Raw genomic sequence first — 72,089 nt, 5'->3', positions numbered from 1 at the left:
ATTAATATCAACTTCTGCAGCATAAAAGATTATTATCTTACCATTAGGTGATATTGAGAATAAGTAAACAAGCTTTCTTTTTCCCTTTTGGTGAATGTATATGTATTATTTCGTTCTCATATTACTATACAGAAATACTCAAGACTGGGTAGTTTATAAAGGAAAGAGGTTAAATTGACTCACAATTCTCCATGGCAGGGGAGGCCTCAGGAAACTTACAATCATGGCAGAAAGTGAAGGGAAAACAAGAGCCTTCTTCACATGATGGCAGGAGTGAGAACAGCAAGCAAGAACAGGGAAAGCTGCCTTATGAGACCATCAGATCTCAGGAGAACTCACTCACTATCACGAGAACAGCATGGGGGAACCCCCTTTCCCATGATCCAATCACCTCCTCCCTTGACATGTGGGGATTACAATTGGAGATGAGATTTGGGTAGGGACACAGAGAAAAACCATTTCAGAATATACGGAAGCAGGAGAGGGAAACACTTAAGTCCCTAGTACCAGTGATAAGCTGCTTAGACCAATTCATATAGAAAATTTTGTATTCACTTTCAATAACTAAATGACATAGACCTTGGGAATAAAAGAGAAGCTTGAGAAAGAAAGAGTCTAGATGTAGATTAATAAGGAAGGTGTCAAAAAATTATAACAGATTTCATCTAGAGGTGAGTTTTTACCTTACGTTTTTAGAGCCAATTACATAATGACTAGCTAGAAACATAAGGAGATGTTATTTACAGTGAATTTACATCCTATCTCTTAATCAAGGAAATTTAAGCAAAGCAATTAGATAAAATAGGTCGACATTTTCTGCTAAATTGCAGATAGAGATATGAATGAAAGGAAAAGAAACAGGTAAAACAACAAGCAACAGAAATAAATCCAGTGTCATATCTAATTAGTGCAAGCAACTAATTGAAAATTGAACCAGTATTATAATAAATTAAATTCACAACCCTTATTTGTACATCAGCAAAACCATACAATGAAAACAGCATTTGAGAAGATTCACAATTAGAACATTTAATGATACATAATATCTAAAATATCTGCAGTTTAAAAAAATACTTCATAATAATCAGCAAGAATTGAAAACTGTTTATTTCTAATTATTAAAACTCTCTCAGTTGAGATGATTATGGAAATAAAGTTAATTCACATGTTAACAGAAATGACTTCTCTAGACAAGAATTTGGATTGACACCAAAACTTAAAAGCTGCATTATAATATTCCATTTCAGGGAATAAATAGAACCATCATTAAATTCTTTCAACAATTTTGTTACTGCTTATAATAGTATTTAAGGTAAAGCCACATTATTATTCCTATTTTGTTAGAAATCATGGTGTTTGAAACTTTAAAAAATTATAATTGTCTGTGAACTGCAAATACTGGAATGAGTTCAAAATCACTTAAACTGAAAAACACCCAGAAGAACTGTCACAGTGCAGTCTGTAAGGAGTGTGTTCTCTTTCTTTTATCCATTTGAAATAGAAATTGTAAACTACTAATTTTGAAATAGAAATTGTAGAAACACACACACATAGAAATTACGTGTTTATATAAATGATTATTTAATTCAGGGTCTTTTGAGCAGTCACACGAGTGGCTTCTTTTGCAATACATTTTTATTGTTGTTTATTTTATGTATTGTTTTTAGAGATAGGGTCTCACTGTCTTGCCCAGACTGGAGTGCAGTGGTTTGATCATTGTTGATTATTCATAGTACAATACAGAGTTTCATGTGCTAAATATTATTCCAATTTAGCCTTTAGAAACACTAGGCATATATTCAATATAATCAGTCTTTCATATCTATGGATTCAGCATGTGTGGATTCAACCAACTGTGAATTGAAAATTTTGAGACAAAAAGTATGATTGTTTCTGTACTGAACATATACAGACTCTTTTTACTTGTTATTATTTCCTAAAAATATATAACAGCTATTTACATATCATTTACATTGCATTAGGTATTATAAGTAATCTAGAGACAATATAAAGTATAGTGGAGGATGTGCATAGGTTATATGTACATAGATTAGTTTATATAAGGGACTTGAATATTAGTGGATTTTGGTACCTGTAGAGAATTTTGGCACTCTCATGTATATCGAGAGACTACTGTAATTCATATTTAAAAGCCATGTATGACTACTGTATGTTATTATAGCAAATATTTCTTCAGAAATAAGCTGTAAACAGATATTTGCTCTTCCTTGTTGTAGTTATGTTGGAGGACACTTTTGTAATGTGGCATTTGCAACACACATGGTCATGAAAATGTTTGTTGTGTCTTCCAGTCTGTTCTCAAAGGCAATAAGAAGACCTTTTCTCTTGTACCGACAGCCAAAGACAAACAAACAAAAAAAATAAAATAGAGAGGCTGAATCAACAGAAAAAACAAATACAACAAGAAAACAGCAAAATTTTTCAAATTGGGGGTAATTCACAGAAATACAATAAAAGTTTCAAAGATAAATTTTTGTTTAGTGAAACTTTTATAGAATTTTTAGGATGAATGGGATGTATTTGAAAAGACAAGTCTAACTCAATCCATTTATTTTTCAGAAATATGAGTCCAAATTTTAATAACTTTCTTAATTTTAAGATCTTTTTAATAACAGTTTGATTTTGTATTGTGAAATAGGATACTTGAAATATATGATTGTTTCTTGTCCTTGTCCTTAAGAACTACCAAAATTGTTACCTTGGCTAACATATTGAGCCCAAGTTGACAAAACTTTCCGATTTTTCAAAATAGATACTGTTATTTATTTCATAGGGCCATGATTAAAATTTAATGGTAGCATGTAGGAAGCTCCAAACAGCTATTCCTCTCACTGAAGCATTGAAAAACAAATAGTAACTGTCAGAACCAACTTTGTCAGTACTCTGGAAAACAGTCAAATGTATACAACAAATAGGCAAATACGGAACAAAGAAAGAGGTCATATAAAAATAGTAGGAAAGCTTTGTGGCATTTTTACTTACCTTAACGCCACTACTCTGAAGCTTGATGATGATTTGGAAGACTGAAGGCAGAATTCTCAATGTGGACCCCTAGTTTCTGCTTCCAGAGGGAGCAGAACATACCTTATTGAACAATGAGAACACATAGACACAGGAAGGGGAACATCACACAGCAGGGCCTGTCAGGAGTGGGGGATGGGAGGAGGGATAGCATTAGGAGAAATACCTAATGTAGATGGCAGATTGATGGGTGCAGCAAACCACTAAGGCACATATGTACCTATGTAACAAATCTGTATGTTCTGAACCTGTACCCCAGAACTTAAAGGTATAATAACAAATAAATAAATAAACAAATAAATAAATAAATAAATAAATAAATAAATAAATACTGTGTTTTGGCCAGGTGCAGTGGCTCACGCCCATAATCCTAGCACTTTGCAAGGTCGAGGCAGGTGAATTTCCTGAGCAGAGGAGCCCCAGACCAGCCTGGCCAACATGGCAAAATCCCAACTCTACTAAAAATGCAAAAAAATTAGCAAGGCATGGTGTCAGCTGCCTGTAGTACCAGTTACTTGGGAGGCTAAGGCACAAGAATTGCTTGAATCTGGGAGGCAGATGTTGCAGTGAGCCAAGATCACACCACTGCACTCCATCCAGCCTGGGAAATGGAGTGAGATTTTATTCAAAATAAATAAATAAATAAATAAATAAATAAATAAATAAAATAAAACCCCAAAACACTACTGTGTCTATTTGTTCTAACATGTCCAGAGGCAGAGACACTGATGATGGAAAGGTGCTCATCTCTGTTTTCCCCAACTTGACACTAACTGCCTGCAGAAAAGTAAGTGGTGGGCATCGCTCACACAAGTAAGTTGACTGAAAACCCTGTAGCTCTCAGAGGCAAAAGATTACAGTTAAAGTATAAAATTACCTACCTGGGGAGAGAATTTTCCTTATGAAATTAAAGCACCCAAAAGTGCCCACATAATACTGGACAATTTAGAAAACTACATGCATGCTTACGGGCAAGAGACACATTCTGAAAAGGACTAAGAACATTTCTGCCTGATCTCTAGACTCAGTGCTAGCAGGAAGTGAACAGTCACTGAATGAAATATAAAATAATTACAGGGGTTTCACAGCAGATCTGAGCAGGCAGAGCAGAGAATTAGTAAACTCAAAGGCAGCACAACAGCAATTAACTAGCCTGAGAAACAAGAAAAGAAATGAAGAAAAATGAACAGATGCTAAGGAAAAACGACATTCTCGCATATACAGAAGAGAAGTTTGTTACCAACAGACCTAAGAAATGCTAAAGGAATCCCTTACACTTGAAATAAAAGGACATTAGGTAGAAGTGAAAATCATACAAAGGAAAAAGAAAAGGTGAAGGTAACTACGCTGGTAAATATACAAGCCACTATTATTGTGATTTTAATTTGTAACTCTACTTTTTATTTACTACATGATTTAAAAAGCAAATGAACAAAAATAGTTATATATCTATCCTGTCAAATAATGTATACAGAAGTAATTTGTGACATAAGAAAGATAAATGGGAGAAGCAATTCTACAGGAATAGAAATTTGTATATCATTGAAGGTAAGTTGGCTTTAACGAAAACTAGATTGTTATACATTCAGTATGTTAATTATAATTCCTGTTAGCCACTAAGAAAATATCTATCTATTTATTATCTATCTAGTTGTCTATCTAGCCATAGATACTTACATACACTTCTACAAATGTGTACATATATATTATCTTCTCATTGCCTTTTTTGTGTATTTACTATACACATAACTGTATATAACATATTTTTATCTTTTGTGTTTATATAAGTACCTGTATAATAAAGAATAAATAAACATTATATGTATATAATATGTATGGACAATTATATACACACAAAATGAAAGATGAAGGGACTCGAAAACAGTATACTACAAAAACAACAATATCAACTAAACATGAAAGAAAGCTGTAGTGGAAGCACTGAGAAATGAAAAGGCAGAAGGCATTGAAAATAAATAATAAAATGAACTCCTTCCTTATAAGTTATTACTTTAAGTGTAAATAGCTCAAACTCTCTAATAAAATTGCTGAGATTATCAAAATGTATTGGGCGCAGTGGCTCACACCTGTAATCCCAGCACTTTGGGAGGCCCAGATAGGTGGATCATGAGGTCAGAAGTTCAAGACCAGCTTGGCCAAGTTGGTGAAACCCCATCTGTATTAAAAACTACAAAAATTAGCTGAGCGTGGTGGCAAGTACCTGTAATCCCAGCTACTTGGGAGGCTGAGGCAGGAGAATCACTTGAATCTGGGCAACAGAAGTTGCAGTGAGCCTAGATCATGTCACTGCACTCCAGCCTAGGTGACAGAATGAGACTCCATCTCAAAAAACAAACAAACAAAAAAAGTGATCCAATTTGTATATTCTTTACTTAGATCTAGAGATTTACTTAGATCTAGTGACACAAATAGGCTAAAAGTGAACGAATGGAAAAATATGTTTCATAATCAAGAAGAGCTGGGGTGGCAAAAATAATAATGTACAATAAAGAATTTAAGCCCAAATCCTTTGCAAGAAACAAAGTAAATTAAAGGGCCAACTAATTAAAACAAACATTTTTCATATATACACCAATTAACAGAGCCCCAAAATATGTAAAGCAAACACAATAACAGTTGGAGACTTCAATAACCCACTTTCAATAGAGATTACAACATTTAGACAGAAGGTCAATAAGAAAATAAAGAACTTGAGTGACAATACAAACTACCTAGATGTAACAGATATAAAGAGAATACTCTACCCAACCATAGCAGAAAACACATTCTTCCCAACTGTTCATGGAACATTATCTAAGACAGACTATATGTTAGTCCACAAAACAAGACTTATTAAATTTAAAAATATTGAAATTATACAAAGTATCTTCTCCAAGCACAATTGACTAAAGCTAGAAATTAATATTTGAAAACAGCAAAACTCACAAATGGGAGTAAATTAAACACAGCACTAAAACAGTGGGTTAAGGAAAAAATGTCAAAGGGATTTAGAAAGCACTTCAAGCAAAATAGAAAGAAACCAACAAACAGAAAACACACCAAAACTTATTGATAGCAACAGGAGACAGACAAATTCCTAGGCAGACAGGGACAGATCCCCAGTGAAACCCGACCTTAAAGCCAAAGACAGCTTGAAGCCTGAAAACGGATCTGCCAGTTCCCGGTAGAGTCCAAGACCAGAGTGAGAACTTCCTCCATGCCATTTAGCCAATTGAATGGTGCTTTTTTTTCAGGCCCGCCCCTGGACCTTTCAGCAAGCACTTCCCCATTCTGGACCTTAAAAACCCCAAACTCAGCCTCACAGACGGCTACTTGCTTTTGGGCCCCCTCTCACACAGAGGACCACCCACTCTCAGGTCCTCTGTTGGCTGAAAGCTTTCCTTCTGTTACTCAAAAAAATTCTTCTCCTTCCTAGTTACTCTCCACTGTACAACTACCTTATTCCTCTTGGTGGAGAAACAAGAACCCAGAATCTACCAAATGGCAAGTGCCAAAAGAGCTGTAACACACCCCAGTTCACTGAGCTGTGGGCAGCGAGAATGAGGGAGAGCTGCAACATTTCTTGGGGACTCAGACCACAGAACTTCCCAGGAGGGAGCTGTATACCCCTTCGGGGCTCCGCAGTTGCTGGCATCTCCGAGTTTTCTGATGCCACCACATTCCCCTCGCCCAGATGCCAGCGTCCAAGCTGGTCACAGCATGCCTGGTCCAGCCGCAGGCTAAGCGTGGGTCCTGCTGCAGGCGTGGGAGCCAGGCCAGGGCACAAACTGAGTGCAGCCTACTGGACCAAGCAGTGGAGTGAGCCCAGCAGTCCCGAGTGAGGCACAGACAGAGGTCACGGTGGCCGCAGAGATTTCCAGCTGGCGAAGCAGCACCGAAGAAATCCTGTAACACTGTAACCCTCCCTCCTACTCACTGAACAAAGCGGGAGAAAAAAACATGCTTGGGAAAAGAAGATCCCTCCTGCACACCAAACTACAAAAGCTACAAAATTACGAGATACTTTGAAAGAGGTGTTAGGAAGTAATCGTAAATGCCTGCATTAAAAATGAAGAAAGATCTCAAATGAATAACCTAACTCTACAATTTAAGGAACTAGTGGGGGAAAAGGAACAGACTAAACCTAAAGGTAGCAGAAGGTAATAAAGTTTAGAGAAAGCTGACAAAATAGGGAACAGAAAAAAAAAAATAGAATCAAGAAAAACAAAAGTTGTTTCCTTGAAAACGTCAACAAAATGTATAAGCCTTTAGCTAAACTGACAAAGAAAATAAAGAAAAATAATTAAAATCTGAAATAAAGGTGGATATATTACTACTGACCTTACAGCAATAAAAAATACTATAAAGGAACACCATGAAAAAAATGTATACCATAAAATAGATATCCTAGATGAAATTAACAATTTTCTAGGAACACACAAACTATCAAAAGTGACTCAAGAAGAAATACAATATCTGAACAAATCTATAACATGTAAATAGATTAAATAAATTAAAAAATAGAAAGGAAAGTCCAGGATGGACCAGCAGGCTTAACTGGTGATTTCTAACAAATATCTAAAGAAAAATTAACCAAAATTTTAAAATAATTTCCAAAAAGAGGAGGGAACATTTTCTAAGTAATTCTTTGAGGCTAGATATCTAAGCTAACAATAGCAAAAGAAAATAAAATTACAGATCCATATCTCTTATAAACATAATTCAAATGTCCTCAACAAAATACTAACAAATAAAATCAAACAACATATTTAAAATATTATACAATATAACCAAGCAGGTAGTATGAGGAATGCAAGGGTGTTTCAACCTAAGAGAATCAAGCTGTGTAATATAGTGCACTAAGAGGACATAAGGGGAAAATCACGTGATCATATCAATTGAAGTGAAAAATTATTTGGCAGAACTTAACATCTTATCATGTAAAAAAGGCTCAGACAACAAAGAATAGAAGGAGGCTTTCTAAATATGAAGTGCTTTCATTAAAAATTCCAGCTAACATCTTGCTCACTAGTGAATACTGAAAGCTTTCTTTTTAAGATCAGAAAAAGGACAAGGATGCCTACTAGTCAACATTTTACTGGAAGTTCTATCCAGACAAATTAGACAATAAAAAGAAATTTAAAAACATCCAAATTGGATAAGATGCTATAAAACTATCTCTCTTTGCAGGCGATATGATGCTGTTTGGGATGGTTAGTTTTACTCTGTACCAACTTGACTAGCCAATAGTACCCAATTATGTAATCAAACACTAGGTTTTGCTGTAAAGGTCTATTTTTTAATAATGGTGTACAATTTTTATTGCATTTTAATGATCCTCCAAAAGGTAATATAAACAAAGTATATGCAATCAAATGTGGTTAATATCTATAACCATTTGATTTAGAGCCTGTGCACCCATATAGTCCGAATAATGAGGATTTAGATGACATCCATGGAAACTTGAAAAGGTTTTGAGAATTTTGTACCAGCAGAATCACTACCAACTTGGGCTGACAGGAACTGAAATGGGACAAAATGAAGTTATAATGACTCTGAGGCTAGAGACATGGATGCAAAGGCCAGAGGGCAAAGCAAGGGTTCCAGAAGTCAGGGCTGAAGAATTCTGTGAGAGGCAAGGGCTGAGAAAGGCTATGTGTGCAAGATACCAAGGCTGTCATCCAGGAGAACCAAAACAGCAGTGCCACCACCCTGGAAGACTGAGAGAGGCCACTATCCTGGGAGGATAAGAGGGCAGAACACTGAGCCACAGGGCATTCCCCTCAAATTTTAGAGGCTAATAGATGTGGCCCTGTTGGGTTGTAAACTTGCTTTAGACCAGTAACACCTTTATTCCTTCCACTTTCCCCCCTTCAGAATGGAAATGTCTGTCCTGTGCCTGCCCCACTGTTGTACTTTAGAAGCGTATAACCTGTTTTCTAGCATCACAAGTCTGTCAGTAGAGAGGAATTTTGTCCCAGGATGTACCATATTCAGAGTCTCAGCCACACTTGACGTAGATGATTAAAATGATGAAATATGGGGTTTTTTTCTGACTTGATATTTAGATATTTGAGATTTAGAGTTGACCCTGGAGTTGTTTATACATTTTTGTCATGTTGGGATGGAGTGAATGCATTTTGTATATGGGCTGTATGTGAATTTGGGGGGTCCAAAGGACAGACTCTACTAAACTGAATAGTGTCTTCCCCCAAGTTTGTGTTTACTCAGAACTTTAAAGTGTGATCTTATTTGGAAATATAATCTTTGAAGATGTAATCTGTTAATATAAGGTCATCCTGAATCAGCATGGCTTTAATCCAATGGCCATTATCCTTATAAGAATAAATGAATACAGAAGGGAATACAGGTATTCAAAGTTGGAAGCAGGGATTGGAATTATGCTGCCAAAAACCAAGACATACCAATAATTTCTAGCAACTACCAGAGGCTAGCAAGAGACATGGGGAGATCCTTTCCAATACCTTGAGAAGACATGGCCTTGTGGAGACTGGTTTTAGGCTTCTAGTCTCAAGAACTCTGATACAATAATTTTGTTGCTTAAAGCCATTCAGTTTGTGGTGCTTTGTTATGACAGCCTTAGGAAAATAATATGTTACATATAGAAAATCCTAAACAATTCACAAAACTACTAGATTTAGTAAATCAATTCAGCAAAGTTACTGAGTATGTGATCAAGAACCAAAAATCAGTTGTGTTTGTATCATCATCATCAATGAACTATGCGAAAAGGAAAATAAGAAAACAATATCATTGACAATAATCAAAAGAATTTTTATTCAAAAAAATGAAATAACTAGGAATAAATATAACCAAAATGGTGAAAGGCTTGTACAATGTAAATTACAAAATATTGCTGAAAGAAATAAATAGAAATATATTCTGTTTATGAAATAGAAGATGTAATATTTTTAGGATAGCAATAGTATCCAAAATGATTTACAAATTCCATGCAATTTCTATAAAAACTGCTATGACTTTTTTGTAGAAACTGACATGTTAATCTTCAAAATCTTATGGAATTGCAAGGAGCTTTGAATAGCCAAAACAATCTTGGAAAAAAGAACGAAGTTAGAGTACTCCCACTTTTCAATTTCCAAACTTACTACAAAGTTCAGTGATTAAAACAATACGGTAATGGAATGAGGATAGGCATACAGACCAATGGAATAGAACCGAGGGTCCTGAAACAAACATGTATGTATATATGGCCGTTTGATTTTCAAATACAGTGCCAAACTAGTCAATGGGAAATAGTAGTCTTTTCAACAAACGATGCTGGGACAAATGCATATCACATACAAAAGAATGAAGTTGACTCCTGCCTTAGAGCACATGCAAAAATTTACTCAAAATAGTTTTGTGACCTAAATATGAAGTTTAAATCATACAACTCTTAGAAGTCAGCATATGGGTAAATCTTCATGATCTTAGATTAAGTACTAGGGCCTTAAGTATAATATCAAAAGAAAAAGCAACAACAACATAACTACATAAATTGGACTTCATCAAAATTAAAACGTTGGCATATCAAAGGATATTGTCATGAAAATAAGAAGGAAATCCTTAGAATGGGAGAAGATGTTTGCAAATTATTTATCTGGTAAATATTTATTATCTAGAATATAAGGAATTTTTATGCATCAGTAACAAAAAGACTGATGACCCAGTTAAAATATTGCCAAAGGACTGATTAGACATTTCTCCAAAGAAGACAGACAAGTGACCAAGAAGCACATGAAAAGACACTGGATATCATTAGTCATTAGGAAAACACAATTCAAAACCACAATAAGGTGCCACATCATATCAACTAGGATGGCTGTAACAAAAACATATATCATTGGAGGGAATGAAAAATGGTATAGTCACAGCCATTGGGAAAAACAATTTGGTGGCTCTTCAAAAAGATAAAGAAAGAATTACTATGTGACTCCACAATTCTCCCAACTCCACATAGCTCACAAAATTTGAAAAAAGATACTCAAGTACATGTGCATAGCCGCACTAGTCACAACAGCCAAAAGATGAAACAGACCAAATATCTACCAGTAGATGAATAAACAAAGGTGAATATTCTTGCAATGAATTATTCAACTACAAAAATGACTAAGATATTTATACATGCTACAATGTGAATGAATACCCAAAACATTGTGTTAAGAGGAAAAAAACAGACACAAAGGGCTACATATTATATAATTTTACCTATATAAAATATCCAAAATATAAATGCATAGCCACAAAACACAGATTGGAAGTTGCTATAAACTCAGGGAAGTAGGAAGTGAGAAGTGGGTGAAATTGCTTAATGGTTAAGGGACTTTACTTTGGAGTGATGTGTGTGCTTTGAAACAAGACAGGTGCAGTCATCTAAATGTCACTCAATTGTTCCATTTACAATTGTTATATTATATAATGAATTTTACTTTAACTTTATTAAATAATATTTCCTGTAAATCTTTCAGCATACTATCATCAAAAGAATATACTAACCTGATAATATAGTTTGCTCTATCTAGCTTCATCCTCTTTGTTTTAGTTTCACTCATTTATTTCATTAATTATAATCAACACAATTTCTAAGTATTGAGTTTACTTGCCTTGTCTCATGAAAGTAATAATTGATGTGAAAGACTCCAGCACCAGGAAGGTTGAGCTAATACCATATTGCCCAAGTCATATGCTTGTTCAACCAATCTTATTTTGTTGTTGCTGTTATTTTTGTTCTGCTTTGTTTTATTTTAGGCTTTTAGCAGACTGAAGCCATGGTTTTTAGTTTCTGTCTCTAGTGATAAACAGAAAGGGACTTTACCTGAAACAAAAACTGAGAAACTTTTCTCTCACTTGGACACTCCTCTGGCTTGGCCCAAAGCCCCGAGTAAACAAGCTCTTACCCTGAAGGATGCTCCAAAGACTTACAGGTCAACTCCCAGGAGTTGAAAGCAAAGCTCAAATATATTTTGGGCAAGTTAATATTTTTAGTAACTTTTCCTACACAGCCTTAGTGTCTTATGCAGAAGAAACATTCGGTAATGCCATTCATTGCTCAACTCTTTTCTAGTATGTGATTGTTTAGAAAAGTATTGCAAGCTCGGTGCAGCAGCTCTCAACTGTAATCCCAGCATTGTTGGAGGCTGAAGCAAGAGGACTGTGTAAGCCCAGAAATTTGAGGTTGCAATGAGCTATGACCCTGCCACCACATTCCAACCTGAGTGACAGAGAGAGACCCTGTCTCCAAAAAAGAAAAGAAAAAGAAAAACTTTGTAAATTAAGGTATAGAATACTTCATGCAATTTATAAAAAGATTAACATTTAAGACATTTATTATAACACAAATTATTTTTATATAAATGTACATAATTCAAATTATATATAAAGCAAATTAAAAGTTTTATATAATATATATAATATAAACTTTTTATATAATATATATATATAATATAAACTTTTAATTATCAACCTGGAACATAATCTAAATTGTTGAGAGCTAGGTAGAAATTTGAATATCATGGGAAAGTTTTTTATCTCTCTAGACATTTTTCTTACTAATAAATGAGAGCTGGAAAAAATCTAGTTTCATGCTTGTCTGCTTTCCACAGTGCAGTGCTCCTTATAACAGTAGCATTTTGTAGACAGTGGTTCAGCTTAGATTTCACTGGAGAAGGAATGTTAAGGACCTTGTCTAACTTGTGTATATTGGTGTATTGGAAAATGAAGAAATGTAGTTCCAACTTCACAGTACATTGCTCAATTGTTCAAGGACTGTGGAATTGGAAAAACAAAATTGACTTCCAGAAAATTTTACAAAAATAAGGATGATTAAAAGCAAACTTGGATATCTCTTTTCAAAATTCAAAAACTGTGTTATTCGTTACAGATTTCAGGTGTCATGCCTGCTATTGCTCTTTTAATGTAGGTAAAATAGTGTTGCCTTTCAGTCTTGTGGAAAAAATGTATTTTAAAAAAAAGTAATGGGAACTATCCTCATGCAAACAAAGTTCTGGTCTTTACATTTTCTTTCCAAATAGAAAAAATATTAAAATATGTTTTACTTGTTAAAATCTCTTATAATAAAATATAAATAGCCTTGTAACTCTGCTAGTTTTCATTTATATAAGTCAACTCACAGGTGAGTATACCAGAATGTCTTTATTTCTCCAGAATGGTGATGCTGTTGGTATTGATGTAACCTATTTGATGTGTCATAGAGGAGGGAAAAAAAAAAAAAAAAAACAACTTTCCATGACTGTTCTGTATCAGCAGTTAAGAGAGAAGTCATTTCCTCTAAGGACAATTTTTGTCCTTAAATAAGCAAAAGCATCACATTTTTAAAAATCCATACTGCAGAAAAACAAAATATTAAGCACTTAACAAATAGTGTTACTATTTGTCTTAATAATTTAATAATTATTAAATAAATAAATAAGTGCAATTTGTTTCCTTTTGAGCTACAGAAATTTCATCAAATGGCTACAAAGGCTAATTTAAACAGAGGTTTTATTTTTTTTTCTTCTAAATAGTATCTGTTTTACATATAAAATTTTACTTTTATTTATTCATTTAAGGGAAATGGGTAAATTTAGCCACTACTTACCAATGAGTTAAATTTACTTAAAAACATTTAAAAAGTAATTCTCAATTTTTAAATTTCCTTTATTTATTTTTACTTTTTGTATGTAGAAAAGCAATTTATTCCATTTTGAGCACTTACACAGTTAATCATGGAGAGTAACAGGCTTGCTGGTGAAACAGGTCACGCCCAAAATGGAGATGGCATCGAACTAGTAGCCAAGGACTAGCTCCTAACAAAAAGCAATTTTTATCAAGGATTAATTTAAAAACAAATACCAGTTATTTATTTACTCTTCTCAACCTGACAGCCTACCTGTGGTATAACTGTCAGGTAAAATCATACATCCCTACAAGTTCTTGTTCCTAAGTTGTTTTTAAAATAAACAAACAAACAAACATCATTTCATAGAAAGGAAAAAAAATATATAAAAACAGCTCAAGACATACACTAACAAGCAAAAATGTATAGGGGAAGAGAAATGTGTAGTTTTGAATTAACTGAAGAAAATAAGAGGAAACTGGTCTGCATACGAAAACGTACATCCTGGAAAGTCAGGTGTGAAGATTTCAGAGCAGGAATCTATTTGACTTGAATCTCCCCTATTTCCTTAATAGAAATGATAAATTGCAGTATTTATATTTCATGGCTCAGAGACCTATCTCCTTTGTCTCTATTCCTTACTCACTTGAGCCTTTACTAAAATCATTCTGAAAAACTTGAGGACAGTGCATAAGAAGAAAAGCAATCACACATAACATTTCCCTTTCTGCAACTGAAGTAGTTTCTTCGGTTTCCTTTATCCTTAACAGTTTTTCTTATCCTTTAGACCTAAAAAAGTTTCTGAGTTCCTTTTATTTTCTTCTTGTGATCATGAGAAACAGAATATATTTTAAAATAGTCCCAAGGGTCATCTGTATCTTTTTAAGCTAAGTTTCCCTTTCTGTAACTTTATAGAAAGAGAAATTTTATGGGTTTGTTACTAGAAAATTGCTGAAGAAAATGAAAATGTTAAGTACGTGATTTTGGTGCATCAGGTGTCTCCTAGTTAATATATTTAGAACATACTCATTATTGGGGCTAATAGCATTTTTGGTGGTACCTGTTATTCAGGGATAGTGTGTTTTTAAACCACTGTTAAATCAATCGCAGGGTTGAGCGAAAAATAAAGAGGAGTCTACAATCACAAGAAGTACAGACATATCTAGGACCCTTATTCTTCTGAATCTATGCTTCCTTCATGGTCTTCATCACTATAAATGCTCTGTACTATTTGCCACACTACTTGCAGGACATTGTCTTGTGATACATGACAAATCATCAAAGATCATTGGGATTCCATGAGAAATCAGGTATCTTGGCAATGAAATGACCATGAATAAACGACAACCCTGGTGGCCTATTTTCTGAATCTTATGAGGATTATTCCTCTCCAAGTATAGTTAAATCTCAGACATTCGGTCTGTAATCAGTACCACTGGAAGTCAACAGCGTCATATTCTGAGGCGACCACTGAACCTGGAATAGCTCAATCCTTTTGTGATTCAAAGGAATGCAACTTCAGTTTCTCAATTTACATGCCATTTCATTGTAAGGAAAATGAAGAAAAAAATACTATTTAAAAATATTTAGACACTTCAGTGTTTGCCATGATATACACTTTAGAATTCAGCAGGGATTTGAATTTTAATAGGAACATTGAAATAATTTTCAGACTCTGAGCATAGCCTCAGATCTATCAATATACATATTTAGGACATGATTAAAAGGAAGATGAGGAGTTGAAACTTAGGGATCAATCAACTATTGCCAGGTTAAAAAATGACTTTCATTTTTTTCGAAGTAAAAATGAAGTCTATATAGTATCTCTCAGCTCAGAGATTTACCGACTGTGTAGAAAATGAAGATAGAAAATATGGGGAGTAGAAAGATTATAAACAGTAATGATAGAGTTAATGATGAACTAATATGTATTAAAAGCTTTTCGTTTTGCATGGAATTTAAACATACACCACCCTCCTGTTTCTCCACAGCAAACTTCTTAGGTTTGTATCTCATCAAAATACAGTTTATGAGCAAATGTTTTAAATATTCATATTTTACTGATTTATACTGAGGATCAGAGATTAAATGACTATGTTAAGGTCAGAAGCAATGTACCAGGATTTAAACTTAAGTACTCATCTCAAAACTTGCCTTTTTTTTTAATTAAACACAACTGCCTTTATCATACTTCAGGGTCACCAAATCAATACCATTCCTCAAAAGAGAAAATTGAGACTAGCCTGTAGGTCTCCAACATTCATACTAGGCAAATATTTATTTCAATATTATCCAGCTTATTCCAACATATTATTTATCTTGAAAAATAAGCTGAAAATGAGTATAAAAATGAGAATTTAACTTACAAATGGTATATTCTGTGAATTAGAACTTCTGACATTGAGGACATTTAAAATAAGCTATATACAACTGAAAATTAAAACACTTTTATTTATCCTTTAAACCTAAAAAAAAAATTTCTCAATCTCTTTTAATTTCTTCTTGTGATCACGACAAACAGAATGTATTTTTAAATAGTATTAAGGGTCATTTGTACCTTTTTAAGCTAAGTGATGTTATTTTTATCTTTCTATGTGACAAAGCAAAATTAATCCTTCCTAATTTTTCAAGAAGCTGCCATGTGCCAGAGAATGTTCCTATTATAATATCCATAACACTTGAAGAGACATTCAGGATGTTATTCATCAGCCAATTCAATGTTCTTGGATTCTAACATTCCATTTTAATTTAATATGAATGATGGTTTCTCAGCTTGGTCAGCAAAGGACATTTTGTATAATCAGTTAGCAATGTAGGAAAAGATATGACACTAGGTTATGCCTTCATTGTTACTGACTGCATAAGCACTTTAGGTATTTAACTAACAATTTCTACACTTGATGTAGAACAACTATAAAGTTAACACAGTGAGACTATTTAGCACTCTGTTTAATTATTATTTGGAACAAAATTAGAAATCTAATATAGATATAGATATATCTTTCTGATATTTCTTTAAAAACATACTCTCATATTTGAGTAATTTAATCTCTCATACAATTCTGACTTGCAAATTTCCACTTAACTTATTTGTAAAGTAATATACAACAATTTGGCATGTAAATTGTGATGACTGACAGTCAAATGATCAAACTGATTCTAGGTGAAATTCCTAATGTGCCTATTTATGGTTCTGGGACTTGACTACTGGTCTAATGTCACCAAATTTGTAGCATACTGGTCAGTGGAACTGGGAAGCTGAGAAACTATTCAGATATTCATTTCTTATATGAAAATATGTCTAAATAGTTTATCTAATCCTTATTATTTTTTAATTCAAAGGGCTAAATTTATATATAAGATTTTCCCCACTTAGATGATATCATGTGAGTTCATTACAATAACAACTGTTACCATGTTGAAGGTAATAAACTAAGACCTCAGAGTGACTAGGATTTTGTCTCTCTATGAAGTGATAAAGGAATCATAATACAGCAGCTTTATTCTAAGGTTCTATTATTGTTGAAAGTGTTTGATATTTTTAATTTCTTGAGGGAATTAGAAAAATACACCTAAATCTTACACTTTTAAATTTGAAGACACTTGGATTTAACATTTACTGAACTCCTAATTTGCAAAGAAATGCAATGTCCTATAAGACACTGTAGTGGATATGTAACAATGTACCCATTGCACCTGTCCTGCCATAATAAATCTAGTGGACAAGATCAGATGGAAACAGTTCGTGAAATTCAAACACTAAGGGGTTAGTTCCATAGAAGCGGATGTGATAGATTGACAAATGGACAGAATTACTTATCCCCTTCTATCCAGGTCCATTTACAATGTGATGATTTTTAGCTTCTCTCGTTAACAGGTAAAATTTATTTCTCCACCCCTCAAATGTGCATTGGCCTAGTGATAGCTTTGGCCAATAGAAGGTGGCAGAAGCGAAGTTGTGTTATCCTTTCACTTTCTTTTTAAAACCTGGCAAGGCAATCATGTGGACAAGACTAGGCTAGTTTTCTGAAAAATGAGCTATCACATAGAAGAAAATCAAAGCAGCCAATACCAAGTCGATTCTCAGAAGCAGACCCAATTAATTTATCATCAGCTTACAGTAAATACATGCAAGAGAGGGCCCAGGTATAAACAAAAGAACCAGACAACTGGAACACATTAAAAGCAATAACAAATGGTCATTGTTTTAAGCCACTAGGTTGTGGAGTGGCTTGTTAGGCAATGACAACAAACTATTGTAGAGATCAGTAAAATCTCCTTAAATGTGTCAGACTGTACATCTGAAATTTAGAGGTAGATGCACAGAGGTGAAAAAGATGCATAAGAAGGAGACGTTCACTTTTGACTAATACTATGGAATATGTGTCTAGAAATAAAATAGCATGAACTTCATTTTGTATTATCTGTTGATGTTTTTAATAGACTATTTTTTAAGGTTTAGATTTCCATTGAGCAAACAGTTCCGAGTTCCCATATATTACACACCCATTTCCCTCATTTTAAAAATCTTATGTTAGTATGTTATAATTAATGAAACAATATTGATACATTATCATTAACTAAAGTTTATACTTTATTCACATTTTCTTAGTTTAGTCTTAAGTCCTTTTTCTGTCTCTCAATTACATCTAAGGTACTACATTTTATTTGGTCATCTGGTCTCGTTAGGTTTGTCTTGGTTGTGGTAGTATTTCAGACTTCCTTGCTTGTGATGACTTTGACTGTGTCCAGGAATACTGGGTATGTATTTTGCAGGGTATCTATATTTTGGAATTTGTCAAGGATTTTGCATCATAGTTTACTGTGGTTATGGGTTTGGGGGCAGAATATCACAGAAGTGTCATTTCTTTATATTGTACCTACTTACAAGCATGATATCAGGGTATTGAAATAATTTTTCATGGTTGATATTGACCTTAGTCACCTGCATGAGGTAGTGTTTGTCAAGTTTTCTGCTGCAAAATATTCCTCTTCTCCCTTCCCAAACTGTCATTCTCAGAAAGAAATCACTAAGCATAGTCTACCTTGAAGGGGTGAAGGCTTATGCTCCCCAACTTTAGGACAAGGCATATAAATACATTAGGGATTCTTCTGCATGAGATATTTGTCTCTTCTCCCATTATTTATTTACTCAGGTATTTATTTATATTAGTATGAATTTGTGGATATTTATTTTATAATTTGGATTAAACACCATAATATTTATTTTGTTACTCAAATGTTTTCTGCTTTGGCCATTGGGAGATCTTTCTCCTGGCTCCTTCTTCCCTTTACTACCTCCTCATTAAGGTAACTTGGTTTTGTTGAGGGGGACTTCCTTATTTTCTTTCACAACAAGATGCTGAAGTCTCATCTTGCATATTTTCTTTTTTGCCTTAGTCTTGGTATCAACCATTTGTCCAAGGAAACTTTTATTATAGAATGTTATTAGAAGCTGAAATCTGAGTGCTGAATATGCTTGTGGCTACTTGGATGCCCTTGCTTCTAGGTTTTCTTAACTACCAGAGCAAGAAAACATCATATAGACAGACAGATAGGACAGATAGATAGATAGATAGATAGATAGATAGATAGATAGATAGACCAATAGATAGATGATAGACAGACCTATATTTATAGATGTATAAATAGTTCTATGAGTAACTATCTTCACCTACATTTTATGAAACATGAGTCCACACTGATGTCTCCAGGTCTACTGCATTACCACCTAGATCATTTTAGATCCTTCCCCCTGCTTACATGTAAACCCTAACTCCAACAGAAGTCTGTTGGCAAAAGCATACCATGCATATAATGGCTCATTTCCAGTAAATATGTATAGCAGATACAGAATCATTAACCTGTATTCCCATGGAATGAATTTATCAGTTAAAGCAGTGATTATTCCACATGACAGTAAGGGCCCTTCACAGGAAATACCTAAAGATAATGTATTTGTCCATTAATACACTGCTATAAAGAAATACTTGAGACTGGGTAATTTATGAAGAAAATAAGTTTAATTGGCCCACAGCTCTGCAGGCTGTAAAGGAAGCATGGCTGGGGAGGCCTCAGGACACTTACAATCATGGTGGAAGATTAAGAGGAAGCAAGCACATCTTCACATGGTGAAAGGACAGAGAGCGAGTGAAGGGTGAAGTGCCACACACTTCTAAACCATCAGATCTCATGAGAACTCTTCACTATCAGGAGAACAGCAAGGGGGAAAACCGCCCCCAGGATCCAATTACCTCCCACCAGGTACCTCCCCCAATATTGGAAATTACTATTCAACATGAAATTTCGGTGGGGACGCAGAGTGAAACCATATCATATGATTATGAAAATATATTACTTCTAATATCATTTTAGGATTTATTAGACATACTTTAGATCTATGATTTTTTACTTTGAGTCACTAAAATATTATGCTTTTACAAAGTCTAATATCCTGAAATAAAATTTGAATAAGTAAAATAATTTATTAGTCTATATATATATATACACACCTATATATGCCTGCGCATTATATAATATTATTATTATTTTTGAGATGGAGTCTTGCTCTGTCACCCAGACTACAGTTCAGTGGTGCAATCTCGGCTCACCACAATCTCCACCTCCGGGTTTAGACGATTCTCCTGCCTCAGCCTCCTGAGTAGCTGGGACTACAGGTGCGAGCTGCTGAGCCTGGCTAATTTTTGTATTTTTTTTTTTTTAGTAGAGATGGGGTTTCACCATGTTGGCCAGGCTGGTCTTGAACTCCTGACCTCAGGTGATCCGCCTGCCTCATCCTCCCAAAGTGCTAGAATTTCAGACGTGAGCCACCACACCCGGCCTACAATATATTATATAATAATAATAATAAATCATTATTATTACTTACTGGTCTAAGAATTATCAGTCTTAGAAATATATATATTATATATATAAATATGAAATATATAATTTAAGAAGCTATGTCTCTGCTCTCACAGAAATCTTAAGTAGCAAATCCAATACTTTAGCTAACACTGAAGTTTACCAAGGTCTACTTCTGTCCAAAGACTTTCCAGATACGTTCCACCACCTCCAAGTTCAGCACCTTTGTGCAAACAATATTTATATAGCCGAATTATACATCACATTCTCCCTGCCCCATCCTAGTACTCTGTAACAGGAACTAATAGGAGTAGTTAACTAATCTTGGTCCATTTGAACCTCTTGGGAAAACTAAGCCTTGTCTTATACAATTCAAAAGTCCTTAAATTTCAGTCACAATATGTTATCATTAACAATTATCTTAATTATATGCCTGATTTATGTAACATCTAAAAATCAGTGACCCCAATTTAAGAAGCTATGTCTCTGCTCTCACAGAAATCTTAAGTAGCAAATCCAACACTTTAGCTAACACTAAAGTTTACCAAAGTTTACCTCTGTTTAAAGACTTTCTAGGTTTGTTCCACCGTCTCCAAGGCCAACGCCTTTGTGCAAGCAATCTTCTTTCCTCATGTGAACCAACTGCTACAATGGCCTCAAAACTGATTTTCCAATTTCCACTTTGATATTACAAACTATTTTCCACACAGCAGAAAGCATAGTTATTTAGAAACAATAGAAATTACATTTCTGCCACATTTAGGTACCTTTTGTTGTTTCTCATTATACTTAGAATAAAATTCAGACTTCCAGTCATCAGTTAAGAGGTACTACATCAACACATCCCAGCTGTTCTCCATGCCACAGTGAAGATTCAAGAAAGAATACTTCATTTTTGTTTCTTGAAAATATCCCTGTTTTTGTTTCTTGTTTTTCTCACTCTGTCGCCCAGGCTGGAGTGCAGTGGCCAGATCTCCGCTCACTGCAAGCTCCGCCTCCCGGGTTTACGCCATTCTCCTGCCTCAGCCTCCAGAGTAGCTGGGACTACAGGCGCCCACCACCACATCCTGCTATTTTTTTTGTACTTTCAGTAGAGACGGGGTTTCACCATATTAGCCAGGATGGTCTCGATCTCCTGACCTTGCGATCTGTCCGCTTCAGCCTCCCAAAGTGCTGGGATTACAGGCCTGTGCCACCATGCAAGGCCTGAAAATACCTTTTTAATAATTGTTCACTTGACTACTCCTTACTGTTCTTTAGCTCATGCCCTGACTCTTTGAGGTGAGTGCCATGATCCCTTCCTCTATGCAAACCTCTCTTCTCTGGTCCTCTCTATCAAATTTGAAAGTGTCTTGTTTGCTAAATAGTACATTCTAATTTTTTTTTTTTTAAATCCCCTTCTGGTAGACTGTAACTTGCATGGGAAGTTCAGGTCATCATTGTGCATGCCTAGGTTAAATCTAGGTCAGTGACTATCGTACACCTGTCACAGATGTGCTATCAAAGATATATAACTGAACTACTGGGTGACCAAAATAAATACAATAGCATTGTTCCAAAGCATTTAAATTGGGGCTAATATAAAGCACATTTGGTTCAATTTTCAACATTTTCTAGCTTTTTCTGCGAGTTTCACTTTAAATACAGCTGAAATTAATAAAGGGTTACTAACGTTGAGCAAAGGATTAAAAATTGAAGTAACTTAGTGTAAAACATTTTAAATTTTGCCAAAGTGATAGTATAGTGAACTGTAGAAACTGACTGTAAAGTTATTTTTATTTGGGAAATAATTCAGCAACTTTAGTAAAATCATAAAGGCCTTTACTTTAAAGCAAAGAAAAAAATTACTTTTAAACAAAATTAACGATCCCCGATACAAGGATCCCAGTTATTTATTTAATTACACCAAACCTTTAATAAATATAACACATAAGAAAATCACTTATTTAAATATCTGAATGAAGTTTAATTTTTAAACTTGGTTTTATTTAATGAAAGTACACAGAACAATTCTGTGTAATGTATAATAAATTATATTTGTATAGTTAATTCCACATGTGATTTTTCTTGTTATAAATACTAGGAAAATATTTCATAAAGTTTTTATTTTTTAACGTATGACTTTCCTTGTTCATTTATTTATGACGCATTCTTTTTTGCTGTTGTCATTTATGTTTGTTACGTAGACAGATTTGAGATTTTTAAATTCAGTCAAATCTGCTATTTTTAGATGTACAGAAGTATTCAATAATATAATAACTACTACAATCAAGATACTGAATATTTTCAAAACCTCAAAAAGTTGCCTAAAGTCCCTCAGTAGGCAATTTTCTCTCCTTATGTGCACACCCTGTAAATCAGTAATCGTTTCTTTCTTTATAGTTTTTCCTTTCACAGAATGTCATTTATATAGAATTTTATTTTTAGCCTTTTCAACCTGGTTTTGTTCAAATTGCTTAATACTTTGAGATTCATTCACATTGTTGCATTTAACAGAAGTGTCTTCCTTCTACCGCTTAGTAATATCCCATTGCATGGATACATTGCAGTTTGTGTCATTCAGTCACCAGTTGGATATTTGAGTGCTCTCTAGTTTTGGTGATTATGGATAATTCTGCTATATACATCAATGCAGAGGTCCTTTTGAGAACATATGCTATTTATTCAAGAGTAGAATTGCTAGTAAGAATATGTTTAACTTTGAAAGAAATTCTCAAACTGTTTTCCAAAGTGGAAGTATTCTTTTTACTTATCACCATCAGTGTATGAACGTTCCAATTGTTGTGCAGCCTTAAAAGCATTAATAGAGTTTATGCAGTTGTTGTCTTTACATTAGTACCTGTGTAGTTGGCATTTATTGTGATTTTAATTTGCGTTTTCATAAGGACTAATAATGCTGAACAGTTTTTCATAAGTTTTTTTTTGCCATTATTTCTCATTTTTGGTGCATTGTTCATTTTAATACGTTGCCCAGTTTAAAATTTGGATTATGTGTCTTCTTATAATTAAATTGTTAGGGCTCTTTAAATGATCCTCATAAAGATCCTTTACCAGACAAGTGTTTTGAAATATCTTTGAGGTTTGTGGTTATTGTTTCAATTTCTTAACCTTTTAAATAGTTGAACTTTTTAACTTTTTATTTCTTTCATAGTTCATATCTTTTTATGCACTGTATAAGACATCTTTGTCAAACTCAAGATTGTAAGAATGTCGTTTACTTCGAGATGTTTCATTTTCTTAACTCTTACATTTAAAGCTATGAACCATATCAAGGTAATTTTTTGTATATCGTCAAGTAAAGGTCGAGAGTTTCTTTTTTTTATTGAAATATGGATGTCTAGTTGCTTCAACATCATTTATTTAAAAGACACACCTTTTTCCGTTTAATTATCTTGATACATATGTTCAAAATTACATAAATGTGGGTCAGCTTTTGTAATCTCTATTCTGATCCAATTATCTCTAGGGCTCATGGTTCTCTTCTTTTTTATTGTTTTGGTTTTGATTCACCTTTTTATTTTTAAATTTGATGAATATGTAATATTTTCATATACTTATGGAGTATATGTAATATTCTGATACAAGGAAACAATGTGTAGTGATCAAAACAGGATAATTGGGATATCCATCACCTTAAGCATTTGTCATTTATTTGTGTTAGAAACATCCCAACTCTACCCTTGTAGTTATTTTGAAATACATAAATAAATTATTGTTATTTATAGTTATCCTAGTGTGCTATGAAACATTAGTTTTTATTTCTTCTACCTGACTGTATTTTTGTATGCATTAACCAATGCCTATTTATTATCCCCTCCTTCCTTATCTTTCCAGCCTCTGGTAGCCATCATTCTACTCGCTACTTCCATGAGATCAATTTTTTAGGCTCCCACATATGAGTGAGAATATGTGTTATTTGTATTTCTGTGCCTGGCTTATTTTACTTAACACAATTTCCTTCAGTTCAATCCATGTTGTTGCAAATGATAGCATTTCATTCTTGCTTATGACTGAATGACATTCCATTTTGTAGACATACCACATTTTCTTTCCTTATTCCTTGATGGGCCCTTAGGCTGATTCTATATCTTGGCTCCTGTGACTCATGTTGCAATAAACATGGGAATCTAGACAGCTCTTCAGTATACTGATTTCCTTTTGTGTTTTAATATACACAGCAGTATGGTTCATATGGTACTTTTATTTATGGTTTCTTTAGGAACCTCTATATTTTCCAGAGGGGCTGCACTAATTTACATTCCCACTGACTGTGTATGAGCATTCTCCTTTCTTCACATCCTTGCCAGTATCCATTGTTTTAAATCAAAGTCATTTTAACTGAGGTAAGATGATATCTTATTGTGGTTTTGACCCTCACTTCTCTGATGATTAGTGATGTTGACAATTTTCACATATACCTGTTGGTCTTTTGTCTTTTTTTGAGAAATGTCTGTTCAGGTCTTTTGTCCATTTTTAAATCAGATTGTTTTTTCTATTAAATTATTGAAATAATAACAACATATTAATATGTATTAATACATTCTAGCCATTAATCCCTTGCCAGATGGGTAGTTTGCAAACATTTTCTCCCATTCTGTGGGATGTCTTTTAACTTCTTTGAGTATTTTCTTTGCTGTACAGCTTTTTAGCTTAATATGATCCCATTTATTCATTTTTACTTTGGGCACCTGTGCTTTTGAAGTCTGACTTAAAAAATCTTTGCCCAGATCAATGCCCTGGAACATTTCCCCAATGTTTTCTTCTAGTAGTTTCAGAATTTCAGATTTTAGATTTAAGTATTTGATCTATTTAGATTTGATTTTTGTATTTGATGATAGGCAAGGGTCTAGTTTCATTCTTCTACATATGAATATCCAGTTTCCCCAGTATCATATATTGAAAAGGCTGCTCTTCCCTCAATGGATGTTCTTGGGGCCTTTGTTGAAAATGAGTCGACTGTAAATGTGTGGATTTGTTTATGGGTTCTCTGTTCGGTTCCATTGATCTATATGTCTATTTTTTTTGCCAGCAATCTATAGATTAAATCCAATCCCTATCAAAATATGAATGACATTCTTTAAAGAAATAAAATGTATATAGGAGCACAAAAGACCCACAATAGCCAAAGCAATCCTAAGAAAAATGAACAAAACAGGTGGCATCACATACCTGACTTCAAATTATACTTCAAAATTATAGTGACCAAACTAGCATGGTACTGGCATAAAAAACTTATGTAGACCAATGAAATACAATAAAGATCCCAGAAATGAAATGTATTGGTCTTCTTATGTCAGTAGCACACTGTCTTTACAAGTATTGTTTTATTTATTGTAAACTTCGAAATAAGATAGTATGAAATCTCCCAATTTTTTACATTACTTTAGAAAATCTACATATTTTGCTTTCCCATATATTTTTATTTTAACTAAGTTGCTAATTTTACAAAATGTCTTGCTTCAAATTTTGTGTGTGAGTGATTTCACCGATTAATTTTTCAATTAGGGGAGAATTGATACATGAATAATATCAGGTCTTCTTATGGATTATGGATTATCTCTCCAATTACTTAGGTCTGTAATGATTTTTAATGATTATTTCATATTTTTCATTATCCAAATACTGCACATATTTTATTAAATGTTATTAAATTTGCCCTTGCTTTATTTAATATTTGTTGTTGCTCTTGTGTACGGTTCTGTTTTTAACCTCAATATATAATTGTTCATTGATATTATGTAGAAATATAGTCGATTTTATTTACTAATCCTTTGGTTTAATCTGGTCTTTTCTACTCTCATTAGGAAAAGGCTTAAATTATTAATTTTTTCAGTTCAAATGCAAAGATTCAATATTATATATTTCCTTTTAAGCAGTATTTTATTTGCATCCCTCTGGTGCTGCTGTGTTGTGTTTTACATTTTCCTCAATTCAAATACTTTCTATTTTCTCCTGCTAATTCTTTAATTCACGCATTATTTGGAAGTGTGTTGTTTAATTTCCAAATATTTAGCGATTTTTCAGATATCACCCTGTTATCTATTTCCGGTTTCAGTCAGTTAATGACTACATTTTTTGTTAAGGTCAAATAACATTCTTTGTAGGATTTTAATTCTTTTAAACTTTTTGAGTTTTGTTTTATGGCACATATTGGCTATGTTGCCTAAATAGAATATATATCACTCTTATATTCTATAAAACAATTAAGTTGGCTGTCATATTGTTCAAGTCATCTATATACTTTTTGATTTTTGTTGGTTTGTTTATGTGTTAGATCTACTATGGAGAGCAAGTGTTGAATGTCCTATGATTTTAAATCTTTGTGTTGTTTCCTTTAGTGCTAAAATATTTGGAATTGTGTATTTTTCACATTTTTGCCATTTTTCTCTCTAACATATACAGAGTAAATCAGGTCATTTATTTTGAACTCCCTAAAAATCTTATTTTGATCTTTCTTGATCTGAAGTTTCATGTATACATTCTTTTTACATTTGATTATGAGATTTGTTGAGTTCCTTAATTGGTATCTTCCGTAGTATCTTTCTTCATTTCTAAAAATGTTGACTACTTTCTCTGCAACCACTTGCCTCTGCCATTATATCTCTCTTTCTTCTCAAATTTCAATCAGGCATTCATTCTGTCTTTGGAAATTTTAATATCTTTAGTTGCTGTCTTTCTGTTTCTTCTATAAATTACTTTGCTCTGGATTTCTTACACTATACTTCTATTTAAAAAAGTATTTTTTGACTATGAGTTTGTGTGTCTAATAATATTTTCCAGATTTGAAGTTCAGTTGTGATTGGATCCTTCTAGAGGGGTTTTCAATTTGCTTATGTTAGCTATCTGAATGACCGACTCTCCTTAAGTAGTTCAAACTAAATTGTAGGATTGAAATTGTTTAGGCATCCCAGGCATATGAATTAATTTTGGGTAACCCTTTGAAGGCTAACTTATTCCTTCACATTCTCAGAGAAGTGCTTCATATTTTATTATTTAACTTAATATATTGTTTAAAAATGGGTGATTTTCCTTGATGTCTCCTATGTTTATTTCTAGTTCATCTTTAATGTGATGGTATACATCTTTTGGTTTAAGTGAGGATATAATTTTCAAAGTCTTCATGCTAAGTAAGACCTGAGTTTTTTTTAACTTTTATTTTATGTTTAGGGGCCCATGTGCAGGTTTGTTATATAGGTAAATTGCATGTCATGGAGGTTGGTATACAGATTATTGCATCACCCAGATAATGTATATACTACACAATAGGTTGTTTTTGTTTATCTTCACCCTCCTCCCATCCCACACTCTCAAGTAGACTCTGGTGTCTGTTGTTCCCTATTTTGTGTCCATGTACACTCAGTGTTTAACTCCTAGGTGTAAGTGAGCACATTCGGTATTTGCTTTTCTGTTGCTGCATTAGTTTGCTTAGGATAATGACCTCCATCTGCATCTGTGTTGCTGCAAAGCACGTAATCTCATTTTGTTTTACGTATCCAGTGTATTACCATTGATGGGCATTTAGGTTGATTCCATGTCTTTGCTATTGTGAATAGTGCTGTGATGACCATACATGCACACGTCTCCTTATGGTAGAATGATTTATGTTCCTTTGAGTGTATAACCAATTATGGGACCTCTGGTTTTAGGTCTTTGAGAAATCTACAAACTGCTTTCCACAATGACTGAACTAATTTACATTTCCACCAGCAGAGTATAAGCACTCCCTTTCTCTGCAACCTTCTCAGCATTTGTTATTTCCTGAGTTTTTAATAATAGTCATTCTGATTGGTGTAAGATGGTACCTCATTGTAGTTTTGATTTGCATATTTTTAATGATTAGTAATGAGCATTTTTTATATGCTTGTTGACCGCAGGTATGCCTTTTAAAAAGTGTTCAAATCCTTTTTACACGTTTTAATGGAGTTTTTTTTTTTTCTTGTATATTTGCTTAAGTTACTTACAGATTCTAAATATTAGACCTTTGTCAGATGCATAGTTTGCAAATATTTTCTCCCATTCTGTAGGTTGTCTCCTTATTCTGTTGACAACTTCTTTCGCAGTGCAGAAGCTCCTTCATTTAATTAGGCCTCAATTTTAGTTTTTGGTGAAATTGTTTTTGGCATTTTCAACATAAAATCTTTGCCAGAGCCTGTGTCCAGAATGGTATTTCATAGACTATCTTCCAGGATTTTTATAGTTTTAGGCTTTACATTTAAATATTTAATCCATCTTGAGTTGATTCTTATCTATGGTGTAAGGAAGGGGTACAGTTTCAGTCTTCTGCATATAGTTAGCCAATTGTCTCAGTGTCATTTATTGAATAGGGAGTTCTTTTCCCATTGCTTGTTTTTGTTGACTTTGTTGAAGATCATGTGGTTATAAGGGTGCAGCTTTACTTTGGGGTTCCCTAACTTGTTCTATTGGTCCATGTGTATGTTTTTGTACAAGGGCCATGCTATTTTGGTTCCTCTAGCCTTGTAGTATAGTTTGAGGTCAGCTAGTGTGATGCTTCCACCTTTGATCATTTTGCTCTGGATTGCTTTGGCTATGTGGGCTCTTTTTTTTGTTTTTGGTTTTATACGAATCTTAATATGGTTATTTCTAAATCTTTGAAGAATGTCATTGTTATTTTGGTAGGAATAGCAGCTTTGAATCTGTAAACCCCTTAGGGCAACATGGTCATTTTAACAATACTGATTCTCCCTATTTGTGATCATGGAATTATTTTTGATTTGTTTGTATTGTCTGTGATTTCTTTCAGCATTGTTTTATAATTCTCATTGTAGAGATATTTTGCTTCCCTGGTTATCTGTATTCCTGGTTATTTTGTTATTTTTGTGTCTACTCTGAGTGGGACTGTGTTCTTGATTTGGCACTCAGCTTGGATGTTGTTGGTGTATAGAAATGCTACTGATTTTTGTATCCTGAAACTTTACTGAAGTTGTTTATCAGATTTTGGAGCTTTGGGGCAGAGACTATGGGATGTTACAAATGTGGAATCACATAATCTGCAAACACAGATAGTTTGACCTTCTCTCCTCCTACTTAGATGGCTTAGTATTATGTTAAATAGGAGTGGTGAGAGAGGACATCCTTGTCTTATGCCAATTTTCAAGGGGAGTGCTTCCAGCTTTCCCCTTGGGTTTTTTTGTAGATTACTTTTATTATTTTGAGGTATTTTCTTTCAATGCCTAGATCATTGAAATTTTTAACATGAAAACAATGCTGACTGTTTTAATTTTTTTTCTGCATTAATCAGCCATTCAGGGATAGGCTGATTAATTTCCATGTAATTGTATAGTTTTGATAGATTTTCTTAGTTTTCATTTCTGTTTTTATTGCCCCATGGTCCAAAAGCATGGTAGGTATGATTTCGCCCTTTTTTGAATTTACTGAGTATTGTTTTATGGCTGATAGTATAGTCAATTTTAGAGTATGTGCCACCTGCAGATGAAAACAGTGTATATTCTATTGTTGCTGGGTTGAGAGTTCTGTAGATGTCTGCAAGGTCAATTTGGTCAAGTGTCAAGTTCAGGTCCTAAACGCTACATTATTTTTATGCCTCAGTGATCTATCTAACACAGTCAGTGGGCTGTTGAAGTCTCCTTCTATTATTGTGTAATTATCTATGTCTATTTGCAGGTCTCTTAGAACTTGTTTTATGAATCTAGGTGCTACTGGGTTGCATGCATATATATTTAACAGAGTTAGGTTTTCTTGTTCAATTACACTCTTTACCATTATGTAATTACCTTATTTATCTTTTTTGATCATTGTTGGTTTAAAGTCTCTTTTGTCTGAAATTAGGATTGCAACTCTTGCTATTTTCTGCTTAATGTTTTCTTGGTAGATGTTTCTCCATCTTTTTACTTTGAGCCTATGGGTGTCATTGTATGTGAGATGAGTCTCTTAAAGACAGCATACAGTTGCATTTTGCTTCTTTATCCAACTTGCCACTCTGTGCCTCTTATTTAGGGCATTTAGTCCATTTACATTCAAGATTAATGTTAATATATGCAGACTTGATTCCATTAGCATGTTGGTATCTGGTTATTATGCAGACATATTTGTGTGGTTGCTTTATAATGTCAATGCTTTGTGTACTTAAATGTGTTTTGTGGTGACTAGTAATGGCCTTTCCTTTCTACATTTATAAAGGCCTCCCTTAAAGACGTTTGTAAGACAGGTCTGGTGGTAACAAATTCCCTTAGCATTTACTTCTCCTATTTCTCTTTCACTTAGGAAGCTTAGTTTTGGCTGGATATGAAATTTTAGATGGAATTTTTCTTCTGTAAGAATGTTGAATTTAGGCCCCCTATCTTTTCTGCCTTGGAGGGTTTTTCCTGAAAGGTTCACTGTTAGCCTGATAGGGTTATCTTTGTAGGTGATCTGCCCCTTCTCTCTATCTGCCTGTAACATTTTTCATTCTGTCATTTTGACCTTAGACAATCTGATGGCTATGCGTGTTAGATATGACTGTCTTGTATATTATCTCACAAGGTTTTTCTGCATTTTTTGGATTTGAATGTTGGTCTCTCTAGTGAGGCTGGGGAAATTTTCTTACATAATATCCTCAAATATGTTTTCCAAATTGGTGCTTTCTTCTTCTCTTTTTCAGGTGCACCAATGTGTTATGGATTTGGTCTCTTTACATAATCTCATATTTCTCAGAGGTTTTTGTTTGTTCTTCTTTATTGTTTTTTCTTTATTTAAGCCTGACTGAGTTACTTCAGAGAACTGGTCACTGAGTTCTGAGAATTTTTCCTCAGCTTGGTCGATCCTTCTGTTAATACTTGAGATTGTACTGTGAAATTCCTGAAATGAGTTTTTGAGCTCTATCAGATCAGTTTAATTATTTCTTAAAATGGCCATTTGATCTTTCAGCTGCTGAGTCAACTCACTTTATTCCTTAGATTCCTTGGATTGGGTTTTGACTTCCTCCAGAATCTCGATCTTTATTCCTATCTATTTTCTGTATTCTGTTTCTGTCATATCAGCTATTTCAGCCTGGTGAAGAACCATTGCTAGAGAACCAGTGCAGTTGTTTGGATGCAAGAGGATACTCCGGCTACTTGAGTTGCCAGAGTTCTTGCACTGGTTCTTTTTCATCTGTGTGACTGATGTTCCTTCAGTCTTCGAGGTTGCTGTTCTTTAAATGGGGTTTTTTGCTTTCATCTTCTTTGATGCCCTTGGGTGTTTGACTGTGGTATAAGGTAGGTTCCGTTGGCTGGCTTAATTTCTGGAAGATTTTAGAAGCCCAAGACTCAGCTCACCAGTCATGGGCTGCCTGTTTTAACTCTGGAGGACTAGTATCAGGCCCCTGTTTTAACTCTGGAGGACTAGTATCAGTTCTCTGGAATGTGCTGTGCTGGAGGAGCAAAGGTGTTCCTTGTTGCTGGCCACAATACTCCTGTGGGTGGTGCTGGCCAAAGTGCTAAGTCAGGATGATGGCAGTGGGATCTGTGCTCACTAGTGAGTGCCAATAGCCACGGCACTGCAGCCAGGGCCATGCACGTTGGCTGGGGCAAGGCAGCAGCAGGAGTAGGGCCATGGCATTCCTCTGAGTGCTCACACTGACAGCATCAGTGGTGTCACAGTGAGGGTGGGGGCTAGCAGGGGCAGAATTGCGGGTATCTGTCCAGGTGTTCACACCAGGATGGTGGCATGGTGGGATACCCATGTTTCAAAGGGGAATTGGGGGTACAACATGGTGCACTTGTGCCAGCAGTACTGGCACAATGGGATGTGCACATGCACAAATGCTGGTGAGACAGGTGAGGTGAAGTCAGCCTGTGTGCACACACTGGGAAAGCAGTGGACTGGTGGCCATGGGCATATATGTGCCAACAAAGCAGTGGGGACAGACTATGGTGGGAGGACAGTGCAGGTGGGCTGGTGCGTGTGTGCAGGGTCCGCTCTGTTGGAGCTCTCCAAGGGTCAGATGTGGTCTGCCTCTGCCAGTCAAGAAGTTATGATGAGGGCCCCGGGGAAGCATCTTGGTGGGAATTCAAGACTGTGCTGCAAGTAGGTGCAGTCAGGCTGGGGCCCTGGGAGAGGCAAGTAGGGAAGATGGTGCTCAGAACAGAACAACTCCATCTCATGGGCAAGAAAACCCTGCTCTGCATAGATCTGACAGTCACCCTAAGGCTAAAGTCTCCTAAAGAAGCATGTCCAGCCTTGGAGGATGAGTGTCTCTGGCCCTGCTCTACTGCAGATGTTCCCACCTCACACCCTCTGGCCTCCACACAGGCTGGAGTCCTGCCCCCTACCAGCTCTCCGGGCAGCTCTCCCTGCCAGCTCAAGTACCTGTTGAGGTCATGGCATCTTCTGCTGTTAAGATTCCGGAGGTTCGTGGTGAGAGCAGGCCACCCCTCCTGTGTTCAACTCACATCTTCCCCAGAAGCCACTGGGGGCCAGGAACAAGCCCCAGTGTTTGGTAGCCAAGGGCAGGGTTCCCTGCTTCCTCCTTCAGCCTAGAATCTGCATCCTCCTTCCATCCACTCTCAACGCCTTCCCTCCAAAGATCTGCTCGGTGTGTGACAGTCTTCCTGATGTCCTAGTCTCTTGATGGGAGATGGTACTCCTGGCTGCATCCAGTAAGCTATCCAGCTCTGAGTTTTATCTCCTAGTCTGTTCTCCACAGAAATCAAAGGTTACGTTGAGCAATTATGCTCAAAGCAAAAGCCCTTTTCCATTTTCTGCTTATATCTGCCTCTAACCTCCATTTAGTTTTCAGCCTCTAAGTAGTCCTCACTAATTTGTGAACTTATTGTTTCACTTAAAATTATAACTTAAACTATTTTTTCAGTAACTTTAGTTGGTTTCAGAGGTAGCATCTATTAAGGAACCATATTTGTCTCAGAACGACAGAAACAAACGTCCTCTCTGGCTATTTGATCTGTCATTAGAGCCTCTTAATAGACATTTTACTTCTGTGTAAATCAGGAACCGAAAACGTGATTGTCTTGCTTATTCATTATACATCAAGTTGATCTGTTTAAACTCTGCTTTATTTAGCGGAAAACTACCTTTAAGTTCTTGAAAACTATCTTGCTATGGTTGAAATCCTAAACAGAATAAATAGGACATATTTTATAAATTAATATATATCTACTATTTCTTATGACACTTATGTTTTTAAACTAATTAACTAATTAATTGGTAGCATGGGAGATTCTTCTCATGAAGTGGAGTTTATTTGGGTCATAGTAATTTCTTTACTGAAAAAGGTAGACATAATTTTTTTTTTCGTATGCCTCCATCCTAAAGTGTACTATAACATATTCCTCTTTTCTTTTAGACTCACAGTAAAAGCTGGCCGCCAGTGAGCAGTCACATACCTAAGAACATAGTCAAGTCATTTGGTAAATGGTTTCCTTAGTTCATTAACTGTATCTCTAAAGGCTATGTTGGCATGCTTAACACAGCCAGGAATTCATTTATTTATAAAATTGAATATAGAAACAGTAATTGGATATAGAAAACAAAACTTTAATTCACCTGGTGATTTAATTTGTTCTTTTATATAGGTAGGTAGTTCTAATTTTACATATATGTTTGTTTAATTCTTGTTTGAGATTTCTAGTGCATATATATTTCTCTTTTTTCTAAGAAGAGATAGTAGAGTGCTCTCCCTCTTGGGATACTGGTGCTTCAACAGGAACAGATTTTGCTTCTTGCATCAGTAAATATGCCAGGGAAATCAAACTAAATAGGAAGTTATCTACAATACAAGAATTTTCTTGTCATCTCATCTTTGCATAAAGAAATAACTCTAGAGGATATAAGACAGATGAATAGTGTGTGATTAATTTTGATATAGTTCCAGACTCCATTTACTATAAAATCAAAGAGAAAAAGATAAATATTAACATGAATATATTACAGAACTGAGAGAGGACCTCTAGTCCAATTATTCTTTAACATTTTTACTCTGACATAACAGAATTATCTTTCTTCAATATTAGATTTCTCTAAATAATTACATTTATACCACTCAATTAAAAACCTGGAATACAATTTCAATTATTTGTAATGCCATGAACCATTCCACTCTACTTTCTAGCCTAATGACTCATCACTATTTGAACATATCCTCCAGGTAAAGTTGGATTTAAAATTTTTGAATAAGCGATACTGTTTCTTAGTTTCATCAGTATAGTTTTATTCCCACTTTAGAGCCATACAAATAATTTAAAGAAAAACTTGAAAGTCATCTCAGTTTTATTATTCCTCTTACCTATTCTTTACTTTTTCCATTACAATTCGTAACTCGTGGCTTGCAATTTCTTCCTATGTTTCATTCACTTCTAGTAGAATTAGCTATTTGAATAATGTTTCCCACTATGCCAAAAGAAGCACAATATAGTTGAGGGCCACTCCTTGAGTCAATGAATGCTACGCAAATGGATTTCTATTAAAGGGAGTCATTTTTTTTAAAAAAATTCTATAGTCTAATTTGATGAATACATGCAATGAGGGAGGTGGTCTGGTACACATGAGTAATTTAATGCTACTTTGACACAGTTCCTGACTATAGGAGGTACACAATGCTGTCATACACACACACACACACACACACACACACACACAGAGCTTACACTAGAGTATAATATACTTAAAAATAGGGAGATGCACAGTATTCAATTGTTTAAAACATCTCACTATAGATGATTGACCAGGATCATGCAGAAAAGTAAAAGTGTGACTGAATGAGAAAAATAATGCTAATTTCTGTCTGATTGTAGAAGCCAGACAAATAAGTTAACTAAGAAAGGGTGCAGGGAGAGAGTTAGCCACTTACTTCCTGAAATATAGACATAATTCAATGATGTAGTTCTTCCTTCTGCTTTAACTTAGGGTTTCTTGTGGCTAGCAAAATAAATGAATTAAGTTTTATTACAAAAGAAGGACATGCAAATTAAGACTACAAAGATATACATTTCTATACCCACCATTAGCAGCAATAAAATGTCTAAGACATTGAGTGGAGGCAAACGATTTTCAAAGGGGTAATTCTTATTAAAAATGATAGTGTAGATTGGTACAAATTCTTTATAAATAATTTGGAGTTATCATGAAAAGGTGAGCATTTACAAACTTTTAAAATAGATACTATATTCTTAAGTACATGACTTAGAAAAATTTTCTCTACTTACCACTAGACATGTACAAAATATCTGATTGCACTTTTCACAATAGCTAAAAAATACATCAACCTGGAAATAAGGCAAACATTCACTCACTTGGGGTGAGTTAGTGAATTTAATATTTGCACATAATGGAATACTTAAAGCAACGGAAATTAATGAACAACCTACTACAACAATAACTTGGATGAGTTGTAGAAACCTAGTGTTGAGTGAAATAAATAATTGCAGAGTGTTACATGATGCCAGTTTTAAAAGCTCTAGACACAGACAATGTATTTTTTAGGAAAACTAGATGTTTGAAAAAACATATATCTTAAATGCAAGTAAATCATGGACGCAAAATTATAGATATATAGATATGTCTTGCTTTGAGAAAGCAAGACATAGTAATACAAATTAGGTCTAGGCTGCAAGAACCCTGAAATATTCTTATTCTTTTTATTATTCTGCTTCATATTTACATGCTGGTTGAATAATTTATATTACTGTTGCAATTAGTTTAAAAGTGGATATCCAAAATATAAGGAAGTCTCTAAATAGAAATTTTAGATATATATAAATCAAAAACCCACAATAAAAGTTAAGACTTGTTCAATAAAAAATAATAATACAATTTTTATGCTAGAATTGTGATGTCTAGAGACCCCTTGATAACAACAAAGAAAGAACAAGTATACTCAATATACTTTAAATAATAGAAGTACAAATTCTTCTAGATAACACCCACAACAACAACACTGGGGGATTTATCTCCAGAAAACTTGCTCTAAAGAAATAAAAATTATTATGGCAAATTATTATTAAGAAGGAAACACAGACTTGTAAGAATAGATGAAGGGAAACAAAGACTGAAGTATGAGTTTAAAATTGAAATTTATGGCCAGGTGCTGTGGCTTACACCTGTAATCCAAGCATTTTGGGAGGCCGAGGTAGACAGATTATGAGTTCAGGAGATTGAGACTATCCTGGCTAACACGGTGAAACTTTGTCTCTACTAAAAACACATAATTTAGCAGGGCGTGGTGGCGTGCGCCTGTAGTCTCAGCTACTCAGGAGGCTGGAACCGGGAAATCACTTGAACCTGGGAGGCAGAGGTTGCAGTGAACTGAGGTCGTACCACTGCACTCCAGACTGGCCACAGAGCGAGACTCCATCTCAAAAAAAAAAAAGAAAGAAAGAAAGAAAGAAATGTATGTGACATTGACAGTACCAGACAAATAAAAAACATCTATGGAATTCTGAATATTAATTTAAATGTATGAATACAATGATGCAAGGTATAAAAATTAAATAGAATTCGTGTATAAGATTTTAGGACTGTGGAGAATGTTTGAAAGTAATAATTTTTATCAACAAAGTGAATAATCCATGTTGTAAATCTTGAACACTACTTAAAGCACAATAAAACATGCATGCATAAATAAGTAAATTGAGGAAAAACGGGCTGATAGTATTTTATTCGTCTAAAAGAAGGCAGGATGGGGTAAAACAAATTGAAAACTGATATGTCAACTGGGAAACAAATGATAAAATGACAGATATTGATGGATGGCAGAATATGTACCCCCAACTGTGCCTTGTGGGTATAAGAATTATTTTGAGCTAAAGGTGCTTCCAAAGCAGCAAAGGTAAAAATGTCATTCTAATCTCTTTTCATACTGGAAAGAGGAGATAAAACTTCCCATGTGAGAGATGTACTCCCTGTACTAAAAGAAAAGAAATATTCTTGGCTGAACAGTCATGACCAAGATAATTCTGTACGGACCTTGTTAAAATTACTATTATTTTCTTATATTGAAATTTGTAATCAAATGTATTGCGAGATTGAGCTAATGTCTCCTCAGGATATGATACTTATGTATTACTATTTTCATTTTATTGAAAATGTCTGATGTGAGGAAGAACTGGATCTAGCTAGCCATCAGCTTGCACAAGCTTATCAAAATATACAAATAGCAGTGGATCAAGGGGGGAACAGAATAGTTAAATTAATACAAGACTATGAAAATCTATGTGGTGGCTTTCCCGGACAAATTAGATTTAAAAAAAAGACTTGAACATGTCAAAAAGAATCTTTATTTACTTTCATATCAGCCTCTTATGCAATATTGTCAAATGTCTTTGGAGCAGGTGCTCTCGGAACTGGAGTTTTCTGACCCTTCCTAGCTTTTGGAAGAGGAACTGCCTTCTGGCCTGTGGCTTCCTGGGAAGGAGCCTTCTAGGCTGGAGCCTGCTTTCCTACAGTGGTCATGTTTTTTTTTTGCTGGAACTTTAATAGCAGCTGCAGAAGCTGCAGCAGCACCTTTAGCAGCAGGTGTTTTTTTGGGAGAAGTTTTCATGACAGCTGCCTCTTGAAGCTTCTTAATTTCATTCTTGATTATTCTGCTCCTCATTTTCTTTGCATTCATAACTTTAAATTATCAAAATCTGTCATCTTGGCTTTCCTTTCTGTGGCTTCAATCCTTTTGTTCCACCTTGTGGCTGTCCATTTTGTACTGACATTGGCCTTCTGCCAGGCTTCTCGGACATACTTCCAGAGGGTGCTGTGTAGGAACTTGAGGATGAAGTCAGTGAGCCACATGCATTTGAAAGGAGCGGCCCGTCTCCTTACCCTAGTGCAATGTCCATCAACCAAAGTCCTGTTTTGATCAATAACATTTACAACTGGGACCAGCTTTCTGGCATGAGGTCCAAAGGAGACTTAGGCCACCTGGCCAACCTCTGACACACCTGAACACCTTATGTAGATCGATCCCTACTCTGCACTGCTTCTTCAAATGTTACACATATTAGTGTTGTTACTATTTCTACATTTGTTCTATAATGCTACACATAATGTAAGTATGCTGACAGATACGATCATTTTGCTTTAAGGAGTCTGTGACCAGACACTGGAATTCGAATTTTTCATTGTTTTCTGGCATCACTTCTTAGCATTAAAAGAACAAACACCAGATTGATTATTTTTATTTTTACCCTAAGGGATGATTTGCTTTGCTTGCCTAATGCCTGAAAATTTATTTCTCTATCCTTGAAATTTAACAATTTAAATGAGTTATTTTTAAAAAACAAAACAAACAATACATCTCTCTCAAATCAATATTCATCTCCCATGATTTCTTGTGCCATATCTTCAATATTATGCATGTAAATATATTTCCTAATTGTTGTTGTTAATCCTTTAGAAGTGCATTGCCTCATATACAAGCTGTTATTTTGTTTTCTTTAAACTTACGTACGTACTTCTTATGTTTAGCGTAATGTTAATGTATTCTAATTTTTTTTTTTCTTTGAAACAGAAGTTTCCTCTGTCACCAAGGTTGGAGTGCGGTAGCACAATCTCGGCTCACTGCTACCTCCATCTCCCGGGTTCAAGCGATTCTCCTGCCTCAGCCTCTCGAGTAGCTGGGACCACAGGCGTGTGTGTCATGCTCAGCTAACGTTTGTAGTTTTAGTAGAGATGGGGTTTCGCCATATTGGCCATGCTGGTCTCGAATTCCTGACCTCAGGTGATCCAACCAACTCAGCCTCTCAAAATGCTGGTATTACAGGCAAGAACCACTGCACCCAGCCTTAAATTTTTTTTTTAAGAATGATTTCCATCCTTTGAAATGTGATGAGGCTCTCTAGATGAATTAGCTTATGTGCTTATGTTTATCGTGATGGTTAATATTGAGTGTCAACTTGATTGGATTGAAGGATATAAAGTATTGTTCCTGGGTGTGTCTGTGATGGTGTTGCCAAAGGAGATTAACATTTGTGTCAATTGACTGGGAAAGGCAGACCCACCCTCAGTCTGGGTGGGCACAATCTAATCAGCTGCCATCACAGTCAGAATAAAAGCAGACAGAATAACATGGAAAGACGAGACTGGTTTAGTCTTCGGGCCTACATCTTTCTCCCGTGCTGGATGTTTCCTGCCCTTGAACTTTGGACCCCAGGTTCTTCAGCTTTGGGACTAGAACTGGCTTCCTTGCTCCTCGGCTTGCAGATGGTCTATTGTAGAACCTCACCTTGTGATCATGTGAGTCAATACACCTTAATAAACTCCCCTCTATATATCCTATTAGCGCTGTCCCTCTAGAGAACCCTGACTAATATAGTTGTTTTTGTGACATTTCCTTGTGCACTTGAAAGGAATAAATCCCCAGCCATTATTTTTTCCATTGTTCTACATATCAGTAGGTCAAGTTGGCTAAATGGATTTTTTAGCTGTTATCTTTCTTTTGTTTTGTAACTACTTGCTCTAATACAAAGATCTGTATTAAAGTCTTCTACTATGACTGTGGATTTGTACACTTCTCTTTTTAATTCTGTATTTTTTTTGTAAAATGTGTTTTAGAATTATGTTTTTTGATATATACATAATTAGAATTACAACTTTTTCCTTTGGACTGAGCCTTTTCTTATTATTAAACATCCCTTTTATTTTTCAAAAAGCTTATTATTAAAAGTATATGGATAGTTTTATAATAATTCAGCTATACCAGTTATCTTTGTGTTGGTGTTTGCATGATAATTTTTTTCTTTTCTTTCACTTTCAACCTTTATGTATGTATGTATGTATGCATGTGTGTGTATGAGTTTTGTTTGTTTTTTTCTATCAAAAATAGACAAACCGACAAAGGAAATAAAAAAAAAAAGAAGAAGAAGAAGGGGTGGAGGAGTCCAGCAGTGGAGTCACTCATATACATTGATCTGACTTAAACTTAAAGCACTATACTAGGGTGTTAAAATATTTTATTAAAACAAATGGTTCTATGTTGATTGGGTACAAATATAGGAAAATGATTTTTAATATATTATTGACAACACAGACAAAAAATTTCCCTTATATATTACAGTCCTAGATCTGAAAGGTTAAACAAGCGAGCATTTAGAAAAACAAACAGACAAACAAACAGAAAAATATCTTATGATATTGGTGTAAGCGAATATTTATTACACAGGACACAAAAAAATCAATAATGTTATACTCAGAAGATTAAAAAAAATTAAGAATCAAAAAAATTAGACAACCAAAAGAAAAATAAACACAGGTGTAGACAGTTACTCTAAAAGTAAGCTAACTAAACAGACAATAAATAAATTTAAAACATGCTTGATGTTATCTAAGAAAAGCAACTCATGTCCCAAAGCTATACAATAGATCAAAGAGCTTTATGAGTGAAACAAAAATAGAAAAGAAAACCAGATAATTTCAAGTTTTAGTGAGAAGATGAAGTAAAACAGATCTCATAAACTTAACACTTTAGCAAACTATTTGACATCTATTAACCCCCCGATAAACATATCCCATATTTCCTAAAGACATATACATAGTTCTAGTAATATGCCCAAAATAAATTTCTACGTGTATTCACTAATGGACAAGTAAAATAATGTTTAGAGCAGCTTTTTTTTTCTTACAAGCCTTGGTACAGTAAAATCTCAAATACATATGAACAGTATTATGGATACATTGTGGTATATTCATTCAATGGGCTACTATTAACACATGTATAGCAAAAAGAATAATTGAACCAAAACCATATTCAAAAACATGAGTGAATCTTCCACACCTAATATTAAGCCAAAGAAGCCAAAAACACAAAATTGTTCATTCTGCATAATTTATTTTTATACTGTTTTAAAAATGGCTGGAATATATATATTTTTATATATATGTATATATTCCTAGAAGTCAGAATAGCGATTACCCTTGTCATGTAGTGTAACAGCTATAGGATGACTGGTATATATTCAACTTGCTTTGACATAGGTGCTGATTATATAAATGTGTTCACTTTGTGAACTATTAGTGAGCTGAACACATACACTTTAGAAACTACTGTTTGCTTATTGTGCAACAATAAAATACGTAAAATGAAAAAATGCTATAGGTTTGCTATGACCCCATATATTAATATTATTATAAAACATACCAAAAAGTCAACTGATAAAGAACTTTTAATAATAATGACTAGACTGTTGTTGCTTCTATATTTACTAACCCAGTTGTGTCGTATCTACCACCAGAATGTGGGTTCATTATTTAACTAAGAAAATAAACATTTTAAAAAAAGCTAAGCCAGTGTGAATATATCTAATGTCAAAGGACAAGTGTGTATGGGGAAGTGTGAATATCCCCAGACATAATCTGTTTTTACTCAAAATAGTTCAGAAACATTAATAGGATGCATATATAATTTACATATACAACTACGAAAAGAGGCATAATAACATTACTTGGTTTTATTTTTTTTATTTTACTTATAAATATACATACTCAAACAGTTCTTGGATTTTGCTGTTTTTCATTATTTTCTATTGAATAGCAAGAGTTAGGGTCATTAAAATGAGAAAAAGTTGGACTAAGTTGGACGAAGTTCAAGATTTTAGAGTAGACAGTTGCAAGATCACTGTTAAGAGTAAAGTTAACTTTGATTGTCTTGTTTTTAACTGGCTTCACAGCTGTAGATGACAACGTTATCCCCCAGGTTAAATATTGCTGAAATGATTCCTACTAGCTCTAGTAAGAGATCATATACTCTCTAAACTGGGAATTTCAAACAAATTTCTGCTTGACACGAGTTGGGTGTAAGCTTTGAATAAATTATTTGGTATCTCAGGAAGTTTTTTTTTCCAGCGTAGTGAAAGTTTCAGAGATTGATTTTTTACTACTGACTTCTAGTAGACAGTTTATGAACTGTTTACTTAGTTCAAGATAGTATAAGCTTTGCCAGCAACAAAGTTTCCTGTAGAATGTCTCCTCCAGGAAAAATGCATCAGGATCTTAACTATGAGTGCTGAACAAGATTTAGTTTTCATACAAGTTGTAGATTTTGAGACTATATTGCAGAAGTGATACTGGGTTTCTTTGTGTTTTTTTGCTAAAATGAAAGTGGTTACTACATATCATGACTACTGAAGAATATAGAGTTTTCTGATACTACTATTAGCTCATTTTTAATGTCAGATTTGTTACTTTACAGTCATTCTACATGGTTCCTGAAGTTTGAATGTGATAGAAATGTTTCCAAATGTATTTTCCCCAATTAAATACAGTATTTCAGCAAAACATTTAGTAAGATATATAAACACTTTATTGTGTCCTTACCATTGTGGTAGATGCTGGATGGTAGAAATATATCAATATACAACACAAATTTTAAATCCTAGAGAAATATCTTCTTTAGATGAAAATAATTATGTATGTAAAACAATGTACACATATATTCATATTCAATAGTATATACTCATATTCTATTGGCTCTGTTGATAAATATATATTTATATATAATATATGTGTAAATATATACTTACATATTATGTATGTAATGTAATATGTATTTATGTATAATAGAAATTATATATGTAAATATAAACTTATTTACATATAAAATATAAATATATAGATACATAAGTATATATAATACAAAATATGTAAATCTATCTAATATATTATATATAACATATATCACTTATATGTTATATAATATTTATATAAATATATGTAAATATATACAATATGATTATACCAGCCTAATGGTATAATGTATTACAAAATAAGTGCTATATATATATCACAAAATGTAAAGGAATAAAATACAAATTAAACTGTTTGTTTTCACCACATTTCATGTAACTAGAACTCTTTCACAAAAGGGCATGCCATATAGAAGAATACTTGAAAGTAAGTCTATAAAATTCATTTCCTTTCATTTTAACTCAATAAAATGGCTTCCTAATGTAAAACATTGCTAGGCATTTTGTGCACTTTCAGCTGACATGTCAAAATGGAAAATTCTAAATGCTTTTTAAAAGTAAGAGATTTTAACATGCATTTTGAAACATTTTGTCTTTGATATCTGAAAATAAATTGTTGTAAAAGTTATCAAGATCTGTGTTTCTTATCACTGAGTTAAATTTTGAAGGATTTCAGAAAGTTATCATGCAGCTTGATAATTCTCAGTATTAATCAGTGTGATTACAGTAATAGGCAATTAATTAACCTTTTTGGTAGAAGTATGGCTAAAGGAATTGTCAGGAGGAGGATAGAGGAGAGTTACACATCTTGGCTACTCTGATTTAGCAATCGTTGTTCATGTCTAATCATATTACTTACATCAACCCTATTACATTATTGTCACTTATATGTACATGGATAGTGATATTTTCTACTTCAATTATAACTTTAAAGATTAAGAAGTAATTTGCTTGACTCAAATGAACACTCCATGATCAGTGAGCCACTTAATGCTACTACTACGAGTATTGTATTCAAAAAATATCCAGTTTTCTAAACCTCTTCACAACAAGGTCTGCTCGAAGGTTTTAGGCCGCAAAGATCTTCATGTATACATCCTGTCACTAAATAAATAATGTAGGTTGTGCTACCCAAACCATGAGAGATGTTATTAAGAGAACTTGAGAACTTGTTTAAGCAAAAAATTGTCTTGTGAAAACAAAAATAACAAACTGGGGGTTATTGAGTATTCTGAGGCAAAAAGACCCTCCTCTTACAGCTTGAAACAGTAGTCAGAATATGCTTCTAAATAAGAAAAACAAATGGACTTCTTTTTCCTGAGTCTGTATTTTCAAGTTAATTATTCTCATATAGGACACCATGATACTGCTAGGCAAACACAATTTCTTTGCCAGTCTCCTGAGCTTGAGAGAAGTAAACAAGGATAAAATGCAGATGCATGCTTATAATTATATAAAATGATATTTTTGTATCTGCACAGCTGTTTACATGTAAAATAATGTCTGTAGGTAGGAGCATACTTTTGTGGTAACAAGAAATTTTGATTTTAAGAAATAATCTCTTTCTTCATTTTTGCTTATATAATGATTACTATAACAACTTTGTTAAATGAGTTGTTACTTTTCTTGGCCATGTGTAGAGGTAATGAAAAATTAGGACTTGGAAGGTATGTCTGTGATTGTTTAACAAACAGAGAATCCGCTGCCCCTCCTGTTTATCTGACGTCCATCTGGCATAAGCAAAGACAGTGTTCTCTTGCTATTCCACTAACTTATTTGTGCTCAAAAGTGCTTAAAATTGCAACTGTATAATGAAACCAATGTGGGATGCTATAGACAGAATATAAAAATATTAGAATACATGTTTATAAAATAATAGTTGTTTATAACAAACATTTTAGTCTATTATTATGATTAAATAACCTTGGCAAGGGATGTACAGAGTAAAATTAATTCAAATGGGAGAGATTTCTTTGATATTAAAACATTAGTGGAGGTGTTGTGTAGATGATTTTGCATGTAGCCTAGAAAAGGGTGTAGAATTTGGACATGTTCCTCTATTTTGAGGGAAAAGAGCCAAAGTGTACCAGTAAAAACTAAGAAATATATATATATATATATGGGAAAAGTTTTTATAGAGTAGCATAAGCATATGTGAAGTAAAATAGGAAAACTTACCTACACTTATATTAAAGGGTTTTTAACCTGTGACCTATGATTTAAAACTGTTTTCTGTGATATATCAGTGCAAAGTTGTCAAAGAGGCTGTTAGAATTGGCAAAGTTCCATAAATTCCAGTGTTAAGTAACTATAGATGGAAACATTTGACAGAGCAGTTAACCAATTTATGTGAATTGAATATAATTTATATGGAAGGAAGCCTAACAGAAAAGAAGAAAAGAGGCTAAAGAATAGATTTGAGGCATGACATAAAAAAGGGAAAGAGGTAAGAAAGAAATTGGAAGAATTACAAGATATTGAATTATACCTAGGAAAAAATGGTGTCATGGAAACCAAAGAAGCAGAGAAATTCTTGCTAAGTCTGGCAACCATATCAAAATATACAGAGATGCAGACTGCAAACAAAAAAAAAAAAAAAACAGGATTCGATATTTGTTTTAATTATGCTTAAACAATAGATGTATCCTTAAATCCTTAAATAAACAGATGTATGTAAAGAAACTAAGATAAACAATAAACTAGGAAAGTAAAACTAGGGTATTTAGATGAGAAGTATTGACATGTGAAATCATTACTTGCCCAATCAATGGAATCCACTCACAGAGGAAAAGAATGCAAATGATAGTATTTGAACTATGAAAACAAGTAAAATATGAGATGTACAAGATATCAATGACTTAAATGTATTAAAGGAAATAGGAAAGAACATAAGGCAAGGCAGCCGATTTTCAGAATTGAAATCCTTTCATTTGTAGAATTCTTAGTAATGAGAAAATTTAATTATGTTTATATCCATAAACAGGAAAGACATTGAGCACTAGAATTTTGAAGGATGTAAAAATGTGAGGCTAGCAACCTGTTAACAATCAACTCTAAACATGTTAAAATCTTTCAAAGTGGCAACAGGAATAATGTTTGTAGAAAATTGCTCATCACTGATGCTAGAATCACTGAGGGACGGTTAGAAAAAATTCTGGAATTAGGAGGTAACAGTCATGGTGGAGATGTTAATGCATGTCTACAAGTAACTCATGTACAATCCAGTGGAAATAACTACTTTTCTGTACAGTTTTTTTTTGTTGTTTTTTTTTTTTTTTCCGATTTGTGTTTTTTACAGAAACTCTGGGAAAAGCAGGAGGTTTGATATTGACAGGAGTAGAGGTCAATTATATTGTAGTACATTCCACCTGAGATTATTTGAAAAATATTCTACATTGTGAAATGTTTGCCTTGAAATGACAAACTTCTGAAAAAGCTATAAAAATAGTAAATAACAATAGCAACGATAGTAATAATGATCCTGCTGAATATATCATCTCTGGCATCATGGACCCCTATGAATAGCTTCAAGTGTGGGAATTTGAAGCTACAATTTTTAGTTCAAACTGCATTAAACAATTTACTCAAATAGAGACAGATGTAGCCTTAAGGACTGATATAGCTGGAAATAAACTGAGATATTTTTGTTTAGTTCATAATGCAATTATCAAATTAAGATACCTGAAAAATTAGTATTTTTAACAATAAAGAAAACTACACTCACAACTTATTGATGTTGCCTTAGTAAGACTTGCAATTTTCCATGCTAATAATTTTCTATTCTGACTTAAGGTATGGATAATTTTCAATCAACATTTCACTCTTCTGTAGAATTTGGATTTTGTTGTTTGCTTCATTTTCATCCTAACCACAAACTCAAGGCACAGTTTCTCTGATAAAAGAAAGTAAATACAAATGTATGTATTCTCATCCTCTGTATGTTAGACATATTTAAAATCAAAATTCAAAAATAAAATACATACTGTCCACCTGTCCAGTTTTCCAAATAAAAAAGACAAAATGTTATATTTACATATGAAATCAAACTAATGAACTCTGAAATCTATTATAGAAAAGTGTGTGTGTGTGTGTATACATAGAGATATATAAAATCTTATCTCTATTTTCATGCCCTTTCACACATTTTACTTTGCTGCATGCTATGTGGACAAATCCAGACTGGCTTGCTGAAGAATAAAAGAACACTTGGAGCCTGGACACCCATTCCAGATGAGAAAATTTAGTCCAGTCAGCACTCGGCAAGATTGGCAGGTGACTACAGAAGCACTGGTGAGCCCTGCCACCAGATAACCCTGGTCCAGCCCAGCAAAACCAACTATCTTAGAGCAGCCCAAATTGCCAACCCATAGAATGTAAGCTAAATAAACCATTCATATTTTATTCCACTGGATTTAGGATACCTTATTGCATAGTAAAACTAACTGAATACCAATGCATTGAAAAAATTCAAAGTAATTAAAAATCCTATAAAAATTAATTTTAAATATACCTTACAATAATTTCAAATTATCTAGAGATTGTTTGGGAAAAAGTTTATTCCATGGTATCCGTATGAGACCAAAAAATACATGTTTTTATTCTAAAATTTATATTTTCTCATAATTACTTTATTTCACGTCATCAGATTAGCTGATATAAATAAAAACAAATGAAGGCCCTAAGGGACTTGGAGAAAGAACTAGAAATATGGAAATTTACAGAAATAGTATATATAGTAACCATATATTTTGGTGTATTTGGAACAGGCATGGTTTGTGTCAGTATTTCCAATGTCCTATCTGTCTTAGCATTTGTCCCAACCTTTTCTCTCCCAAGTGTTTCACAAATGGGACATAACATTTTATATGATTACTCTAGAACCTGGCAATATGGTAGCATGAACATAATAAATTCAAAACAAAACTGTTATCTAGTTTTTTTTTTCCCTAAGTTGGTACCATTTAAAAGTTAGAATTTAGGCATGAATCGTGACAACTCTCCTGAACAACATACAACCATTAGTAACTTTGTGAAATTCTCATGTTTTATATTTCAAATAAATAATCTACAAGTATAATTTCATTGTAAAGATTTATTTAAAATTATTCATGATATGTTGATAAGGTTTTATCTATTTTCTGTCAAATGATGCTGACAAACATTATTGGTTGCTTTGGTTGAATGCTATCCAATATTCAAACTTTAGAAAAGATAACAGGTTTTCACAAGTCATTATCTGTATGGAATTAGAAATAACCATTTCATTGTTCTTTTATTATTTTTGCTGAAATTTTAATTGAACTAAAATGTTAAACTTTGAAAAATAATATTGTTTGAAGAAAATTTTCAGAAAAATTCCTCAAAATTTTAAGAGAAGAGGAGTAATAAGGTGATCTATAAACACCTTATAAGAAATCTGCCTGTACAGGTGACAAACATCTTGCTCTACCACTTTTGAACTGGTTTCTGACAGAAGAAAAAATGAAAAAGGGAAATTTTATAAGCATTAAATTATTTGAAGGCACAAACAATTTATATATATATATGTCCCTGTCACCTTTGTGGTTATAGCAGTACATGCAAACTACATTATACAGAACTATTTAAAAATGTTTTGACGTTCTCATTAAAATAGGAATACATACATACGTTACACCTTTGTTCAGTGCTATTTAATAAAAGTGCTAATAAATAAAAATATTTCTGAATTCAGCATGTTTCTTAAAATTGGAAAGCCAGTTTACAGTTATTATTTTTATTTGATCAACTTCACTTAGATTTGAGGTAACAAAGACATATTTAACTTTAATATGAAGTATAATTAGACTATGGAAACAATTTTAAATGCCAACTTTTTTTCTTTATCACACAATCCAGTGTTGAGTCTCTGTTTCATAGCCATTATTATCCAAGCACATTATCCATACCATCCCTTCACATTTCCCAGCTATAAGATTGGAAATGACCACATATGCTTTGAACTTCTCCTTTGCCATTCTTACTGCTCATTTTCCAAATCTCCAAATTTGTTGTTTTGTTTTTAATACTGCCTTCTAAATATCTAGTGACATACCATCTGCACTTGTTTTATTCTGGCATAGACCACTTTAACAGTTTTATTTTATTTATTTATTTATTTATTTATTTGTGTTTTGAGACGGAGTTTTGCTCTTGTTGCCCAGGCTGGAGTGCAGTGGCCCCACCTTGGCTCTCTGCAACCTCTGCCTCCAAGGTCCAAGTGATTCTCCTGCTTCAGCCTCCTGAGTAGCTGGGATTATAGGTGCACACCACCACCCCCAGCTAATTTTTTGTTGCATGTTTTAGTAGAGCTGGGGTTTCACCATGTTGGCCAGGCTGGTCTTGAACTCCTGACCTCAGGTGATCTGCCCACGTTGGCCTCCCAAAATGCTGGGATTACAGGTATGAGCCACTGCTCCTGGCCCAGTTCTCTATCTTAGTTTAATTTTCTCCAGTATTCCCCCACCCGAGTTCATCTTTTATACTGCCTAAACTTTCTGATATGTAAATCAACTTTCAAGTATTACGAGTATTGATTTAGAGATAACAAATACATTTTAGTAAGTATGCGAATCCACAAATTTCGAATTCATGAATAATGAGAAGAGATTGTATTATTATTAAATTTTAGCATTTATTTGTCCCTGACTCCACTATCCATTTTCTTTCTATTCCAAGGGTGAATTCATCATATTGTTCCTGAATCACTCTAAATACTGAAAACAAGGATAATTTGGGGATTTTGAAATCCAGGATATTGAAATATGATGGGATGTTAAAGATTGAAGTTAGTACATATATACTTACATGTAAAAATGCTAATATAGCATTTAAAAGCTATAGTGAATCATTTTCACCTTATATTATCTGAGTTAATGTTTAAAAATCATTGATATAGAGTTATTGATATTTTTATATATAGCAAAAATAATTGAAGCGAATAAATGATGTGTTTTATTCAGTGTTGCTATAACAAGTAAGTGGTACAGACAGAACCCAGATTCATAGGTATCTTCTGTCGTGATATACATGTCTGTTTCCAATAATCTATGCATCATACTTTCAATAGATCATAGGTGTAATTCATCCAGAAGTTATTAATTGTATTTATAAAGACTTTAAAGTGAAATAGCAGCTTAAATTTGAATGCATTTCTTATAAGAACAAATAGCTAAGGAATTCATATATTCTCAAACAATTTAAAAATTATAACCTAAAAAGAGATGCTCAAAAATGTTGTGTACACATACCATTAAGGAAAAAGTAATAATTAAAACAGACCTTGTTGAGGTTCTGGAATTGCAGTTCTCACATATGTGTGTTCTGTACCACTGAATTCTGCACACCTGACTTCTAATGCCTTTATGTGACACTATTTGAGAAACTCCTAGCATTATGATGTTGCTCATGGCATCTTGGGCACTTATTGTATACAGTACTACTAAAATTCAACATTCCAATAAAACTGAATTTTGATTTTACTTGTTTTAACCTAAATTTGAAAAGTGAAAAAAAAAAAGTAGGATGAGTTTTTACATTCAGTAGAAACAGAATCTGTTCATAGTATGGTCAACGTCGATCAAAATTTTTAGTACTTTTGGTGCTTATGCAAAGCAGAACCTAGCAATTTGGGATTTTATTCATATTAAATATATGTATGATAAATATGTGTTTAATAATTTCCATTAATTTGCAGAATAAATTAGCCATTTTAAAATCTTCATGTTCTTAGTTATAAAACTTCTATTTCTTTCTTAATATTATGCTGAAATGTGTTAGAGATAATATACTTTTAGGACTATTATGTTCATAGAAACATACATTGGATCAAGAGGGAAAATGTGTTGGCAACGTGAAATTGTCTGTGATAAAACAGTGTTTATATAGGGTGAACCAATATTTTTTGAGATTGTACAATTTGGGCACCTGCACGATATGGATAACAATGTTAGATTTCTAGAATACTGTTGTATGTTTAATGTGACTGTTATAGAGCATATTTAATTGCCAAGTTTTACATACCTGGGTCTACAATACTCATGAGCTTCAAAATTGTATTTTAGCTCAGAGTACTAATCCCATGGAATAAAGTTTTGACATCTTGTGTTCAGTTGTCAGAAGAGTGATTTAGCCTAAATGTTCAGATTTTTATGATAAAACTGTACATATATAAGCACTTTAATGGTCTGTCACATACCGATAATCATATGCTATCAGCAGAGATGGTCTCCTACTCTATGTAATTTTCATTTCCTCTTGATAAGTTATTTGCTTTTACAACAAAGTCTTTTCTTTACTTTACAAGTATATGTAGCTGAATTTCCATAATCTTCTCACAGAAGTAAAAAAAATGAAAGTGTGTCTTCAATTAGTGAAAAATTAAAATTTATCCATTCCAACTAAAAATTATCTACTTCACCCCTAATTTATAGATGAAGATATTTGAAATCAGTTGAAACTCACCTAAAATAACTCAGATCTATAAGATTAGAGCTGGAAATAGACCCATTTTCTCGTGGTGCTTTAATTATTCTTTTCTCTAAAACATTCTTCAATAATTAAAAAAGAAATACAAATTTTAAAACAGGTTTGTAGAGAAAGCATTATCCTCTTTTGGTAGGTAAATGTCCCTACCAAAATAAATAACATGATAGTATTTCAATTTTTGAAGTGTGGCATTTGAATCAATTTGAACACATCTCACCTTCAGTTTGCAAGGGCTAGTATATACTGCTCATCTACTATTTCCTCTATTGAGCTATAATTCACAGAACGTATACCAATTTAAAGTATACAACTCAATGTATTTTAACAGCTATACAGTGTTATTCAACCACCAAAATGTAATTTTAAAATATTTTTGTTTTCTTCTTTTTTTTTTTTAGCTTTTTTGAGGTATAACTGACAAATAAAAATTCAAACTGTACAATCAGATTAATACTTGTATAGATTGTGAAATGATTACCACATTCAAGCTAAATAACATATCCATTACATTACAAAGCTACCTTTTTTTCTTCCAGAAGCTATATTAATTAAATGTGAACGAGGTGATAGAAATAAAATGAGTTGTCAGGTAATTACACAAAATTACATTGTGAAAAACTATTTCACCTCAATTGATGGAAATCCAGTACACCTACACACTGCTACTTCATTGGAAGTAATTCCTCACATTTAAAAATTACACTATTGTTATGAAAAGGATTTCAAGATACAGTTGATGAAATTGAAACTTCAATAAGAAAAATTTAATAGTCATTTCAACTCAATTTTTGTTTATAATCAACAAATATTTGTTCTGATATTGTCTATCTATCTCTTAGAAAATTGTTGTGCTTCTTATTTTTGGTAGGTTTGACTTTCATTTTCATACTAAAGATTTGAGTATTTTATACACCACAATCACAGCCTTAGATTATTTTGTATTTCTTTGTGTGCTTACTTTAATCAGCAAGTTTTATACCTAGAGATGATTTCCTGTTGCTTGCCAGCAGTCTTTTCTTTCAGACTGAAGAATTTCCATTAGCATTTGTTGTAACACAGGTCTGGTGTTAATGAATTCCCTCATCTTTTGTTTGTATGAGGAAATATTTATTATTTATTTCTTTTTAACCTTTGAGGCATAACTTTGCTGAATGTAATATTCTGGGTTAGAAGGTTTCTCCCCCTGCCCTCCTCCGCCTTCAGTATTTTGCGTATGTCATCCAATCCCTCCTGGCTTATGAGGTATCTACTGAGAAGCTGCCTGTCAGATGTTTCAGAGCTCTTTTAGATGTTATTTGCTTTTTCATCCCCTCTTGCTGCTTTTGGGATCCTTTTATAATTCTCGACTTTTGAGAGTCTGATTATTTACATGCCTTGAGGTAGTTTTATTTGGGTTGAGCCTACCTGGTGTTCTTTTGCCTTCTTGAACCAGACACTTTCGTCTTCATCTGTGTTTGTGAAGTTCTGTTATTACTTTTCTGAATAAAAGTTTCACCCTAATATATTTCTCTACATCTTCTTTAAGGCCATTCTTCAATAACTCATATTTGCCTTTTGACTCTATTTTCTAGATCTTACATTCATTTCCTTGTGATGATAATGATTATTATGTCTCCTCTAATTCTATATTTTCATCTACACTGTATTTGAGTTCACTAATTCTTTCTTTCGCTTGACCAATTCTGCTGCGGGGAGATTTGCATTTTTTCAGTTTGTCAATTGAATTTTCAGCTCCAAAATTTCCACTTAAGTTTTAAATTACATCAAACTTTGGTTAAAAGTCTCAGACAGAATTTTGACTCCTCTTTTTCTGTTACCTTGAATTTCATCGAGCTTGCTTGAGACAGCTATTCGAAATTTTCTGCCTGAGAAGTCACATATCTCCATCACTCCAGGACTGGTCACTGGATTCTTATTTAATCTACTTGGAAAGGTCATGATTTTCTGGATGTTCTTGATCTTGCCTGTGTTCACTGATGTCTGAGCACTGAAGAGAGAAGCAATTATTCCAATCTTCCCAGTATGGGCTTGTTTATGTACATTCTTCTTGAAAGGGCTTTTCACATAGAACTTAAAGTATAATTTTAAAAAACAAAAAATAAAAATAAATAAATAAAATAAAATAAAAAGGGCTTTTCAACAATCCACAGGGAATTGAGTTTTGTTGGCTAAGCCTATGGTCACTGCAGCTGCTTCAGAACTAGTGGACACCTTACGTCCAGGAACACTGCAATTCTTGAAACTCCTAGATACGCAGTGATGGGGGACTTGGGAAAGATAAGGGAGAATTTCCTGGGTATTCAGGCAAAGTTTGTCACTCTTTCCCTCAAGCTGAAGGAGTCTCTTTCAGCATTGTGGTGCTTTGAGTTGGGGAAGGAGTGACATGGACACTCCTGTGGCCACCACATCTGGTACCATAATGGGTTGCACGTAAAGCCTATGGCCTCCCAGACCAGCTTGTTTCTGGGGCTTGCCTAAGGATTGTGGCCTTTACTGTCTGGCTGTTGCTGATGTTTATTCATGGTTTAAGGTCACTTTAGTCAGCAGGTGGTGAATCCTGCTGGACTGAGTCTGTTCCACCAGGTTGGAGCATTTCCTTCTAGCCAGAAGGAAATCTGGCTAGAAGGAAATGCTATCTAAGAGCAAAAGTCTGAAATCAGAGCTTCAGTATTTTGCCTGATGCTGTCTTTTATTGTTGCTGAGCTAGTATCCAAGTTGCAAGAACAAGTTCACTGTGTTCCTTCTCTCTCTTTTCCCCAAGGTTAAAGGGTCTCTCCTGACACTGCACTGCCTAGAGTTGGGGGAAGAACCACAAAGGCATGCATGTGGCCACTGCAGCTGGTGTTGTACCGGGCTGCATCACAGTTTCACTGACAGTGAGACCATCACATCGCTAGGTCTTGCCCAAAGACTGTCATCATCACGATGACCTGATTACAACTCAAATATATTCAGGGTTCCACTTTAATCAGCCTGTACTGAAGCCAACCAGGACTTGAGTTCCTTCTCCTGAGGCAGGGGATTCCCCTATGCTTCAGGGCTAGTTGAAATATGTTTTCCTTGAGTACCAAAATGTTCTGCCTAGTGTTTTCTTCCATTGTATTAGGATGGCACTGAATCTCACATTCACTTCCGTCTCCATTTCACAAGCACAGAGATTCTCTCTGCACTACTCTGCCTGGGGCTGACAGATGGTGGTGTAAAAAGTCCAAGAGTTCTCTTGTTTTTCTGTCTTCTTCAATGTCTCATTTATTGTTATTATATTAAAACCAAGTACTGGGATCATTCATTTGATTTTTTGTGTTTTTATGAAGATGCTTCTTGCATGGCTAGTTGTTCTACCTGTTCAATGTGGTGTTTCTACAGAGAGATCATCACTGGAGGGTTCTATTTGGCCATAATGCGCCATATCTGACCCTACTAGATTTTCTTTTTTTTCTTCAACTTTTACATTCAAGATTACATGTGCAGGATGTGCAGGTTTATTACATAGGTAAATGTGTGCCATGGTGGTTTGCTACACAGATCATCCCATCATCTAGGTATTAAGGCCAGCAACCATTAGCTATTCTTCCTGATTATCCCCATTACCCAGTCCCATCCTACAGGCCCCAGTGTGTGCTGTTCCCCTCCTCGTTCTTATCAGTCAGCTCCCACTTATAGGTGAGAATGTGCTGTGTTTGGTTTTGTGTTCCTGCATTAGTTTCTTGAAAACAATGGCTTCCAACTCCGTCCATGTCCCTGCAAAGGGCATGACCTAATTCCTTTTTATAGTGGACCTCATTTCTTGTATTCCATGGTGTATGTGTACCACATTTTTTTTATCCAGTCTATCACTGATAGGCATTTGGGCTGTTTCTATGTCTTTGCTATTGTGAATAGTAAGTGCTATAATGAACATATGTGTGCATCTATCTTTATAAGAGAATGATTTATATTCCTTTGGGTATATACCCAATGATGGGACAGCTGGGTCAAACGGCATTTCTGTTGCTATGTCTTTGAGGAATCACTACATTGTTTTCCACATGGTTGAACTAATCTACCTCTCACCAACAGTGAAAAAGCATTCCTTTTTTTTTTTCTTTTTCAACTTCACCAGTATCTGTTGTTTCTTGACTTTTTAATACTCATAATTCTGACTGGCATGAGATGGTGTTCTCATTGTGCTTTTGATTTGCATTTCTTTAATGATCAGTGATGTTGATATTTTTCCCCCCATATGTTTGTTGGCCACATGAATGTTTTCTTTTGAGAAGTGTCTGTTTATGTCCTTTGCCCACTTTTTAATGGGGTTGTTTGTTCTTTTCTTGTAAATATGTTTAAGTTCCTTATAGATTCTGGATATGAGTCCTTTGTCAGATGGATAGATTGAAAAATTTTCTTCCTGAAATAATTTATTCCATTATGTAGGCTGTCTGTTCATTAAAATGATTGTTTGTTTTGTTGTGCAGAATCTATTTAGTTTAATTAGACCTATTTGTCAATTTTGGCTTTTGTTGCACTTACTTTTAGTGTTTTTGTCATGAAATCTTGGCCCATGACTATGTCCTGAATGCTATTGCCTAGATTTTATTTGAGGGTTTTTATAGTCCTGTGTTTTAAATTTAAGTATTTAACTCATCTTCAGATAATTTTTGTATAGGATGTAAAAAAGGGGTCCAGTTTCCATTTTCTGCCTATGATTAGCCAGCATTCCCAGCACCATTTATTAAATAGAGAATCATTTCTCCATTGCTTGTTTTTGCCAAGTTCATTGAAGATCAGATGGTTGTAAGTGTATAGTTTTGTTTCTGAGTTCTCTATTTTGTTCCATTGGTCTTTGTGTTTGTTTTTGTGCCAGTACCATGCTGTTTTGGTTACTGCATCCTTGTAGTGTAGTTTGAAGTCAGATAGTGTGATGCCTCCAGTTTTTTTAAATTTTCTTATTTTTTATTTTTTTTGCTTAGGATTGTCTTGGCTATTTGGGGTCTTTTTAGTTCCCTATGAATTTTAAAATAGTTTTTTTCTAATTCTGTGAAGCATGTGAATGGTAGTCTAATGGGAATAGTATTGAATTCATACATTACTGAGGGCAGTACGACCATTTTCACAATATTTATTCTTCCTATCCATGAGCAAAGAATGTTTCTCCATTTGTTTGTGTCTTCTCTGATTTCTTTCAGCAGTGGTTTGTAGTTCTTCTTGAAGAAGTCTTTCACTTTCTTTGTTAGCTGTATTCTTGGGCACTTTATAATTTTGGTAGCAATTGTGAATGGGAGTTCATTCATGATTTGCCTCTTTTCTTATATGTTGTTGGTGTATAGAAATGCTGGTGATTTTTGCACATTGATTTTATATCCTTAGACTCTGCTGAAGTTGTTTATCAGCTTAAAAAAGTTTTGGGGCTGAGACGATGGGGTTTTCTAAATATAGGATCATGTCATCTGCAAAGAGGGGTAATTTGACTTCCTCTCTTCCTATTTGAATATTCTTTATTTTTTCCTCTTGCCTGATTGCCATGGCCGGAACTTTCAATATTATGTTGAATAAGAGTGGTGAGAGGGGGTATCTTTGTCTTGTGCCAGTTTTTAAGGGGAATGCTTCCAGATTTTATCCATTCAGTATGATATTGATTATGGGTTTGTCATATATGTCTATTATTATTTTTAGATGTATTTCTTCAATACCTAATGAGAGTTTTAATCATGAAGGGATGATAAATTTTATCGAAGGCCTTTTCAGCATCTATTTAGATAATCATGTGGTTTTCGTGTTTAGTTTTTTTTTATGTGATGAATCACATTTATTGATTTGCATATGTTAAACCAAACTTACATCCTAGGGATGAAACCAACTTAATTTTAGTGGATAAGCTTCTTGATGTAATGCTGGATTTGGTTTGCCAGTATTTTATCGAGAATTTTTGCATCAGTGTTCATCAGTGATATTGGTCTGAAGATTTCTTTTTCTTTTTTTGTTGTATCCCTGCCAAGTTTTGGTATGAGGATAATGATGGCCTCATAGAATGAGTTAGGGAAGAGTACCTCCTTTTCAATTTTTTGTAATTGTTTCAGTAAAAATGATACCAGTTCTTTGTTGTACCTTTTGTAGAACTCAGCTATGAATCCATCTGTTTCTTGGCTTTTTTTAGTTGGTAGGCTATTTATTGTGGCCTCAGTTTCAGAACTCATTATTAGTCTACCCAGAGATTCAGTTTCTTCCTGGTTTAGTCTTGGGAGGGTGTGTCCAGGAATTTATCCATTTCTTATAGACTTTCTAGTTTATGTTCAAATAGGTTTTTTTATAGTATTTTCTGATGGTTGTTTGTATTTCTGTGGGATCTGTTGTTATATTTCCCTTATCGTTTCTGATTGTGATTGTTTGATTATTCTTTCTTTTTTTCTTTACTAATCCAACTAGCAGTCTATTTTATTAATTTTTTCAAAAAGCAGCTCCTTGAGTCATTGTTTTTTTTGAAGCGTTTTTTCATGTCTTTATCTCCTTCCATTCAGCTCTGATCTTGGGTATTTCTTGTCTTCTGTTAGCTCCGTTTGTTCATTGATGAGCATTTAGGTTAATTTCATCTCTTGGCCAGTGTGAATAGTGCTGCAGTAACTATGGAAGCTCAGCTCTCTCTTCAACATACTGATTTCATTTCCTATGAATATGTACCCAATAGTGTAATTGCTGGATTATATGATAATTTCACTTTTAATTTATTGAGAAAACCCCATACTGCCTTCCATAACAGCTGTACTAATTTAAATTTCCACCAACAGTGTATAAAAAGTATCCTCTTCTTTTAATTCTCACCAGCATCTGTTTTGTTGTTTTTGTTGTTGTTTCTGTCTCTTGATAAAAGCTATTTTAACTGGGGTTAGGTAATATCTCTTCATTCTTTTTATTTGTATTTTTCTGATGACTAGTGATATGCTTTTGTCAAATAACTGCTGGCCCTTTATATGTCTTCTTTTGAGAACACTTCTTTTGAGACCTGTTCAGATCTTTGCTCATTTCTAATTGGATAATTTGAGTTTTTTGTTTGTTTGCTTACTGAGCTGTTCTGGTTACTTATATAGTTTGCATTTTAACCCCATGTTTGATGCATAGTATGCAAATACTGTTACCCATTCTGGAGGTTGTGTCATTGCTCAATTAGTTTTCTTATATGCTGTGCAGAAGCATTTTAGTTTGATGTAGTCATATTTGTCTATTTTTTCATGTCTTGCCTGTTCTTTTGAGGTGCTACCAAAAAAAAAAAATCTTAGTATGGGTACATTATTGGACATTTACAGGTTTCTTTTGGTGATGCCATTTTCCTATTTATTTATTTATTTATTTTTACAATTCTTGTATCTTTATGCTGATGCCCATGCATTTGAGGAGAGGGCCACCACTTACAGCTTTTGCAAGTGTACTTTGGTGATGTTATATATTTATTATTTAATAATAGAACTCAATCACTGACCTGAAATTATTTCCAATTGTGGGGAGGAAATATTATTAGCATTGGAACTTACGTAGTACTATGAAACTAAATTGTTGCCCCATCATTGTTTCCCAGCTTGGTGAAGACTTATTGAGAGAACCAGAATTGAAGACTCCACTGAAATTTAATCACAGATACATAGTGATTTCTGGGCTTGAAGCAAACTTAAGTGATGTCGGAAATTAATCACCAAATTTTAGTTATTTCTAGGTAGGAAAAAGCTCCATACCAGCACCTGGTGTTGCTGTGGTGTTGGAAATCTGTTCAATCTCTTCATCATGGTGTCTCTGCTGATCAGAACCCAGACAAATTACCACAATTTGGGTGTCAGTTACTGTGTTCAGTGCTCCGACTCTTTGTCTCCAATATATTCCATGTGTTTCAGCCCCTGTGGGACTCCCATTGCTTCTCGTGGAATAGGACCAAAGTGAGCTTCCCACAAAAATCCCAGACTACTGAAGAGATTAAAGTACACCTTCAAATTCCTCCTCCTATCATGGAAAAAGTGGGTCTAGAAAAAGTATCCGTGACTGGCATTGCACCTCCTTGGGAAAGGGGCTAGTACAGTCTAAAACAGTTATCTTCTTGTGGTCACACATTTTCTTATTTCTTCAGGCCCAGGGGGTGGTTTCTTCCTCCTGAAGTTCTGGTAAATATAGAGTAATATTCTTGTCTTTGATTAGTTGCTAGTGGTACTTTCATCGTAGGAGTCAGTGTGATGATGCTGGAGAATACTTTAGTTTACTACCTTGCTGATATCACTCCAGTTACCTTTTGTGTGTGTGTGCTTAGATTACTTAAGAGCCACTCTCTTATAAAATTTCAAGCATACAATATATCATTTTAACTTTAGTCACTATGCTTTAACTTAAATCTCTAGAACTTAGTTATATTATAACTACAAATGTTTACCCTTTCACCAACATCTCCTAACTACCAATCTCCCTGGCCCTTAACCCCCAGTTATTACCCTTCTTCTCTCTGTTTATATGATTCTGACATTTTTACATTTCACCTATGAGGAGACTTCAAAAACTTCATGGAAAGTAGAATTCTAATAAAGTAGAATTAATAAATAAAAATGATAATATAAACTTTATTTCTCAATCTAAGCTCCATTAAATTTATGACACTTTTATAAGTGATTATTGCTACCATTTAGTTCATCCTTAAAGGACTGAGAGTCCTGGGAATTTAACTATGTTAATGCATTCATTTTACATTGCTAACTGAAGAAAAACAAGTGCTCTTTAAAGACCTGTTAAGATTAGGCAACAAAAAAGTCAAATAGAGACCACTGAGGAGTGTAAGCCAGAAGTATAATAATTTCCCATGTGAAACTCTTACAAAATTGCTCTTGTTTGATGAGAGGAATGAATAGGAGCCTTGTTGTGGTGGAGAAGAACTATCTGGTACAGCTTTTTTCTGCTAAAATTTTGGCCAATTTTCTCAAAACACTTGTATAATAAGCAGATGATATTGTTATTTGACCTTCCAAAAAGTCAACCAGCAAAATGTTTTGAGCATTGCCAAAAAATGTTGTGATGACTTTTACTCTTGACTAGTCTGCTTTTGCTTTGGTTGGACCACTTTTACCTCTTGATAGCCTTGCTTTGTCTTCAGGATTATAGTGGCAAGGCTATGTTTTATCACCTGTTACAATTCTTCAAAAAATGCTTCAGGATTTTGATCCCACTTGCATAAAATTTTCATTGTAAGCTATGCTTTTGTCTTCAGCTGACCTGGGTGCAATTATTTTTAGCACCCATTGATTGGAAAATTTTGCTCAACTCAAATTTTTCAATCAGTGTGTAATCTGAATCAATTGAGATGTCTATCGTGTTCGTTATTGTTTCTGATGATCATTGTTGGTCCTCTTTAAGTAGGGCACAAATAGATGATTTTTTTTTTTTTTTCTCTCGAAGTGAGATTAATGGTCTGCCACTGCAGGCTTCATCGTCAACATCACCTGATCCCTTCTTAAAGTGAATTGTTCATTAGTAAACTGCTGATTTACTTGGGGAATTGTCTCCATAAATTTTTCATAAAACATTAATTTTTTCCTTTTTTTTTTTTTTTTAAGACGGAGTCTCGCTGTGTCTCCCAGGCTGGAGTGCAGTGGCGCGATCTTGGCTCACTGCAAGCTCCGCCTCCCGGGTTCACGCCATTCTCCCGCCTCAGCCTCCCAAGTAGCTGGGACTACAGGCGCCTGCTACCACGCCCGGCTAAAACATTAATTATTTCACCATTTTAAAACTCAAGTTTTACCATTTATTTGATGTTTGTTCATACTGAAATTTTAGCAAAATTTATGTTGTTCTGATAATCTCTTCATAAATGGATATTTAATTCTTCTTAATGCCTTAAATTAGACCTAGTCAGAAATATTAGCAAGCTTATATGAGTTTATTTTGGTGCAAAATTTGGTTTTGAAATTGATGCATAGTCTTGTCATAATACACATTTTCCATGAAGTCTTTGATTACTGTTTGTATAATCGAGATCATGGCATTAATCCAAAAAGACATACAAATGGCCAACAGTTATAGAAAAAGGTCTTCAATATCACTGATTATTAAGGAAATGAAAATCACAATCATAATGGTATATCACATCACACTTGTTGGGAAGACTATTTTTAAAAAAACAAAAGATAACAGGTGTTGGAGAGGACATGCATGAAGAAAAGAGAAATTTTATACATGTTGACTTGAATGTAATTTGGTATGGCCATTACGGAAAGCAGTATGGAGGTTCCTCAAAACAATACAAAACAAAACAACAAAAAACAAAACAAAACAAAAAACAACATAATATCCATATGATCCAGCAATCTCATTTCTAGATATATATTATAAGAAAATAAAATCACTATTTTGAAGAAATATATGCCCTCCAAAATCACTTCAGCATTATGCACAATAGCCAAGATCTGAAGGCAATCTAAATGTCTGTGGACAGATAAATAAATAACAAAAATGTGGCATATATGTATACAATGCTATATTATTTAGCCTTAAAAATGATAAAAATCCTGCTTTCTGCAACAACATGAATAAAACTGGAGGAGGTTATGTTAAATGAAATAAACCAGGTAAAGATCATCTACTTTTTAATATGTAAATATATGAATGTTTGAGTGACTTACTAAAATTTCTTATTTAAATAATAAACACTGGATAGATTAAAATGTAATTATATTTTACTTGGGAAAACACATTGCCAAACTGTAATGATAATATATAATATTAATGGAGATTTACTAAGTGCCAGGTACATTGATGTATTCTTTTGTATAATATTGTGGAATCCTTAGAAATACCTACATTATTAAGTCAAACTGACAGATTAGGACCTGAGACTTAGAAACAATAGGTAATTTGACCGATACCATAGAGATGTCAAGTGTAAGAGATAGTATTTTATTCTAGCATCTCTCTTGAGAACCCATACTATCAAGCACCATGATACATTATTTCATATAGCACCTCAGGAGACTGTTAAAAATGAGTTATTGAAATAAAAAGGTTTCAGACTTTCTATCCCACCATAAGAAGTACCAGTGTAAAACAATTTTCTGTGTAAATTATTTACCTCTACCATGACAAAAAACAACAAAATAATTTCCCTCCCTTTGCTTCACATTAGAAAGTAAAATTCAAATATCTTGCACTCCTCCATTTCTTATTGTGCTCAGGTAAGGTACAGCAGTAGGCACATTGGGTGAAGTCTCTGGATTTTGTTTGTAATTACATCTTAACCTTTGTGTGTCTTATTTTAAAATTTAAAGTTTCACGTTTCTTGATTTTGCAAAATTGCAAATGATAAAAATGATCCCAGAAATTATTGACCTCTCTGTTCCTGAGAACACAAAGAATAATTGAACTTTTATTAATTAAAGTAAATTGCAATCTAAATTTCAAACCTCTTGTATTATAAGGTTTCCCCTGCCACACTAGTATTTCTGAAACCCAGTTATTTGTACAATCTAACTTGCTATTGATGAATATAGAATACAGTTACTAGTTAGTGCTGTCTGGGAAAAAAGTTAGATAGCAAAGTACAAGAGAATGTGAAAGGCTTTCTTAATAAACTTGAGTCATCTTCAAACCATATATTTTGAGACAATTAACCCTGACTCTAAGTATTGTGCTAGTTCTGCTCATATAGTAGCCCCTTTTTGGATAGCCTTATTAATTTCTCATTCTCCCTGGATACAACAGTGAGTGGATTCATATAATTTTCTTCTCTTATAAGTTGATTAGCTTAAGAAAGCACATTTTATCTAGGTTGAGACAGAAAGAATAATTAATTTCAGGTTGTTCAAACTAATATGTACAATTTTACCAAATTACATCATGAAAATATAAAAGCTAAGGCAGATTTATTTTTTCAGCTAGAGAGAATTAATCAATTTGGGACACACAAAACCATCTAACAGCAAGTTATAAACACTTTTTAATGCCTGGTTGAGTCTGGATGGGCTCTGCATTTATTAAGAAGACTCTGAGCCTTAATAAATATTTTTTCCTGTATGATGAGGTGAGCTTAGTGTTACTTCTCTAACTTGTAACCAAAGAAACATAGTGGAAAGAGCTACTCATCTTCCTGACTACTAGGAAAGCCCTTAACTTGCAAATCTCAGGTTCATCATAACCCTTATTTTCTTCATTATTGTGAGATTAAACCAAAAATTTATGCATATTTTCAAGCATATTACCTGATCAAAGGTAAGACTGAGATATGCTATCTGTCATCAATTACCAAAACAAACACACAAAAATCCTCCCTAATCACATTTGTCTTGGTCTTTAGAGTATATTTAATAAATAGGGCAGGGTTTTCTGCTCTGCGTTAGGGACTTTTCACAATTAACTTCAAATTACTAAAGGAGAAAAATATTTGAAAAGACACTATTACTATTTGTTACCATTTGTTTACCCAAAATAAAATAACAGTATGCTGTAAATGTCCCTTACTTACAATTAATTGTGCAAATATTTCTTATTTACAAATGAAAGGTGATATTTAAATTGGGAAACACCATATACCCATAATAATTTCTAAATTTTACAAAAGGAATATATTTTGAATTATATGGTATATGTTAGCATTGTCATTTTGCATGTTTGATACTATAAGGGAAAAAAGACATGACGTATTATATTCTGATTATAATTTAACCATTTTAGTTCTATGAAATGTATTATAACAATTTGCCCCAATGTGGAAATATAACTTTAAAAATTCTACAGAGAATTGCTTTATAATAAGTATAATCATGTAATTATAAAGATATTCCTTCCCTGAGCCAAGCTCCCCAAAGGATTATAAATGATTCTACTATAAAGACACATGCACACATATGTTTATTGCAGCACTGTTCACAATAGCAAAGTCTTGGTAGCAACCCAAATGCCCATCAATGATAGACTGGATAAAGAAAATATGGCACATATACACCACAGAATACTATGCAGCCACAAAAAGGGATGAGTTCATGTCCTTTGCAGGAACATGTATGAAACTGGAAACCATCATTCTCAGCAAAGTAACACAAGAAGAGAAAACCAGACACCGCATGTTCTCACTCATAAGTGGGCATTGAACAATGAGAACACATGGGCACAGGGAGGGGAACATCACACACCGGGCCCTGTCAGGTGGTGGGGTTCTGGGGGAGGGATAGCATTAGGAGAAATACCTAATGTAAATGATGAGTTGATGGGTGTAGCAAACCAACATGACACATGTAAGAGCAACCACCAGAAGAATAAAAATCATGTGGATCACTTTCAAGTCAATAGAAGTAAAAATAATAACAATTAAATAATAAATAAGTAAAATAAAATAAAATAAAAAACACAAAAGGTATTCCCTTGGACCAACAGGGTTTTGTTTTGCTTTGGATGGTTATATTTTAGTGCTTTCTTTCATAAACAAATCTCTAAATATGCCAAGGTGTCATTATGTAAGAATAAAATAGATGGGTTAAAGTTATAATAGGATCCAATGTATCTGAGATACTTTTAATGCCTGGAGTATAGAAAATTCAGAATTATACAAGATCACCTACATTTACAATAATAGTAACCATTCTATTATTTTCTAAATCTATGAGTCACTTCCATAGAGTTTAATAGAAAGATGTAGCAGTTGACATTTTTATAAATATTTTGGAACTTAGTCACAGGTCAGTTATATTCCATAGAAGGAATTTCACTGAAACTGCTGCCAAATGAGCACTTTAAAGAATCCCTTGTTGATTGCTCTACTTATTTTCTCACCTTCAGAAAAGAATTTTGTGTTAAGTCCTTTTCTTGGATTCAAAAAGCAGACTATTGCTGACAATTATGTGTGTGTGTGTGCGCGCGCACGCGTGTGTTTATTTACCACACAAAATATAACTTACCTTTCTTGTGTCAGGGGCAGTAGAAGTTGGAGGTATTATCATCAATGTCAATATCAAAATGTACATTTCAGCAATGTTGAAAATCACAAGTGTAGAGCACTGGAAAAAAAAAAAAATGTTGTGGCTCTTCCCCTCAGGCTGCTGTTTGTCCTTGCCATTTTTCTTTTGGCAGACAATGAGTGTGAGGGTTGCTGTGTTAATGGGAGAGGAAAACCAAGTCTTCTTTGAGCTCAAGGCATAATTTAAGCCACTGCTCCCTCCACTTCCAAGAGGTTCTCAAATCATGAGAAATTGAGTGATCACTATTGAAGGTACAAAACCATAAGTTACAGACTTAGTTTTGGCTTCTATAGAGACAGAAGTACATTTTTATATGAAAATATTGTGCTGATTTACATTATTTTAAAACTTAACTAAATTTTAAAGGAAAAGCTAAAGGAATATTAGGGAATAGTTTAAGTAGAATTTTGGTTTAGTGCACTTTTGGTGGAGCATAATGCCTCTTCCTCAAGTTGCCCTAGGAAGACATATTCTCCATTCTTGATTTAAAAGACCAAAGTAAGAATATATACTACAAGGACCTCTTCATTTGTGTATTTTGTTCTCAATTAGGCTTGTGAATAGAGTTATACTGAGAATGAGAAATAAGTACAAGAGGGATGATGCTTGGCCAATAATGGTGAAGGGGTGTTCAGTGAGCTATCCTTTCAATCCGTGTAAGTGTAAGAAGGTATGCTACTAGAATTCAAAATAGATATTGACTTTATAGCTGGAATATTATGCTTCATTATTTAGATAAATAGATTATTGGCACATTGGTTAAGAGAAGACCAGGATGAATGCTCCTAGTTAGTTAGGGATGGATCATAGGATTGCATAAGTAAACAGAAAATATCACTCTAGTTTAATATGGGGTGGTGTATTAAGGTGATATGCTGGGGTATAATTGTCTGGGTCTCCTAAGAAGTCAGGTGAGAACTGAGCTAATATGAATGAAAGTAATAAGATAAAAAATAATTATGTTTTATAGATACTAGGCACTATACATATACATATATATGGTGTATAATTATAAACATATGCATTTTAACCTATTTTTCATAAGTAACAAAATATATACATGAAATTTTCACTACTACATTTGAAGGTTGCTTAAATTTAATTAGGTAAAAAATTTCAGCCACCACTTTTTAATCCTCTCTCTTGGAACATGCTATAGACTAAATTGTATTCCCTCAAATTCGTATCTTAAAATCCTAACTCCTAATGTCACTGTATTTGGGGACAGGGTCTTCAGGAGGTAAATAATGTTAAATGAAGTCATAGGGTGAAGTCCTGATCAGTTTAACATCCTTTTAAGAAGAGACACCAGAGAGCCTATTCTCTCTCTCTCTCTCTCTCTCTCTCTCTCTCTGTGTGTCATCTCTCTATCACTGTGTGCCCTCACCTAGAAGGATGTCATGTAAAGTCACAGTGAGAGGTTGGCTGCTTGCAAGCCAGGCAGTAGATCTTTGTCAGGAACTGCATGAGCTAGCAAGTTGTACTGGAACTTTTGCCCTCTAGAGCTGCGTGAAATTAAGTTTTGATGTTTAAGCCACCCAGTGTATGAAAGTCTGCAATATTTTGTTATGGCAGCCCAGGCTGGTTAATATCACACATAAGCAAAAAATCATAATCCAGAAGGTGATACAGACAGAAGATATTCTATTCACTATTCTCATATAAGAATGCAAAAACCTGCAAAAAGAAATGAGGTGGGAATACTTATGTTTTGAGACTATTTCTGTTACTATTATTTCACCTACTTTTTCACTTCTAATCAAAAACTGCAAATCCCAATCTAAGTTTTATGTTTGTTTGCTTTTCTTCTTTAAAATTATGTCATCTAATTACTCAATTCAGCAGTTCCCATGTACTTTTTAAATATCTGCTCCTTTCAATTAAAACAGATTAAGACTAAAGAGATTTTACATACTCTACCATTCTAACATTATGTACACTGTAAAACATGCAAACATTGATTTAAAAATTACAGTGATTTCTCACATCATCCCAATGATTAACCTGTTCATCATCTAGGCACCACAACATACTTCTTAGACCCCACTGCACTAAACTTTAAATCATTAAAGCTTAAGAAAAAGTCATGTTTTACATTATATATCTTGGTCTCCAAATAGTTAAATGATTTTTCAACTGTATAAAGTTATGAAGATATAAGGATTGATACTCAATATCCCTTTCTCTTTACTTCTAAGTATTTTCTCCCCAACACTCATTGTTCTCAGAATTTCTGAGAGTTCACATATTTTTACTTTTATAATTGAATACTCTCAGTCCAGGACAACTTTGTACATAATAATATGCACAGTTAGAAGATTCAAAGCTATCTTGAGCACTTTTCCCCAAAAGCAGTTAATGTAGCCTGCTAGGTTATCACAGAGACACAAGTTTTCATTGAGTCTCTAGTCACTGTGATAAAAGAGCAATAAAATTTATGTGTATGTGGCATCTAAATAGTGTTATAGAAAACAGCCACAAAATTAATAATAAATCTCACGTTTTAAGTTTTAGAAATAAAACAAGAATAAATATTTGCAGTGAAACACCACAGGGCCTGTTATTTCATGTCTGAGGACAGTTTTCCCACTGAATCAAATTATGTGACTTTAGGTATTTCAAATTTTTAAAACACTTAAAGAGGAGTAAAATTATTATACCAGTTTCTTTGAAATTAAACATACTACCATGTGCTGTGTGTTTAAATTTCAGTGCTCAGTGTTTTGTGCTGAATCAGATGATAAATCAGAATGCCCCCCTACTGCCTTTATGCATTTTATGGCAATGAATGATGTTATGAAGAATTTATGAGGGCAAAATCTTCGCTAACTAAATAGTTACTGCCTTTTCCACAGGAATAAATCCTATCTATCCGAGATCAGCAGTATAAAGTTCTTGACACTATAGGATTCGTAACTGACAGGCACAGTTCCAGGTTCTTAATCATGGAGGGATGTTTGCCTGTTGTAAATGTAAAAATGAGCCAGAATAAGAATATTAATAGAGCTCCTCAAGTAATCAGTACAAACACCCTTTGACTGTATGCGCACCACTCTGGGAGTAGACTTGGACTTTTTCCTTATTGAATAAACAATGGCATTTGAACTTCTTACATACTATCTTTTATTTAGAAGTTTGAATATGCATTTAGTTGCAATCGACAAGATAGTCGCATTAAGCCCTGTAAAATCATAATTGTATTAAAATATCTGAAGTTTACACACACACACACACACACACAAGCACATTCATTCATTCAATCAATTCAATCGTTTATTGAATGATTGAACTCAGGAGGGGGGTAGTTCTCTTACTTTGTTATTCAGCCAGAGTGGGCAAATTTAGTGAATCATAGGATCATGGAATTTTATGTTCAATTTTTCTTAAAATCTTGTGAGTACACGGTAGTTCATATAAAGGTCTTGCTATACAAACAGAGTCTATAGTTGCCCACTCTGAGCAAGCGTGATTTATTCAGCTGAATTAACACATGCTGAGAGTGATATAATTTTTTATGTATAGTTACTGAATAAGTCAATTTTGTTATTTAGCCACATGCTGAAAAGCTTACCAATAGTATTCTTCCATCCCAACTTCTGAATGTCTTAAATATTGATTTAATACAAACATTGGCTTCATTATTTACACTGTGCAATAATAATCTTTGACATGATTATGTTGAAACTGTTGAGAATGTGTTTTAAAATATTTTCAAAGTTAGTGTTGAAGAGGAAATATATGCACACGCAGTGAATTGTAAATCACCTTTCCACCACATCTCAGCCACTCAAAATGCCCTTTCCACTGATATTAGATTTGGGTGTAATTTATTTACCGATTTCCATAGATGACCCATTTATATCCTAAGATATGTGTAGGGATAATACATTTTTATTCAAATGATAACAGTATTTGTATACAAATGTTAATATACTATACACACTATTCTAAATCTCATCTTTTACATTTACAGTCTTGATTTTATCTTGGAGATTATTTCCTAATAAAACATGTAGTTGGCACATTTTAATGGTAACTGACATTATGTTTAATAACGCTCTATTTTTTTACTAAGGTCAGTTGATATTTTGCCTTTAGATTATTACCAGTGTTTTAAAAGTATTATCAGTGTTACCATTTACATGCTCAGTTCATAAATGCACACTCATTTCTAACAATAGGTCATAAATAATGTCATATTCTTAACTTAGATAGATATTGCCAATTGTATCCCATACTCTGACTCAATTCATAGACCGTCTCCTCAATTGTATGGATGAGTGGCAATTTTCCACACTTTCTGCACTACCATCATCAACTTGTTTCAGTTCTGTTAATTGAGTGCTGAATTACTTCAGATCGTGTATCAGTTTTCCGTACTACTATGGCTCTAGATCATAGAAATATATAGTGATTTTTAAGTCAGTCCTTCTTAGACCAACCAGCTGACTATCGTTTTTTATTTTAGTGCTCAATTTTCTATTTACTTATTTATTCAAAATGGAGTCTCGCTTTGTCGCCCAGATTGGAGTGCAGTGGCGCGATCTTGGCTCACTGCAGCTTCAGCCTCCCAGGTTTAATTGATTCTTCCACCTCAACTTCCCAAGTAGCTGGGATTACAGGCACCCACCAGCACACTTGACTAATTTTTCTATTTTCAGTAGAAACGGGGTTTCACCATGTTGGGCAGGCTGGTCTCAAACTCCTAACCTCAAGTGATCTGCTCACCTAGGCCTCCTAAAGTGCTGGGTGAGCCACCGCGTCTGACCAAGTGCTCATTTCATATTATATTTTAGGCCTTTTATATATAGCTTTTGAACAGTGTAGTGTGGGGGATCCAGTACTTACAAAAGGATAGTTTATTAGCTTGGTGCAAAAAAGTAATTGCGTTTTTTGCCATTAAAAGTAATGGCAAAAACTGCAATTACTTTTGCACCAAATTAATATATTTACAACTTCAAAACTAAATATGTTAAAAAATAGAAGTGAAAGTTCTTTATTTACATTCCAAATTCAGTTGACTGAATATCAAAATCAGAATCAAATGTGTAGTTGTTTGAAATGTGTAATAGGTGTTAACACTGATGGCAAGCAGTCTTGGTTACTGCTAATGCTAAGAGAAACTTAACAGAGTTAGAGTTAATTTGAATCATTCTCCTCCATTGTTAGATTGTTCCAAGCATCTTTACATAAAGTATTTTATATTTGGTTTTTGTATTTGCCTAATTTTACAATAAATCCTATCTCAGTGGAACATTTTTAAAGAGATTTGTGATAAGTGCAAAAGAGAGAGAAAGGTAATAGAGGAAGAGAGGATATTGTTATACATGCAAATAATTTGTTCATTAATAATAATATCAACTGTTTAGTGATTGGCAAATAATGTTTAAAGTGGTTTATAAACTAATATGATTGCAGTTTATTGCTTATTTGCGCATAGTTTATTATGTTTTAGTTTGGGAATTTGAGTTTTGAATGTACTCATTCTAGTTGGGAAGAACTTGTGAATTTTTAGGAATATATTATTGTCTTCAAGTAAATGAAGATCTCCATAAATTTTCACATAACATACAAACAGTTACCACATTGATAGCCAAACTCAGAGATAAGGGCCAGTGGTTCTACTCCATTGAAATAATTGTTCTCAGATACTCAGACAAAATAATTGTGGTCCAAATAAATGTGGCCTGAAGACATCTTGGAAATACAGTATTATCAAGACTCCCCTAAGTTTTACTACAACTCACCTGTATAGTGTTTGCATTAATATCATATCCAAAATCAATCTCTATAATTTCAAACAAAACAACTATATGATTGGTGAAAAATATCCAACAGACACATGTAAAAGTATATACTTTCTTCAATGAAACATGACACAGTCTTATGAAGAGAATTATACAATTCAGGAGAATAGATGAACTTGTCACCAAAGGGTTGTAGAGTTGATGATACCCTCATCTCAGGAGCAGCAACTACCACTCTTAATCATTCTCATGGGAGTTCCAGTCCATCCTGCCGTGCTCCTTACTCTCACACCCATTTCACAAGTGCGTACATGTGAGTGTGCATGAGTGTGGAGACACTGCTTATGTATCCATCTGGCAAATAACTGGAGCAAAGCATTCTCAGTATATTATTATTTACTGTAAGACTGACTAAATTCAACTCATTGAGAAATCTAAGCAGCAATAGTCAAATATATACAGTTTTTAAAAGCAGCAGCATAAATACCTTTTCGTGTATTGGATGAAGAATGCCAAACTAACTGGTTATTATTTTAATATGACAAGATAGTGTATTTGAATTACTAATAATTTTTTTTTATTTTTTTAACATATGACTCAACATTCCTATTAAGAGGCGTATAATGCACTTTCTGCTCATTGCCTTGAGTAAGAGATAACAAAACAAAACACAGTAGCCAAGTAGTTGCTCCTATTCCACTTGATTTTTGAGTTACAAACTTATAAACTTTGAACTAAGAAACTGAAATATCTTATGTTCAGATAAAAATACAAATATTTGGATCAATGGAGATGGTAAAGAGCAATGCTTATGTCTCCTGAGGTTTGAAAAGGTTTCCTGAACTAAGGAAGTGAGCATATCAGAAAAGAAGCAAAGAATACTATTAATGGGTCTGTATTAGTCAGGGTTATCTAGAGGGACAGAACTAATAAGTTACATATTTTAGATATG

General features: G+C 33.9%; 1 pseudogene; it reads right to left on the bottom strand.

Moving 5' to 3' along the window:
- Nucleotides 1-37,792: 37,792 nt before the first annotated feature.
- Nucleotides 37,793-65,396, bottom strand: LOC103225173 (uncharacterized; annotated as a pseudogene).
- Between the last annotated feature and the right edge of the window lie 6,693 nt (nt 65,397-72,089).

Source organism: Chlorocebus sabaeus, chromosome 4, assembly GCF_047675955.1.
Source record: "Chlorocebus sabaeus isolate Y175 chromosome 4, mChlSab1.0.hap1, whole genome shotgun sequence".
NCBI classification, from domain to species: domain Eukaryota; kingdom Metazoa; phylum Chordata; class Mammalia; order Primates; family Cercopithecidae; genus Chlorocebus; species Chlorocebus sabaeus.
The sequence above is the reverse complement of the archived record's forward strand: the minus strand, read 5'-3'. Positions and strand labels throughout refer to the sequence as shown.